General features: G+C 39.8%; 2 protein-coding genes and 1 non-coding gene across 4 annotated transcripts; 2 read left to right on the plus strand and 1 right to left on the minus strand.

The window, feature by feature from the left end:
• Positions 1-2,157: 2,157 nt before the first annotated feature.
• On the plus strand, positions 2,158-30,961 carry MCM3 (minichromosome maintenance complex component 3). Of its 2 annotated transcripts, XM_049765486.1 has the most exons (17): positions 2,158-2,362; positions 3,840-3,952; positions 4,561-4,769; positions 5,256-5,386; positions 7,945-8,183; positions 13,183-13,291; positions 13,990-14,143; positions 14,493-14,624; positions 15,252-15,460; positions 17,747-17,921; positions 18,198-18,324; positions 19,044-19,194; positions 25,214-25,354; positions 27,181-27,284; positions 27,704-27,789; positions 28,155-28,248; positions 30,119-30,961. In XM_049765486.1, the coding sequence occupies exons 1-17, from the start codon at positions 2,285-2,287 to the stop codon at positions 30,315-30,317; spliced, it is 2,451 nt and encodes an 816-aa protein (XP_049621443.1). In that variant the 5' UTR covers positions 2,158-2,284; the 3' UTR covers positions 30,318-30,961. The 2 variants fall into 2 exon arrangements, with proteins under 2 accessions (XP_049621443.1, XP_049621444.1); XM_049765487.1 differs by lacking the exon at positions 3,840-3,952 and having other exon boundaries at positions 2,310-2,362.
• Positions 30,962-48,218: 17,257 nt separating this feature from the next.
• On the minus strand, positions 48,219-48,382 carry LOC125996789 (U1 spliceosomal RNA). Its single transcript, XR_007491466.1, has one exon. It is a non-coding gene; the product is annotated as a U1 spliceosomal RNA (small nuclear RNA).
• Positions 48,383-56,196: 7,814 nt separating this feature from the next.
• On the plus strand, positions 56,197-61,968 carry LOC125996277 (interleukin-17F-like). The gene is made up of 4 exons (XM_049765222.1): positions 56,197-56,226; positions 56,404-56,481; positions 60,838-61,046; positions 61,704-61,968. Exons 1-4 carry the CDS (start codon positions 56,197-56,199, stop codon positions 61,966-61,968), a joined length of 582 nt encoding a protein of 193 aa, XP_049621179.1.
• The last annotated feature ends 9,911 nt before the right edge of the window (positions 61,969-71,879 follow it).

The following is a 71,879-nucleotide window of genomic DNA, read 5'->3' on the forward strand; positions in this document are numbered from 1 at the left end:
ACTGTTTTCAAATTCATCATAGAGTCCCAGAATATTTGAGTAGGTCATGTTAGTTATTAGGTATATTCTCATTCTCTTATCCTTTAAATGAGGAAATTGAAACCACAGAAAAGTATTTAGGTTGAAATTTATGGTTTTCATATTCCTACTCCTTAGAATTTTTCTTGCAAAATATTGTTTGAATTGAGTTTTTCTTAAGTGTTAACTAAAAAAATACTTCTAGAGGAGAAAATGTCAGTTTTATCTTCAATGCATTCATAAAATTATATCAAATAAAGTTATTTTAAAGTAATATTTTAATTTTATATCTTATATAATTGCAACCAGGAATCTTTACTCTAGAATAAAGGCTCTTGATGGGCCTGTTACTGTAAACTGAAGTACTGTGACTCCCTTTTTCTTTGCCTAACCATTAATTAACCCCTCTATTTGGATAATACAAAACATATAGAAACTGTAACTTGTAGTATACTAATTAAATTCACCAACATGGTTTCTTTTATTTCTTTGTTTTTGATTTTTGGATCATGCTCAGTTGCACTTAGGAATTCTGCACTCAGAAATTACTCCTGGCATGCTCATGGAACCATATAGAAAGCAGGTGATTGAACCTGGATCATGCAAGGCAAAAGCCCTATCCATTGAGCTATCTCTCAAGCATCAAATTCACACACATACAGTTTATATGCAGAATATCTACTTTGTTTAGGGAGATTGTACTGATAATATCTATTAGGGCACAGTGTATCTGGAGACCTTTAAACATAAACTAATAATTAGTTAGCCAAGGTAGACAGTTAATAGACTCTAGTATTGGTCATTTTGGGATTTTAGCTGCTTAGTAAAAGTGAAAACACGTAGTAGTGGGGAGGGCAAAGGAACATTCCCGTGCACTTGATTATAAAACTTAGTTATTGATCGATTAAGACTGTATTTTACTGTATATAAATTATACCTCAAAAAGTAAAACTAAAGTTTTAAAAGTGAACAGCTGAGAAGCAACCAACCAAACAAACAAAAAAAAACTTAAATGTGCAACGGATCTAAATGATGATCTGAACTGGCTTGCAATCTTATTTTTTGCTTTCTTGTGTCATCTTTTAATTAGGTTTATTTAAAACAATATTGTAATAATCTCATAAGGTAAGAAGAGACTAATTTACTAACCAGATAAGATAATAATTGCACTTGGGGCCTAAGTGATAGTGCAGCAGGTAGGGTGTTTGCCTTGCATATGGTCAAACCAGGTCAGACCCAGGTTCGATTCCTGGCATCCCATATGGTCCCCAGAGTCTGCCAGGAGTAACCCCTGAGCACCGCTGGATATGTTATCCCCCCTAAAAAAAGATAGTGTAGCACTTATCTGCAAAATTTTGTATGACACATGAGGTTATGTTTGGAATGAAGAGGTGGGATGTATACCCAAAATATTTAATTTCAATCTCCTCCCGGTATGATAATTTTAGGGGGCAAAGGAAAAGGCATACTGGAATAAATGAGGGTGCAGAACTAAATAATCTTTCCAAATGATGCTGCTATGATTCCATGCTAACATAATCTCAAAATGGACTGTTATTTTTTTCTATTTTACTTGAAAGGCAGATGTCAGAGAAATATTTGATTGACTTTTTTTTTTATAAAAATGATTTTCTTTTATGCTTTTTAATCTCCCTACCTTAGAACCCCCTCAAACAGTTAAGCTTCCCCACTTATTTATTTTTATGTATTTGTGTATTTATTTAATTACTTTATTTATTTTGGTTTTTGGGCCACGCCCAGTGATGCTCTGGAATTTCCTCCTGGTTCTGCACTCAGAAATCACTCTGAAATCACTCCTGGCTTGGGGGTAATCTATGGGACGCCGTGGGGAATCGAACCACGGTCCGTCCTAGGCTATAGCGCGGGCCAAGCAGACGCCTTCCCCGTTTCACCGCCTCTTCCCTGTTAGGCTGCTCCGCAAAGACCACTGCAAAACATCCGGTTGGGGGGGAAATAAAGGAAGACTACAACTCCCAGAATGCAGCGCTCCCATTCGGTCTCTGGCTGGTCTAATGAGCAGGTGCTGGAGAGCCTCTTCTCAATACCATTGGTCGGTTTACCCGTCAGTCAGCTTGCAGAGGGGGCGGGGAGAAAAAGCCGGCGCCGGAAGTCTCATTTCCCGCCATCGCGAGGGTCTGCCTCCTTGGTGGCGGGAAAAGTTGGTACATTTGCCCGCCGGTGCCGGATCATTTCTGGAGTCTGCGTGTTTCTGCTTTGGAGGAGGCAGGCCCGGAGGCTGCGAGCAATGGCGGGGACCGTGGTGCTGGACGATGTGGAGATGCGTGAGGCGCAGAGAGATTACTTGGATTTCTTGGATGATGAGGTGAGGGAAAAGCTGCAGCCTGGACCAAGGCCTTGCGGCCGGGTTTGCTCCTAAGGAAGGGTTCTGACCCAGTCACCAGATTCACCGCCCAGTCTCAAGATGGAGATCCACTCGATCCACTCGATCTTGTCATTTTCTGGCTGGAGAGGCAGCCCTATGCCCAGTCTCCAGATGGAGATCCACTAGATCTTGGCATTTTCTGGCAGGAGAGGCAGCTCTACATCCAGTCTCCAGATTGAGAGCCACTCGATCCACTCTATCTTGTCTTTTTTTGGCATGAGAGGCAGCCCTATGCCCAGTCTCCAAATGGAGATCCACTAGATCTTGGCATTTTCTGGCAGGCGAGGCAGCCCTACGCCCAGTCTCCAGATGGAGATACACTAGATTCACACGGTCTTGTCATTTTCTGGATGGAGAAGCAGCCCTATGCCCAGTCTCCAGAGGGAGATCCACTAGATTTTGGCATTTTCTGTAAGGAGAGGCAGCCCTACATCCAGTCTCCAGATGGAGATTCACTATATCCACTCCATCTTGTCCTTTTCTGGCAGGAAAGGCAGCCCTATGTCCAGTCTCCAGATGGAGATCCACTAGATTAACTCGATCTTGTCATTTTCCGGTGGTAGAGGCAGCCCTACATTTTTTTCCTACAAGTCAACATGAAGATCTTGTCTCAGAAGAGGCCTCCTCTTTTCATCCCAAATGCAAGCCAGAGGATCACCCCATTTCTGTCTTTTCCAGAGACCTCTCCAGCCAGTTTGCAGAAAGAATATGGGGGGAAGGATCCCTTAATGTAGAAGGAGGCCAATGACATGTATGTAGGATGTAGTAGGGCCTCTACGGTGCAGTGACTTGACTTCCTCCCCGGAAGAACACACTTTCGATTCTAGCCACTTTCTTTTCGATCTCAACATGTGATGCAGAGGAAAAGTTAAATCTTTAACATGCGATTAAAGGGTGTTTGGCATTGCTCAGTTTTGAAATCCATGGGGTATTGGTAACTGCTTTGCTAAAGATAGTTATTCTGAGATAGGAAAGAATTTTTGCTTCCTAATCCTTTAAATCCAAATTTAAGGATCTCTTTCCACATTAGACAAGATTTTGGGGCCATAAAATATTTTGTTCGGCACATTAGTTTTTAAGAACAAGTGATTTTAATCTAATAGTACAAGGCTTTATTTAACTTTTCTTTTCTTTTTCTTTTTAAAAAAAAACAAGGTTTGAATTCACTTTTCTTTGGACTTTTATTGTTTCCTAATGAAAGTGGAGAATTACCAGCCTATGAAAAGTAGTTGATGATCGTCGGAATAGCACTAACCTTGAAATCATAATTCTGAAACTGTCCCCCCAGAAGCTTAGGCTAGTGAGTGAAAAAATGTGGGAGAGATTGAATTTAACTCTTGCTGAGTGCGCGTCCTCTGTTTACAAACATCTTACTTTGAATTGGTGTTGTTTGTAATATGAAATGGTAATTTTGCAGGAAGATCAGGGAATTTATCAGAGCAAAGTTCGGGAGCTGATAAGTGACAATTTGTACCGACTGATTGTCAATGTGAATGACCTGCGCAGGAAGAATGAGAAGAGAGCTAATCGGTGAGTGGCAAGGGTTTTCAGGGGGATATTTAGACTCTAAATGAGTATGGCTCCTCTCCCCCAGATTGGAACTGGCTTCCCAGGCTTTAGAGCATTTGGTTGGAACATTGTTGACCTAGAAGCCCTCATTGCCTTACCAGCACCCAGTTTTTTTCCTTCTTTCAGAAGTATGTGGGGCTGGAAAGACAGGTCAGCAGGTAAGGCACTTACTTGCCTTGCATGTTGCTGAGCTCTTAAATCAAATCCCCAGCACTGCATATGGTCCCCTGAGTAACAGCAGTCTTGACCCCTGAGTTCAGAGCCAGAACTAAGCCCTGAACACTGCTAGGTGTGATCCCCAAATCAAAAATTAAAACAAACCAGAAATGCCACAAGTATGTGGTAGTTTCTTAGTCTTTTTCCTCCCAAGAGCACTTTCTTCTGTGTTTAGCATAGTAGCATTTATACATCTTGATAGGATGGATTAAAGTTAGTCTCATTTCTGATGAGTTGTACTGATGGCATTAGGACCTAGGACCTGAGTTTTCCTTTTTTGCCTCTTATTGTCTAAGAAACATAACATTTTCTGAATTCTGTCTAATTACTTTTTTTTTTTTTTCCCTTTGTAGCCTCCTGAACAATGCTTTTGAGGAACTGGTTGCCTTCCAGAAGGCCTTAAAGGATTTTGTGGCCTCAATTGATGCTACTTATGCCAAACAGTATGAGGAGTTCTACATAGGATTGGAGGGCAGCTTTGGCTCGAAACATGTCTCTCCCCGGACCCTTACTTCTTGCTTCTTGAGCTGTGTGGTCTGCGTAGAGGGCATTGTCACTAAATGTGAGTGCATTTCAATGGAAGGCTATCTAAGGAAATTGATGTGGGATAGGCATAGGAATGCATGTGGGAAAGCACAGTGGAGTAGTACAGCATAGCTTGTAGCTTCAGAAAGGTGGAATTTTGGAATTGTGGGATGGTGAAAACTCAGAGGAGATCTCCCAGTGTGTGACTCAGGGGACTTTGAATTACCACTTAATGCTAATTGAATGATGAATTTTATCCAGAGTGGAGGAATCTTGGATCATGGTGGTCTAATTCTAATGCTGAACTCTAGCTATTTCTCAAATTGAATCAGTTGTAAACTTCTTTGTGACTATGGTGATACTTTTTATAAATAAAGAGGAGAATTAATGACAGGTAGCATTGGAGTATCTTGAACTAGTCAGAACAACATAATATTTAGAGTCACATAGATTTTCCTGGGTTAGATCTCACTGCCTATTACTATCTAGTTAAATGATTTTGTATGTACACATTCATTTCTAGGTTCTCTGGTTCGTCCCAAAGTGGTCCGCAGTGTTCACTATTGTCCTGCTACCAAGAAGACCTTAGAAAGACATTACTCTGATCTTACCACCTTGGTGGCCTTTCCATCCAGCTCTGTTTATCCTACGAAGGTGAGGAAATTAAATTGGTGGGGCTTCTTTGGAGATTGGAGTTGCAGATGTCTGTTTTAGGGCTGGAGTCATAGTACGGTGTATAGGATGCTTGTCTTGCACACAGCCAACCTACATTTGATCCCCATTACCCTATATGGACCCCCAAGCCCACCGTGACTGCAGAACCAGGCGTAAGCCCTGAGCACTACTAGATATGGCCCCCAAACTAATAAAATACACCTGTTACTTTATAATTTTTGTAAATATTTTTTTCTGCCAGTTTGGGAGAAAGTGAGCATGAGAAATGTCTTTCTTCTTAGGTTTTTTTTTTTAGGTTGATTCAAACTAAAGATGGATGCAAGGCTTTCTTAGTGAGACAAAAGAGACTAACTTTGATTACTTGATGTCTGAACTTAATTCTGTCAGGCAATACCAACCAACTCATCACATTTTAATAGAAAATAAATATAATCAAAGAAATGTTAGGCACTGTGGAAGATATGCTATAAGTAAGATACACTGTGTTTGCTTTCATATTTATAACTGGTGAAAGACCCTTAAAGAGTATCTTATAATTATATTAAAACATACTTGAAAAGTAGCCTATGGCCAGGTAAAATGCTGAGTTTTTAAGAGGTTCAGTGACTTACTTAGAATCCCAATTATTGTGGACCTTAAGGATAAAGTCATTGTATATTTTCTTTCACTTTCTTCTCTGCTTAGAAGTAATTTAGAAACCTACTTTTGCTGGAAGGTACTCAGGTAGTGCTTTTCTGCTGATTACTATTTCTAACAAGTTCTTGAAATACATCAGGTCAGGTTTGCTGGAGGTTGTCCAGGGTGGTGTGTAAGAATATGAATTTTGAAATTACAACAGTGCTTAATAAAGACTGGCTCTTCTGTTGTGTGACTGGGGGAAATTACTTGTAAATTACTTCTAAAGCCTCAGAGATTCTATAACAGTAGAATGTTTGATATCTGCTGTGCTGAGTGAGTTGTGATGGTGACATGAGTCCATGAAATAATAGTACTTGTAGTAAACATGCAAGTAATAGCTCTTGTCTTTTGTTTGTTTGGTTTGGGCCACACTTAGGGCTTACTCCTGGTTATGTGCTCAGAAATCGCTCCTGGCTTGGGGGGGGACGACCATATGGGACACTGGGGAATCGAACCATGGTTCATCCTAGGCTAGTACTTGCAGGGCAGACACCTTACCTCTAGTGCCACCACTCTGGCCCTAGGTCTTAACTTTTTTTTTTCTAGCTCTTGTCTTTTAATTTGTTTTTTTTTTTTTTTTTTTTTGGGCCACATCTGATTGTGCTCACTTCTAGTCTGGTTTAGGAGACCATATGTGGGGATAGTGAATCAAACCTTGGTCAGCATGGCAAGTGTCTTACTCTCAGTACTGTTGCTCTAGCCCCAGCCCTTATCTTTTCAGAAAGTTTAAATTGGAAGAAAGTAAAACTTTTAAAACTGTTTTCATCGATTTGCATATAGAAAGACTTACATAAGTGTGAGCTTGTTGAACTAGGACATGCTAAATATATGTGTAATTTTAGTGTGCAGGAAATAGAACATTCCTAGTGCTCAGCACTAGGAACTCTTGAAGCCACACTTCCAACGGTAACTTGATCTAGATGTCTTATAGTGTAGATTCCATTGCCTGCTTTTAAATTTCTTCCAAATATTTTATAAGATTTATTGATGGTTAGATATTGATGGATAGATATTATGTCACACATTGTCTTTTCTCTGTAATATTCACTTGTATGAATGAAATATCACATTTTATTGATGACCATTAACATTAGGGGCAGTGCTGCAGTGAATATTGTAGCACAGACCTTTGATTGAATCTTTCTGTTGGATGTTTCCCAGGAGTAGAAATTCTGTATCATACTGAAAGCACGCACTCAGTTTCAGCAGAAGTAAGATTCTTTTTTTTTGGTTTTTGGTTTTTGGGTCACACCCGGCAGTGCTCAGGGGTTACTCCTGGCTCTGTGCTCAGAAATCACCCCTTAGCAGGCACAGGGGACCATATGGGATGCCAGGATTCGAACCACCGTCCTGCATGAAAGGCAAACACTTTACCTCCATGCTATCTCTCTGGCCTCAGAAGTAAGATTCTTAATTTAGATGCTCATATAGTCTTGATCCCTTTAGGTTAAAGATTCTCCTTTCCTTTAGGATAGAAAATGATATTGAACAGAGAAGGTACTGGTTGTTCCCTTGTTTTGTTCCCAGACGCTAAAAATGTAACAAAGTCATTTCTGAGCTATATTTGTTTTTCACAATAAGTGTGTGAAGGGTCCGGAGTGATAGCACAGTGGGTAGGGTGTTTGCCTTGCACAGGGTTGACTTAGGTTCAATCTACAGCATCCCATATGGTTCCCCAAGCCCACCAGGAATGATTTCTGAGTGCAGAGCCAGAAGTAAACCCTGAGAACTATTAGGTGTGTTTCCCTCCCCAGTAAAAAGATGAAGCCGTGGCTTCATTTTTTTTTTTTTAAAGTGTGTGTGGAGGGCATTCCTTAAGACAGTGTTGATATAACTGCTTTTCCATGTGACCTTTCCAGGACGAGGAAAACAATCCCCTGGAGACAGAATATGGCCTCTCAGTCTACAAAGACCACCAGACCATCACCATCCAGGAGATGCCCGAGAAGGCCCCAACTGGCCAACTGCCTCGTTCTGTGGACGTCATTTTGGATGATGACCTGGTGGATAAAGTGAAGCCTGGTGACCGAGTCCAGGTGGTTGGGACCTACCGCTGTCTTCCAGGGAAGAAAGGAGGCTACACCTCAGGGACTTTTAGGTCAGTCATGAGCCTTTGGAAATGTGCCTCATTTTCTGGTATTTTTTTGACCATGTTGCTATATACTATAGAATTTTAACAGTGACAGAGAACTTTACCTGACAGGAGACCAATTCTGAAATACTTGAAAACTTGAAATACGATGGGCCAGGGAGATAGCGCCAAGGGCTAGAGTTTATGCCTGTTAAATTTGAGTTTGATCCATGGAACTGCATGCCATTTACTGCCCAATTGCTGGGATGATCCTAGGGACTTCAGCACTGCTGAGCCTAAATATTGAATTGTTCATCCTGCACATCTGGGGTATTGTTAGATGTGCCCTCCTCCCCCAGGCCCTCCTGAAGACTACTTGAGAGCCACCTTGCCCAGAAAGAATCCAAGGCCTGTCTGTTATTTTTTTTTTTTTTTTTAGAATTATTTTCCTTTTATTTAAACACCATGGTTACAAAGTTGTTCATGATTGAGTTTTATTCTTTTTTTTGTTTTTGTTTTTTATTTTTATTTTTTAATATATTTTATTTAAACACCTTGGTTACATATATGATTGTGTTTGGGTTTCAGTCATGTAAAGAACACCACCCATCACCAGTGCAACATTCCCATCACCAATGTCCCAAATCTCCCTCCTCCCCACCCAACCCCCGCCTGTACTCTAGACAGGCTATTTCCCTCATACATTCTCATTATTAGGATATTTCAAAATGTAGTTATTTCTCAAACTAAACTCATCACTCTTTGTGGTGAGCTTCATGAGGTGAGCTGTAACTTCCAGCTCTTTTTTGTGTCTGAAATTATTATTGCAAGAATATCTTTCATTTTTCTTAAAACTCATAGATGAGTGAGACCATTCTGTGTTTTTCTCTCTCTCTCTCTGACATATTTCACTCAGCATAATAGATTCCATATACATCCATGTATAGGAATATTTCATGACTTCATCTCTCTTGACAGCTGCATAATATTCCATTGTGTACAGTACCACAGTTTCTTTACCATTCGTCTGTTTAAGGGCATCTTGGTTGGTTCCAGAGTCTTGCTATGGTAAATAGTGCTGCAATGAATATAGGTATAAGGAAGGGATTTTCTCTGCATCTATTGATATGATCATGTGATTTTTATTTGATGTTGTGTATTATGTTCATAGATTTACGGATGTTAAACCATCCTTGCATACCTGGGATGAAACCTACTTGATCGTAGTGGATAATCTTCTTAATGAAGCATTGAATCCTATTTGCCAGGATTTTGTTGAGGATCTTTGCATCTGCATTCATCAGTGATATTAGTCTGTAATTTTCTTTTTTCATAGCATCTCTCTCTGGTTTAAGTATCAAGGTGATGTTGGCTTCATAAAAGCTATTTGGAAGTGTTCCTGTTTTTTCGATTTCATGAAAGAGTCTTGCCAGGATTGATAGTAGTTCCTCTTGTAAAGTTTGAAAGAATTCATTAGTGAATCCATCTGGTCCTGGACTTTTGTTTTTGGGCAGACATTTGATTACCGTTTTAATTTCATCAATAGTGATGGGGTGTTTAGACATGATACATCCTCTTCCTTCAACTGTGGAAGATTATAAGAGTCCAAGAATTTATCCATTTCTTCCAGGTTCTCATTTTTAGTGGCGTAGAGTTTCTCAAAGTAGTTTCTGATTACCCTTTGAATCTCTGCCATATCAGTAGTGATCTCTCCTTTTTCATTCCTAATACGAGGTTTCTCTCTTTCTTTGTTAGTTTTGCCAGTGGTCTATCAATCTTGTTTATTTTTTCAAAGAACCAACTTCTGCTTTCGTTGATCTTTCGGATTGGTTTTTGGGCTTTCACTTCGTTGATTTCTGCTCTCAGCTTTGTTATTTCCTTCTGTCTCCCTATTTTTGGGTCCTTTGTTGAGCACTTTCTAATTCTATGAGCTGAGCTACATTGTTAAGCTGTTCAGGTAGGCCTCTTCTTCCTTCCTGATGTGTGCTTGCAAATCTATAAATTTTCCTCTCAGTACTGCTTTTGCTGTGTCCCATAAGTTCTAAATGTTTGTGTCTTTATTATCATTTGTTTCTAGGAAAGTTTTGATTTCCTCTTTGATTTCATTTCGGACTCACTGGTTATTCAGTAAGAGGCTGTTTAACTTCTAGGTGTTAAAGTTTTTCATCTGTGTCCCTGTGGAATTCACAAATAATTTCAGAGCCTTGTGGTCAGCGAAGGTAGCCTGCAAAATTTCTATCCTCTTGATATTATGGAGTTATGTTTTATGTGCCAGCATGTAGTCTATCCTGGAGAATGTCCCATGTACACTGGAGAAAAAATGTGTATCCAGGTTTCTGGGGATGGAGTGTCCTATATATATCTACTAGGTCTCTTCCATTTCTCTTCTCAGGTCTAGTATATTCTTGTTGGGTTTCAGTCTGGTTGACCTATCCAGTGTTGACAAAGCCGTGTTGAGGTCCCCCACAATTATTGTGTTACTATTGATATTATTTTTCAGATTTGTCAACAATTGTATTAAATATTTTGCTGCCCCTCATTTGGTGCATGTATGTTTAGGAGAGTGATTTCTTCCTGTTGTACATACCCCTTGACTAATACAAAATGTTCATCTTTGTCCCTTACAACTTTCCTGTATAAAGTTTGCATCATTTGATATTAGTATGGCCACTCCAGCTCTTTTATGGGTGTTGTTTTCTTGGATAATTTTTCTCCAGGATTTTACTTTGAGTCTTTGTTTGTTCTGACTATTCAGGTGCCTTTCTTGTAGGCAGCAGAAAGTTGGATTGAGTTTTTTGATCCATTTAGCCACTCTGTGTCTCTAACTGGTGCATTTAGTCCATTAACATTGAGAGAAAGAATTGTCCTGGGATTTAATGCCATCTTTATATCGAAATTTGGTGTGTGTTTTGGTCAGTCTTGTCTTAAATTAGGTCTTTCAGTTTTTCTCTTAAGAATGGTTTTGAGGGCCCGGAGAGATAGCACAGAGGCGTTTGCCTTGCAAGCAGCCGATCCAGGACCAAAGGTGGTTGGTTCGAATCCTGGTGTCCCATATGGTCCCCCATGCCTGCCCGGAGCTATTTCTGAGCAGACAGCCAGGAGTAACTCCTGAGCACTGCTGGGTGTGGCCCAAAAACAAACAAACAAACAAAGAAAAGAATGGTTTTGAGTCTGTAAAGTTTCTGAGCTGTTTTTTGTCTGTGAAAGCATGTATTCTTCCATCTAAACTGAAAGTGAGTTTTGCTGGGTTCAGTATTCTAGGCGAAGCATTCATTTCATTGAGTTTTGTCACTATGTCCCACCACTGCTTTCTGGCCTTGAGTGTTTCTGGTGACAGGTCTGCTGTACATCTCAAGGATGCTCCCTTGAATGTAATTTCCCTTTTTGATCTTGCTACTTTCAGAATTCTGACTATCTGTGGGATTCGTCATTGTGACTAGGATGCGTCTTAGGGTATTTTTTCTGGGGTCTCTTTTTGGTTGGTACTCTTTGGGCATGCAGGATTTGATCGCGTAGATTCTTTAGCTCTGGAAGTTTCTCTTTAATGATGTTCTTGATCGTTGATTCTTCCTGGAAATTTTCTTCCTGGTCTCTGGGACTCCAATGATTCTTAAGTTCTTTCTGTTGAGCTTATCATAGAGTTCTATTTTCATCTGTTTCCATTCTTTGAGTAATTTCTTCATTGTCTGTTCATTTGCTTTAAGTTTTTTTCCAGTCTCTCCCGCTGTATGGAGTTGTTATTTATCTCATCTTCCACAGCACCAATACTATTCTCAGCTTCTGTTATCCTGTTGGAGAGCTTATCCATTTTGTCATTCAATTTCATTTACTGAGTTTTTCAGGCCTGTTATTTGACCTGTTATTTTAGTTTGGAGTTTTGTGATTTCTGTCTTCATATTTTCTTGGTTCTTATTAGTGTTCTGTTCCACTTGATCCATGGTTTCTTTGAGTTCTTTGAGTATCTTCCATATTTCTTGTCTAAACTCCTTATCTGAGAGATTGATTAGTTGGTTGGTCGTTTTCTGGTCATCAGAATTGTCATCTTCATTCTCTATGTCTGATGCTGGCCTGTGTTGTTTCCCCATTGTCATACTTGTATTGTGGGTTTTTCTAAGTGATGTGGTATTCATTGGCTAAATGATGTAGGAGGCCATGCTCCTCTGGCTCCGCCCTTTCTGGGTGGGGCGACTTGCCTCCAAGGAAGGAGAGTCCTCTGTGGGTGAAGCCTCACACAGGATCAAATCTTAGGTCCGAACATGTAGCAGAGGACATTCCGCGGAGAAATGCTGGGCTTCAGTGATCCAGCACAGTACTTAGTGTGATTTTTTTTTTCCTTGTTGCAGTGGCGTTCTTTCCTTAGAAAGAGTGCACGGCCTTGGCTCTTTCTGGAGCCTTTGGGAGAGCGAATTTTCTGGGCCCTATTCAGCCCACTCCCAAGAGGTTCAGGAGACAGGACAGGAGACAAACACACACAGGCAGCACTCACAGTTTCTCACAATGGGGCCCCACTGGGCAGGCGTCTGTTATTTTATCTTAGGCTAAATGTTTTGAGTTAATGGAAATTTTTTTGAGCCTCATGGCTCACCTGGGAGTTTATTGCTATCTTTCTGTACATAATTCTCCCCTAAAACTTGGAGGTCAGCATGGATAAATACATTTTTGAGGTGAGGAAGAGTTAGTCTTTTTAGGTCATAGCCAAAGAGAGACCTAACTCTTTCTTGATTACTCTTTTTTTTTGTGTGTGTTTTTTGGGTCACGCCCGGCAGTGCTCAGGGGTTATTCCTGGCTCCAGGCTCAGAAATTGTTCCTGGCAGGCACAGGGGACCATATGGGACGCCGGGATTCGAACCGATGACCTCCTGCATGAAAGGCAAACGCCTTACCTCCATGCTATCTCTCCGGCCCCTCTTGATTACTCTTAGTTTCTTTTTTTTCCCAATGTGTTCTTACTGATTACTAGTCTAAAATGATTGATGTTAAGACTTGAAAAGTGTTAGATTTGATTTTGCTCTTTCCTTTGTTCCAGGACTGTATTGATTGCCTGTAATGTGAAGCAAATGAGCAAGGATCTTCAGCCTTCATTCTCTGCTGAGGATATAGCCAAGATCAAGAAGTTCAGTAAAACTCGCTCTAAGGTTTGTATGCCCTTTAGGGACTTGGGGTGGGGATGGGTTTGTTAAAGATGTTGTATGGACCGGGCCCTCTTCGTTAAGTGGAAGGTCAGGTTTGGCCTATTTTGAACTGATTTGATGCTAGCTTCTGGTTTTGACCAGCCAGGAATTAAAAGTATATTTTTATTACTGGTTCTTAAATATATCTTCTATATTGTATTTGGTCTAAATGGGTCTAATGCAAATATTAGAAAAAAGAGTTAGAAAAGCAATTACCTTTAATATTTTTGACATGATACTTGAGATAGTAGTGATGGAATAGCTCTTAAATTTAAAGTAGATTATTTTTGTTTATCTATTTTTCTTTATAAAGATAATGTTCACATTTAGATTTGAATAAAATATATGCTTGTGTGATTAAAATCTTTTAAATTAACACATATATTACATGCATGCTTTAATTCTTTTTAATTAACATACATACACCATATAGTTGTATTAAACCTAAAATTTTTTTAGAACCAGGAAACTTGTAGATTCAATTTCTAGGCAAGTTTTGGGATTCAGATGTTCACTGTTTCTGTTCTGATAATAGTCTGGTCAATATTTCATGTCTTAGAAGAGTAGTTCTTCAGGCATTTCAATAGATGAAAGCTAAAGTGGACTTCAGTAAAACCCTCTTGAATCTCCTCAGACTTTCACTGACTTGATTCCTCCTACAGGATATCTTTGACCAACTGGCCAGATCATTGGCCCCTAGTATCCACGGTCATGACTATGTCAAGAAGGCAATTCTCTGCTTGCTCTTGGGAGGGGTGGAACGAGATCTAGAGAATGGAAGCCACATTCGTGGGGACATCAATATTCTTCTAATAGGTAAGGTGTAGTAGAGGGTTGTTTGTGATGATCTGTACATCTCTGAGACTGATTCCTTTTGAACAATTTCTTCCCATGATAGGGCGAACAGCTAAAACAAATCATTAATGATGGTTTCTTTAGATTTCCTGACTGATAGCATTAAAAATTATCTTTTCTCAATGATAAAGGGAAAACAAAGAAAATAATATTAACAGCTATTTACTGGTATGTCTCCTGATGCCAGGAGCTGTGTGAAAAAGGGAACTTACTGGTATGTCTCCTGATCCCAGGAGCTGTGTGAAAAAGGGAACTTGCTTGGGAGGGGGATATTTTCTAGAGAGTCATTATTGCTCCTCTCTAATTCCAGGAGACCCATCTGTTGCCAAGTCACAACTGCTTCGATATGTGCTATGCACAGCACCCCGGGCTATCCCTACCACTGGCCGGGGCTCCTCTGGCGTGGGCTTGACAGCAGCTGTTACCACTGACCAGGAAACAGGTAAGGGTGTAAGGAACCTAGCGGAGGTGTGCCAGTGAGGACAAGCATCATTTTTGGTACTTACTTTAAGCACTGCACTGCCTTGTGTTGGAAAGGCACATGTACAAGGTTAGTTGAAGCCAGATATGTTGGGGACCTGACAATAATAGCGAACTAATAATTAATCTTTGGCTGTTCTTCTGTTGACAAGAATAGAGGGCGGTTAGGATGAGTTTTGAAGAAGAAAGTTGAACATCTTGCACGAGAAATAAAAATGAAACTGCACTATTTCATAAATTAAAGGAAGAGATGTGAAGAGTAGGAAAAAAATGCTATTCAGGAAATAACAGTGGGATGAGGAAAATAAAATCTATAAAGAAAGTTTGTTAGAGGCTAGTTGGTAAGGATTGTAGTGGGACAAGGACATTCCTGTTCAGGTGACAGTAGAATAGTTGGCAGCCCTTACCCCAACTTTGCTCTCCGCACAATCTCCCAGACACACTTCCTGCCAGTATTTCATTTAAGGCTCTGATTGCTACTTTCAATACATTTTCACCTGTGCTAATGCAGCTGCTTAAGAAAGAGGGCGAAATTCCTTATCTGTTTCCTACAGTCTGGACCAGGGCATGTCATTTTTCTGCTTGGCAGGAGAGCGCCGCCTGGAAGCAGGGGCTATGGTCCTGGCTGACCGAGGTGTGGTTTGCATCGATGAATTTGACAAGATGTCTGACATGGACCGCACAGCCATCCATGAAGTGATGGAGCAAGGCCGAGTCACCATCGCCAAAGCTGGCATCCATGCTCGGCTGAATGCCCGCTGCAGTGTTCTGGCTGCTGCCAATCCTGTGTATGGCAGGGTGAGTGGAATTAGCTTCTGAATCATTGTCTTTACCATTTGGCTTTGCTGAAAACTAGGGCCAAGAAACCTGTTCTAAATCACCCATGGAATAAAATTGGCCAAGAACTGAAGTGAATACTTTATCCCTTACTGTTCTTAGCTCTGGGCAGTGTTTTGTCATTGCTGTTATTGTTCTTTCTTTTTTATTTTTTTAAACCCTGTGCAAACATGAGAGAATACAGAACAGAATAAAAAAATTTGTAGACTCACAGACCACAACCTGAATTCACATTAAGATAATCATTATGTGATGGTAGAAAAATTTTATAAACAGAACAAAAGATATAATATGGAACTCGTCTTTATTCTTCTATTCCTTTTCCAAGAGATGGCTCCTAACAGCTTCTGAAGATTGTTTTTGATGGGTTTGGGGAAGCAGGGAGCTCATATCCAGCTATGCTCTGGCTATTCCTGGTCTTATGGCAGGAGTGATCCCTGGCAGTTCTTGGAGGACCATATGTGGTACAGCTGATTTGAACTAGGGCCAGCAGGGAGCAAGGGGGCAAGAAACTGGTCTGCTTTTCTGGCTCGTTTTTGAATATTTTAGAACAGCCTAAGCCCACCAACATGTACCACTATATACGTTTATTTTTTGGTCATGGATGGCAGGGGATACAGTTTGGGGTCACATTTGGCAGCATTCGGGGCCTACTCCTGGTTCTGCTTAGGAATTGCTTCTGGTGATACTTAGGACCGTGTATTGCTGGGCATTGAATTGGGGTTTGTTGTTTATGCAGGCAAATGTCTTACCCCTGTACTATCTCTCTGTCCCTGTAGGTCTCCCTTTCCATTTCTTTGTTAAGGATGCATACAGTTTATCTTTGTTTTTTAGTGTGATAATGATGTGCTATGGTATAATCTTTTATCCATCTTGGGTTCTGTGGCTTGACTCATTTCCTAGTAGCTATAGATTTGTAGGGATTTGTTTGTCTAGTCTCCATTTGACTAGTGCTAGTGTTTTCATGTTTCTTTCCAACCTAACCTGGGTTAGCCATGTGCAAGACAAGTGCCTTACCCACTGTGCTATTGCTTTGGCCCCATCCCCAAGTTCTTAATAAAGATTCTACTTTAGAAGACTAATACATTATATACTTTATACTTAGACTTTATACTTATAAACATCTTTTGTCCTCAAAGTAGTCCTGTGAGTTAGATATTTATGATCTTTTTTTTTTATATATATGAGAGAATGGAGTCATGAAAGGTTAAGTAGCTTGCTCATGAGTCACAAGTTGAAGATGGGAGTCAAGGCTTATGCTGTACTCTGGCAACTTATATTATATGGAAATGCATATTTTGGTGACTTTAAAACAATTGAAGTAGCATGGGTTTATAACAAAGGTTTCAGGTATAATATCAGCTTTTTTATACTCATGTCATTATTAAAAGTCTTGTTTTCATTCATCACCATACAGTTGATTTCACAGTATTTGGATATACCCATTTTGGAGGTGTTCAAACATTCAGATATCTGATTTCCAGTCTAGAGTTTTAGTATCAGGATCTTTTTGCTCAGGAACTTGGTGTAGTTATGACTTAGAAAGGCTCCTAAAGTTCTAATGTATAGCATGGATTGAGAACTATAATTTTTAAATTAATGTAGTATTTATCTCATTCTCAGGGGACATTCAAAGAGAAAATTGCAGGTCCTGAAATGTAATATGATCAGAATCATTAATGTCATCCTCTGGTGTGTTGGAGTGTAAGCCTCAGCTTTAGATTCAAAATTAAAAGCTAAGAGTGGGGTTCCTGAGTTCAAGGGAAAAATCTCCCTTCGGCTTATGGCATTGGGATTTAGAGATACTGATCTTTCGTACTGCAGTTTTTACTCTATATATGCTGTGTGAGGGACTCCAGAATTTTTAGTACTTTTGCTTCGCCATTTTTGTAACAGGTGAAGCAAGAGGAAGTCATCCTTTGGGTTTGACTTTGCCTTATAAATAAGAGGAACAGAATAAAGAATTTGGGATTGAGATCCCCAACCTGTGAAGTGGGGTTCTGTTTGCTTGAAAGAAAGGCTACGGGGTTTTGGTGATTTTAAGAAAAGATGATTTATGTTTCATTTAGGGAAGAGTTGGATTGCAGATGGAATGAATTGTCATTCAGTAACTTTAAATAATGCTATACTGCTTGTTTTGTTTTTTTATAAGGCCTTTCTTTTCATTCTTGCTCCTACAATTCATCCAGTCTTCTTTTTCTTTCCATTAATGTTTCTTCCACCTTTCTTTTTCCTTCTGTGCCTCAGTACGACCAGTACAAGACGCCTATGGAGAACATTGGGCTGCAGGACTCCCTGTTGTCTCGATTTGACTTGCTGTTCATTATGTTAGACCAGATGGATCCTGAGCAGGATCGGGAGATCTCAGACCATGTCCTTAGAATGCACCGATATAGAGCCCCTGGAGAGCAGGATGGTGATGGTGAGTGGGTGAGGGAGTGAATTATATACATTTCTGCATTGCAGGTGAGAATTCTATGACTGAACTACCAATGCATCCAAGAACAACTTTGACAGTGGGTTTAGAGGTAGTTCTACTTGGATTATTTGTACTAAACCTAGATTATTTGTATTGCAAGATGTTTATTGCATTCTGGATTCTTGCCTTGTGAGTCCTATCTCTCTTTCCTTTCTGTTCTATAGAAGCAGTTTCATTTGGACTAACCTCCTCCTCTTTTCTCTTAACTTCGTTTTCTAGCTATGCCTTTGGGGAGTGCTGTGGATATCCTGGCTACAGATGATCCCAACTTTGACCCAGAAGATCAACAGGACACGCAAATATATGAGAAGCATGACAGCCTTCTACATGGGACTAAGAAGAAAAAGTGAGCATTCTTTCTGCCTCACCCTGCAGGGAACATGAGATTTTTGTCCTATGTGCGCATATAGATGTTGGAACTCAGGACATGTTGCTTCCCAGGCTCAGGTTTACAGGGAGTTCTGTGTGACTTTTCTTTTCTAGATCCCTGAATACGCTTTCCCCTAGCCAGATAATCTTGTGAATGTTGTGTGATTAAGTTACATTCTGATGATTTCCTGAAATAGAGACTCTAAAGATAATCTTAACTGATAGTGGGTATGCGATTATCAAGTCATGTGACAATTCTTGAGGAGCTTCGGGGAAAATTCTTAGATAGCAAACAGTGGAGGAGTTGCAAATAGTTTTGAAAGGAGATGAGATCAGTTGCTGAAGCAAGAAATGTAGGGTCCTGTATTTCAGTGTTTGCTTTATTTTGCAGTAGGAAATCTACCTAAAACTTTTGGTTTAAGAAGGGAGAATTTGGAGTGAGAAAATTTGATTTCACTTAAGCTGCCAAGTGATTTGTGATTTGCCACTTAAGTAACTGCCAATAATCCCTAAAATTCATATCTATAGAATGAAATTATAAATATTTGAGAGGGCCTTGTACATGTTCCCAGTGGGAATTATAAACATGTGTTCTGGGCCCTCTAGTCTTGTCCTCTTGCTTGGGGAGCAGTGCCATCACCCTGGGCAGATACTAAGCTGTGATGTAGAAGTGTAATTCATTGGCTATCCACCCAGGGAGAAGATGGTGAGTGCAGCTTTCATGAGGAAGTACATCCATGTGGCCAAAATGATTAAACCCATCCTAACACAGGAGTCAGCCACCTACATTGCAGAAGAGTACTCACGCCTGCGCAGCCAAGACAGCATGAGCTCGGACACTGCCAGGGTGAGTTTCTGAGCAGAAGCTGCTCCTGCCAGCCCTGTGCACCCAGAGCTCTGAGATCATGTCAACTTGGTGATTTCCTTATTATTGCTTTTCTTCAGATCTTTACCTTTTTTTTTTTTCTTTGTGATTCTTTATCTTTTCTTTCTGGGCTCAAAGGCTATAGTCCTGTTTTCTTTTACCAATGGGAAATGAAACGAGAACCATGGAGATAACATGTATCTCCTTGTTCCAAGTGACATTGGCCTCCAGAACCTGTAAACTCAGTATAAATGTCAGAGGAGGCTCCCCAGAAGGTGATTTTTGAATTGCACACTGACAAACAATTGGGTGACACATTGAGCAAGTAGGACAGCTGGCAAAGCTGTTTCTAGAAACAATATACGACTATCCATGAATTTATCGCAATCTGTTGGGTGGTTTCATTGCAGAAAGACAAGTTCACAAGCCTCAGCATGTGTACTAAACATGGATTTTTGGATTTAGACATGATCCTCGCTTACCTACAACACAGGATAGAACTTCTGCCTTCTGGATTTCTTTTGTTAGCACTTTCTTGACTTTCATATCACTGATTTGAAATGTTAGATTATTTTATTCATTGAACAGGCACTAGCTACCCTGTGCCTTTATTTATTTATTTATTTATTTTTTTTAAATTTTTTTTTCAAGTCCCCCCTGGCACTGCTAAGTGTTTACTCCTGGCTCTATGCTCAGGTGTCATTCCTGGCAGTGCTCAGGGATTGAACCATATGGAATTGAACCTGGGTCGGCCTCATGCCAGGCATATTCGCTATCTGCTGTGCTATTGCTCTGGCCCCTTGTATCAGAGTTGACATAGTTAATTGTAATACATTTGTTTTCAGGTTAAGTGGGAGCAAAATTATTAAGAAAGAAAATTTGTGCAAATTATTTATTGTATCTCATAATGAGGTCATTATTGTCTGAAGGTTTATTAAGCTTTTGTTGCTAGTTGATCATTCTCTTACTTCTGTTTCTGTATATTAGATAGCTGCAGATACACCTTGGTATCTAAACTGGTGTGTTTCTATGGATCTGACAGTATTAAAAAGTTGGGAGTTGTCACACAGCTACACTGTCCAGGAATGCAAGCACTAATGCTTATACCGCAGCTTTTGTGGGGCATGTTTTTAGCTGTCAGGGCTTCTGGATGTATAAGAGATGGGGGAAGGGTGTCTTCACTCAATCCAAAAAAGTCCTGGGGATGTCAGCTCAAATACGGAGGCATACTTGGAATTGGATGGAATTGGATTGGTGATTCTGCAAAGAGCTATAGATAAGTGGAAGTAAGGCATTTGCCTTGCATGCATAAGGACTGTGGTTCTAATCCTGGCATCCCGTATGGTCCCCCAAGACTGCCAGGAGCAATTTCTGAGCATAGAGTCAGGAGTAACCTCTGTTGAAGTGGTAGTTGTAGATAGTTGTCTGGTCGACTCTGGGGAGCATACTGGGTACCAGGAACCTGGATTGATAGTATACAAGGCAAGCCCACCTTACTGTCATTCTGGCACCAACCCTCTTTCTTTTTTCTTTTTTTTTTTTTGCCCTTTTTGGGCACACCGGGTGATTGCTGAGTAATTGCTCTTGGCTTTGGGGACCATATGGGATGCCTGGGGATCGAACTGTGGTCCATCCTAGACTAGTGTGTGCAAGGCAGGTGCCTTATAGCTTGCGCCACTGCTCTGGCCCCCCTCTTTTTTTATTTTTAATAATTACATTATTTAAGCACTGTGGTTACAAAATTGTTCATGATTGAGTTTCAGTCATACAACAACCTTCACCAGTGCACTTTTCCCACTACCATGTCCCTTGTTTCCCTACCTCTCCCACCCTCCCACCCTCTCACCTTCTCCCTTCTCTCTCTCTCTCTCTCTCTCTCTCTCTCTCTCTCTCTCTCTCCTTTTTTTTTATTGTTTTTTTGTTTTTTGGGTCACACCCGCCAGCGCTCAGAGGTTACTCCTGACTCTGTGTTCAGAAATTGCTCCTGGCAGGTTTCGGGGGACCGTATGGGATGCCAGGATTTGAACCACAGTCCTTATGCATGCAAGGCAAATGCCTTACCTCCATGCTATCTCTCCGGCCCCCCTCCTTTTCTTTTTTAACACTATGACCAATGCTTTGTTTTGAAGCTTTCTTTTCCTTTTTTTAAATTAATATCTTTATTTAAACACCTTGATTACAAATATGATTGTAGTTGAGTTTCAGTCATGTAAAGAGCACTGCCCTTCACCAGTGCAACATTCCTACCACCAGTGTCCCAAATCTCCCTCCTTCTCATCCCCCACCCCCACCTGTACTCTATACAGGCTTTCTACTCCCTCATTCATTTGCATTGTTAAGATAGTTCTCAGTGTAGTTATTACTCTAACTGCACTCATCATGATGAGCTTCATGTCATGACCTGGACTTTCCAGCCCTCCTGTCTTTTGTCTCTGAGAATTATTGCAAAAATTTCTTTCATTTGTTTTTTAAAGACCATAGATGAGTGAAACTATTCTGCGTCTGTATCTCTCTTCCTCTGACTTATTTCACTCATCATAATAGATTCCATGTACATCCATGTATAGGAAAATTTCATGACTTCATCTCTCCTGATGGCTGCATAATATTCCATTGTGTATATGTACCACAGATTCTTTAGCCATTCATCTGTTGAAGGGCATCTTGGTTGTTTCCAGAGTCTGGCTATTGTAAATAATGCTACAATGAATATAGGTGTGAGGAAGGAATTTTTGTGTTGTACTTTTGTGTTCCTAGGGTATATATCTAGGAGTGGTATAGCTGGATCCTATGGGAGCTCAGTTTCCAGGTTCTGGAGGAATCTCCATATCACTTTCCATAAAGGTTGAACTAGATGGCATTTCCACCAGCAGTGAATAAGAGTTCCTTTCTCACCACATCCCCGTCGGCACTGCTTGTTCTCATTCTTTGTGATATGCGCCAATCTCTGTGGTGTGCGATGGTATGTCATATTGTTTTGATTTGCATCTTTCTGATGATTAGTGATGTGGAACATTTTTTATGTGCCTTTTGGCCATTTGTATTTCTTTTTTGTCAAAGTGTCTATGCATTTCTTTTCCCCATTTTTTGATGGAATTAGATTTTTTTTTTCTTATAAAGTTCTGTCAGTGCCTTGTATATTTTGGATATTAGCCCCTTATCTGAACGGTATTGGGTGAATTGTTTCTCTCACTCAGTGAGTGGCTCTTGTATCCTGGGCGCTATTTCCTTTGATGTGCTGAAGCTTCTCAGCTTAATATATTCTCATCTGTTTATCTCTGTTTCCACTTGTTTGGAGAGTGGTGTTTCCTCCTTAAAGATGCCTTTAGTCTCAATGTCATGAAGTGTTTTACCTATGTGTTGTTCTATATACCTTATAGTTTCAGGTCTTATATCAAGGTTTTGGATTTGGATTTGACCTTGGTACATGGTGTTAGCTGGGGATCTGATTTCGCTTTTTTGTAAGTGGCTAACCTGTTATGCCAACATCATTTGTTGAAGAAGCTTTCCTTGCTCCATTTAGGATTTCTCACTCCTTTATCAAAGATTAATTGATTATATATCTGGGGGAACATTCTCTGAGTACTCATGTCTATTCCACTGATCTGAGGGTCTGTCTTTATTCCAATACCATGCTGTTTTGATAACTATTGCTTTGTAATACAATTTAAAGTTAGGGAAAGTAATGCCTCCCATATTCCTTTTCCCACGGATTGCTTTAGTTATTCGATGGTATTTATTGTTCCAAATGAATTTCAGAAGTGTTTGATCCACTTCTTTGAAGAATGTCATGGGTATCTTTAGAGGGATTGCATTAAATCTGTACAATGCTTTGGGGAGTATTGCCATTTTAATTACATTAATCCTGCCAATCCATGAGCAGGGTATGTGTTTCCATTTCCGTGTGTCCTCTCTTATTTCTTGGAGCAGGGTTTTATAGATTTCTTTATATAGGTCCTTCACATCTTTGGTCAAGTTGACTCCAAGATATTTGAGTTTGTGTGGCACTAGTGTGAATGAATGGGGTTGTTTTCTTAATGTCCATTTCTTCCCTGTCATTATTGGTGTATAAAAAGGCCATTGATTTTTGTGTGTTAATTTTGTAGCCTACCACCTTGCTATATGAATCTATTGTTTCTTGAAACTTTTTGGTAGTCTGTAGGGTTTTCTAAGTAGATTATCATGTCATCTGCAATCAGTGAGAGCTTGACTTCTTCCTTTCCTATCTGGATTTCCTTGATATTTTTTTCTTGCCTAATACTATAGCAAGTACTTCCAGTACTATGTTGAATAGGAGTGGTGAGGGAGGACAGCCTTGTCTTGTACCAGAATTTAGAGGGAAGGCTTTTAGTTTTTCTCCATTGAGGATAATATTTGCCATTGGCTTGTGGTAGATGGCCTTAACTATATTGAGAAAGGTTCCCTTTATTCCCATCTTGCTGAGAGTTTTTATCAAGAATGGGTGTTGGACTTTATCAAATGCTTTCTCTGCATCTATTGATATGATCATATGATTTTTATTTTTCTTGTTGTTTATATTGTGTATTATGTTGATAGATTCCCAGATGTTAAGCCGTCCTTGCATTCCTGGGATGAAACCTACTTGATTGTAGTGAATGATCCTCTTGATGAGGCATTGAATCCTATTTGCCAGGATTTTGTTGAGGAATTCTGCATCTGTGTTTATCAGGGATATTGGTCTATAATTTTCCTTTTTGGCAGCATCTCTGTCTGGTTTTGGTATCAAGGTGATGTTGGCTTCATAAAAGCTATTTGGAAGTATTCCCATTTTTTCAATTTCATGAAAGAGCCTGCCCAGGATTGGTTCCTCTTGAAAGTTTGGAAGAATTCATTAGTGAATCCATCTGGACCTGGGCTTTTTTTGTCTTTGGGCACACATTTGATTACCTTTTTAATTTCCTCAATAGTGATGGGGGGGTGTTTAGGTGTTCTACATACTCCTTATTCAACCTTGAAAGAATATAAGAGTCCAAGAATTTATCCATTTCTTCCAGGTTCTCATGTTTAGTGTCATAGTTTCTCAAAGTAGTCTGATTACCCTTTGAATCTCTGCAATATCTGTAGTGATCTCCCCCTTTTTATTTCTAATACAGGTTATCAAGTTTCTCTCTCTCTTTCTTTGTGAGTTTTGCCAATGGTCTATCAATCTTGTTTATTTTTTCAAGGAACCAACTTCGGCTTTTGTTGATCTTTCGGATTTTTTTTTTTCCCACTTCATTGATTTCTGCTCTACAAGCTTTCTTTTCTAATCTGGACAGGTTCCAGTATCTCAAAGGACCTCTTGCTAAATAAGTTATTCTAGCTGTGGTTTTTGTGGATTGGTAAATCCCTCGGAACTCCTTCAGTTCTGCTGGTGCATACAGGATTTTGAACAGCTTTTTCAATGATTTAATAATTGGAATTTTTAATGAAATTATAAGCTTTCTAAATCATTAACTGCTTTGGCAAGTTTGCATTTAAATATAGATTGTTTTGGGTTTTAAATGTTATATTGAATATAACTGATGACATGGAAAACTTTGAAAATAGAAGTGATAAGCACCTACATTACTGCAGCATCATTCAGTGTGATAGGAGGGAGGGGTGATAGGAAGAAACAGTTATTCCTTAGTTCTGATCCCTGATTAGGTCATTCTGATATTTCATTAATTATGCCTTAATATCTTTGTCCCTTTCCCTATATTCCTCCCTCCTTCCCTCAATACACACACACACACACACACACACACACACACACACACACTCACTCACACACACAATCTCTCTCTTCCCCCCCCCCCCTCTCTCTCTCTCTCTCACTCTTCCTGGATCATATTTATTTTGGTATATTTTATATGGTAGCTAAAGAGATTGTGGTACTTTGAATCCTTTGGTTACACTTAATAGAGCTTTTCTAGTATTGTATTCCATTTCTGTACAGTAAGATTGTGCTACGCCTCAGGAATTTGGATAAATAAAGTATCCGTGTTTTCTTGCACAGACTTCTCCAGTTACAGCCAGGACACTGGAAACTCTGATTCGATTGGCCACTGCCCATGCAAAGGCCCGCATGAGCAAGACTGTAGATCTGCAGGATGCAGAGGAAGCAGTGGAGCTGGTCCAATATGCGTATTTCAAGAAGGTAAGCTGCATGGGGCCGGAGAGGTGGAGCTAGAGGTAAGGTGTCTACCTTGCGTAGGATCCCCAGGCGTCCCATATGGTCCCCCCAAGCCATGAGGGATTTCTGAGCGCATAGCCAGGAGTAACCCCTTATCATCAAACGGGTGTGGCCCAAAAACCAAAAAAAAAAAAAAAAAAAAAAGAAGGTAAGCTGCAGATTGCAGCAGATGCGTGGGCATGAGCGACTGACTTTTCAGAACATTTCTCTAGCCATTTTCAAGACCAACATCTATATTTGCACCCAAGGCATCATCTCTTCTTTTTCTGGAACCCTGGATACCAGTGGCTCTCAATCCTGATGTTTGTTAAAACCAACCAGAATGAGTTAAAATCCTGTTTCCAAGCCCCATAATAGTTCCCAGAGATATTGCTTGAGTTAATGCTATAGCTCTTTTGTTTGTTTGTTTGTTTGTTTTTGGTTGCTCCTGTCTCTGTGCTCAGAAATTGCTCCTGGCAGGCACAGGAGACCATATGGGATGCCAGGATTTGAACCACCATCCATCCTTGGTTGGCTGCGTGCAAGGCAAACGTCCTACCACTGTGCTGTCTCTCAGGCCCCAATAGCTTTGATCATCAGTTTTCTGTCTACCCTGTTTTATTTTTCTCCTACAAAATAAGGTGCTCCTCAAATATTGGCCTTGATCATCTATTTGGACCTTTCTCCTGGGCATTGTGTTCTATTGGTCTGTCAAAAACTCATGTCAGAAGTTTAGTTTACACACTTGCCTCTTCCATTTTCTTATTTCTATTGTGACACTGTGTCTGTTATTTGAGATAGTAAACCTGACATTTTTTTCCTTGTTTTCCCACCCTTTCCCTGATCTGGCAAATTAATGCTTTGGGGGCTAGATGAAGGTCTGATGTTTTATTTGTTTACAGGTATTTTATTTTTGACAGGAAGGGCATTGACTTAAATACCTGAATTTTATAAAGAAAGATATGGTTACTCACTTAATTATTATGGACTATTACCACCACCACCACCACCACCACCACCACCACTCCCATTGATTACTTAATTTGTTAAACTCTCATTGAGGACCTACTTATGTGAAAGGCATTGAACAGGAGAAGTAGAGTGAGTCAGGGTGACTTGGTACAGGGACTTTTGTTTGTTTGGGTTTTTGTTGTTTTGGTTTTTGGGTCACACCTGGCAGCACTTAGGGGTTCCACCTGGCTCTGCTCTCAGAAGTCACTCCTGGCAGGTTCGGGAGACCAGATGGGATGCTGAAATTTGAACTGTGGCCCGTTGTGTGTTGGCCACATGCATGGCAAATTGCCTTACCGCTGTGCTATTGCTCCAGCTGTTTTTACATTTTTTTATTGAATTACCATGACATCCAGAGTTAAAAAGTTGATAATTTAGTTTCAGTCATACACTGTTTCCACCTGTTGTCCCTTTATCAGCGTTCATTTCCTGCCACCAATTTCCCCACTTTTCCGTCTATCCTACCTCTCTCTTTTTCCTTCTTAATTTTTTAGGCACCGTGGTTTGCAATATTGTTAATGCAAGGGTATCACGGATATTACTATATTTCCTTTGAGCACCCAGTTCTTGTTCAGAGTGATCATCCCATCTATTATCATAATGATTTCCCCCATTTCTCTTGTTTTGGATATTATAATACTATGGTTTTGTGTTTTGTGTTTGTTGTTTTTAATTCTGCAAATGAGTACAATCCTTCTATGTAAGGGATAAGGACTCTTGCTTAGAATTCTGTACTCAGTTTTTTGGCATCCTTCCAAGCCATGACTTCCTTCCAGCCATAACATTTGTCTTGGTCCTAGGTTCTAGAGAAGGAAAGGAAACGTAAGAAGCGAGATGAGAGTGAATCAGAGGCAGAAGATGAAGAAGAGAGTGGCCAGGAAGTCCAGGAGCAGAAGAAGAAGAGGTAGTGTTGGGGAGAAGAAAAATGAAATAAAAAAAATATCAGGGCTGGACTGAGGGGTGGTGGGTGGACCAAGTTCAGAGGGTGATAAGAATGGAGCTTCCTGGATCCTGAATCTAGCAGGATTATAGGCAGTTGGCCATTTCATACTAAGGGAATGCTCATCCATAGGAACTCATTCAGAGGTTTCAGAATATGCATTCCAAATTCTTTTCCTAGGATTATTTTTCCTTCTTGTGCCTCTTGTTGATATTTCAAAAAGCTTTAGGAAATAGGGCTTAATTTATTCGGTAGACATTTGGCTTTTTTGTTTGGTTGGTTGTCTTTGTTTTTAATAAAAAGTAATAGTTTGTACAGGCCTAGCTCCCTTTTTCTGTTGTAATGGGGCTCCAAAACTTTTCTTTGTTTTTGGGTATTTTTAGGAGGAGGACTCGTCGCTCAGATGCCAAGGATGGGGAGTCCTATGACCCCTATGACTTCAGTGACACAGAAAAAGAAATGCCTCAAGGTAAGTGACACCCCTTCCTGAAGAAAGGTTGTTGCTTTTACTCTTGCCTCTTGATTCCCTTTTCTGGTCTGTTCTCATTCATCTCTGATGAGGGTCCTGCAAGGATTGCAGGCTCCAACCTAAATTTTATTTGGACCATTCACAGCAAAAACTTTTTTGCTCTCTTGTTGAACTGTTGACTAGTACAAGCATCCTCAAATTTTACATCATTTAGTAGTTCGTCCCATGTTTCTTTAATGACTCTAGAAGAACTTTAGGAAATCAGTGTTGAGTAAGAATCAGAGATTAGAGAAGATAATTTCTTGGTGTTTGTAAAAAGGCTTCACCCTGTTCTTTTTCTCTCTGCAACCACTTGTCCTTGAAAGTGCACACACCAAAGACAGCAGACACGCAGGAGACTAAAGATTCACAGGAGACCAAGGAGGCCGAGTCCCAGAAAGTGGAATTGAGTGAATCCAGGTGAGTTGGAAAGTGAATTTTGTGTGCTGCTGTGGCAGTTTTCCCTCTGGAAAAAGGAAAATACTGTTCCTCTACAGAGCTCAAAATTGGAGGCCCAATGCTTTTAACAACACTTTGGTTTGTGTGTATGTGTGTGTGTGGTGGGAGCGATGGTGGTTTGGATCACACCTGGCAATGTTCAGAGCTAACTCCTAGCTCTGCATTCAGGGATCATTTTTGGTCATATGGTCTTTCAAAAGTACTCACTGTACTTTTGTTCTGGACCCCCCCCCCCCAAAAAAAAAAACAAAACACTTTAATATTTTGATGATAGGGCCGGAACTGTGGTGCAAGCAGTTGAGTGTTTGCTTTGCATGCGCTAACATTGGAAGGACCACGGTTCAATCCCCCGATGTCCCATATGGTCCCCCAAGCTGGGAGCGATTTCTGAGCGCATAGCCAGGAGTAACCCATGAGCATCACCGGGTGTGGCCCAAAAAGCAAAAAAATATTATTTTTTGATGATAACTTCAAGGTTATAACAATACTTGCATAAATAGTGAACAACTCTTTTATTACCCAGAGAATTCCCAGTGGTTTATGTTTCATTATTTGCTGTATCAATACTTAGCTCTAAAAATTTCAAGCATCTTGTGAGGGTCAGGAGAAGAGTTAGAGTAAAGGCAAAATTTTGTCTCTTTGATTTTGGGTTAATGTATATTAATATATTTTATATGTGTTCATGTTTACATATTTTCCCCAACACCATTTGTTGCCTCATTTTAAGATATTTAAACCATTTTTTTAAAAAAAATATTAATGTTTTCTCCTCTACTTTCCTTCTGTTGCTGTGTTTGGGGTTGGGAATTGCTTATACTTGGTCATGTGCTAGATAGAGGTGGCATATTTCATGTGATGCTGGGGATCCCAAAGGGCTGTGTTTTACTGGGTTCACACAATACCAGGAATCAGACTAAGCCTCAAGCCTACAAGCTCTACCATTGAGCTATCCCTGAACCTAGAATTTTTATTTTTGAACCTAGAATTTCAAAAATTTTTATTTATAAACTTGTTCTCCATACCAAAGATACTCAATAGCTAAGGTTTTCTTTTTCTTTTTTTTTAATACCTCAGGCATATTACAATATACCTACTGAAAAATAGAAAAGACTAAAGTATTTAGGTAAAAAAGCATAGTACAGTGAATTGTGATTTTTATCCCACATTGTAGTGATTGTCTGATTTGAAAATTTTTGAATCTGGGCCGGAGAGATAGCATGGAGGTAAGGCGTTTGCCTTGCATGTAGAAAGACAGGGGTTCAAATCCCAGCATCTAACATGGTCCCCCGAGCCTGCCAGGAGCGATTTCTGAGCATAGAGCCAGGAGTAACCCCTGAGCACTGCAGGGTATGACCAAAAAAAAATGAAAGAAAAAAAGAAAGTTTCTGAATCAGAGGCCAGAGAGATAGAACAGTGGTAGGATGTTTGCCTTGCATGCAAGGTTTTTGGGCCACACCTGGTGATGCTCAGGGGTTACTCTTCGTTCTGCACTCAAAAATTGCTCCTGGCTTGGGGGACCATATGGGACACCGGGGATCGAACCAAGGTCTGTCCTGGATTAGCTGCAGGCAAAGCAAATGCCTGATCGCTGTGCTATCTCTCCAGCCCCATTGCTGATTTTTTTTAAATATATACAAAGCTCTATAATATAGCAAGTGTGGCCTAAAAAGGGGGATGCCCAAATGTGGAGCAACCAATAAAGGCAGGAGTGTGTGTAAAATAGTATGAGGGGACATCTGTTTAACATGGTTTTCCCAATGGAGATATAACTGAGAGCATTTGGGTCTGCTTACTATTTCTTACCCACTCCCTTACTTCCTACCTCGGGCAGGTTGAAGGCCTTCAAGGCAGCCCTCTTAGAAGTGTTTCAGGAAGCTCACGCACAGTCGGTGGGTATGAATCGCCTCACGGAATCCATCAACCGGGACAAAGAAGAACCCTTCTCTTCCGAGGAGATCCAGGCTGCCCTGAACAAGATGCAGGATGACAACCAGGTCATGGTGTCCGAGGGCATCATCTTCCTCATCTGAGGATGCCTCATCGTTGAACTTTGGGCTTCTGCAAGAAAATTTCTCCTATATTTCCTTCCCTCGCCTCCACTCCCTTGACCATTCCACTGTCTTTGCCTTCATTACTTGAATAACAGTGTTGAACTGAACTGAGGTTGTGGGTTTGGGACTCGGTGGAAGCTTTGAGAATGAGTATCAAACAGGGACATGGAAGCAGAAAAGAGAGTGATTAGATAGACCAAGCATCTTTGCTCTAAGCAACTGGTTCCCATCACAAGAACAAACCAGACCTTTATTTTTCAATAAATAACTTGAATCCTGTTTCGTTTTATGGAATAGGGGGGCATAATTGGTCTCTTTATCCTTTCTATTTGTTGACTATTTCTTTTCTCCCAGCACTTACCGGTCATTTAAGGAGCAGTCTGGGGGCTTTTATGCTGGTGGAGAGATGCTCTTGAGGCAGGTTCTGAGCTCAATTTTCTCTATACCAGTTGTGATTAGTAGTACATTATTATTATATTAGTATTCGTATAATTACCCAAGGCCTGGAATAAACGTAGCCTATATTTTTACTGTACTCATGGCCTTAACGACTGTATGTTTAAAGCATGGGAGTAATTTTCTTGGCTGGATCCCAGTTCAGTATTAAAGCAGGCAATATATTTTTTTTTCTTGACAGCTCTGTCCTGCAGTTTATTTGCTGTATTTTTTTTTCTTTGTTGTTCCAAGTCACCACAAGGTGGCAGCAGAGTGTCATGCTCGTTGCAGAGTAGGGCTTCAGGTAGTGTGGATTCATTCCTCAATGACACCAGCATCTATTGATGAAAATTGTGCAGCCTTAACCCTGCTGAATTGAACCAGTGAAATAGCTACAGGAGGCCAGCGTGTTAAAGCTCAGAAGACTCATCTTCTGCTTAGATTCTTGTGAGATAATAACCCTTCATGAAGAAATAATACCTGACATATCAGATTCCTCAATATTGGGCATTTTGTTCATGGAAAGAACTTTTACTGGATTCTTGTGAAACAGATTATCTTTGACTAACCAGCCCTTAAAAGTTTGTTCGTTTTTTTTGTTAAGACATTTGTAGAAACCCTGGGGAACGTTTATATTTCTGTATGGTTTGGATAATTTATGAAGAATATGTAAGGCTGTCTAAATTAAAGGAAGACCAAAAAGTGTGTGACTTTATGGGGGGCCTGAATCACAGGATTAGAAGTTGCTCTGAAAAAGAAGAGTTATCTAGTTCCTAAGTGTAGTGCATCATTGAGGTACTTGTGTTGGTTTTGGGGCTACGCCTGGCCATCTCCAGTGCTTATCTCTGGCTCTCCATCCGGGATTTATCAAACATTCCTGGCAGAGTTTAGGGGACTATATGGAATGATGTGAATCAAATCTGGGTTAGCAGTAGGCAAGGTAAGTATCATGCCCCTGTGCTATCACTCCAATCCCCAATGGTACTTTAACATTTTATATACATTTTATATACATACATTTTTCATACCATAAGATGCACTTTTTTCCCCACAAGATGCAACTTGTGGAGTGAATGCCACCTGGAACTGAAGCTTGAGTGCAGAGGAGGAGAGCATACAGTGAAAATATAATATAAAAAATATGATATATATTCACCATGATTTACTTAAAGTACTGTCAGCAGGAGGGTTTCATATATGTACTCTCTTGATATCTGACCACACTTCCTACCAGTGTTCCTTTCCCTCTGCCCAGGGTCTCAGGGTCCCCGCCCTCTACTTGTTTCTGTGGGAGTAACTCCCACCCTCACCATAAAGCACATTATCAGAAGATTTTCTTTTATTTCTTATGGCCTGGGTTTCCCCTCCCCTGCCCTGAATGGAATACAAAATTGTGATGCTTGCTCTTCACAGGAAAGAAATTGAAGTCCTTTTGGAAGTGAAGTGAGGGCCAGTGGATTTAAATTGCTGCTTCACAGACCATATCCTTGGGTTGTATATGGTTCCAAAGGAGAACCATATGTTGAGCACCAGCATTGAGTCTAGATTGTGCTGCAGTGGTTCAAAAATAGAATTTTGTACTTGGGAGGCTTGCAGATTGTCGGGCTGTGTGTGTCTTGTGCCCACAAAAATTGTAAAATAAATATGCAAATGAGTATCAGGAATGGAGAAAACTTGGTTTAAAGAAAAGTGCTATTTTCTGGTGTTTCTGTGATCTCTTCCAAATCATTTATTGAAATAAATGATTTATTGACCAAAGGATTTATTGATAATGTTGTGTATGTAAACATTTTAATGGGATTATTATGTTACTGACCCTACCCTGATCGGTGATTGTGCCCTACCCTAGGCATTCTGGCATTCTGCTCCCACCCTAGGGTGGTACCTGATTCTGGGGCATAAAAGCAAGGGTCTGTGGAAGGCGAGAGGCTTTTTGTCCTGGACCTATTCTTAAGCCTTTTGGCTTCGGCCTCTTCACAGAATAAAGAGCTGTTTTCTTCAGAAGCCTGACTGCCTGTTGGCTTTCTTCCTACCACATTCATCTCAGAACCGCCGACTGAACAGGGTAATAGACGTGTGGTCCGAGCTGGAGGAGAAAGGCCTCATCCTCCATCCCTCCATCAGTCAACTTCTTCAGGGGCTGACTTGCAACAGATAGGACTCTTGTTCTCTATCTTTGCTTCTGTTCTGAAGCTTGGAAGCCATAGCCAGCCATGCTCAGGTCTTATTTCTGGCTTTGTGCTCTGAGATCACTCCTGGAGGTACTTAGAGGAACCTGTGCAGTGTTGGTGATTAATCTGGGGTCAGCAGTATCGTAAGGCAAGTGCCTTACCTTGTATGTAATTTCTTTGTGTTGTCCCTGCTCTCTGCTTCACCCTTGAGGTAGCCAAAGTACAGAGTAGGGGCATAGGGAGATGCACCCAATATCTTGATAATAGCAGAATCTCATAGATCCTTTGCTGACAGTAAAGACCTCTGCAGATTTAATAATGAAAGAAGACTCGGTCAGCAGCCAAAATAAGCACTATTAATTGTAATGAAATACCTTGGAAACTTAAGAGATTTTTAAATCTTGCATGTATTGTTTTCCTTTGGGGGGCCGTGCACTCCGGCTTTGCTCAGGGATCTATTCCTGGTGGAGCTTGGGGAACTGACTATATGCAGTACTAGGTTCTAAACCCAGATAGTCATGTATAAAGAAAAGAAAGTGTCACCCACAGACCATCTCTTTCAGCATTAGAGGAAGCATTTAAAGAACAGATTCCTACATACTATTTCTGGGTTCATGATTACTGTGGAAACCGGGAGTAGGTCCTTAAAGAGGGGTTTGATCCCTTCCTATAGGTCAATCCCAGAGGCTGTAGTGTTGGCACAATGCCAAGAAGGAACTCGACCCAAATTCTCTCACATTTTATTCCCAAATTCTTCACATTCAAGTTTGTCATCTGACATTGTAAGCCTGTGGGTTTTAGGGACAAGAAGCCATGCTACTCAAGTTCTTAACTCTTCTGGGTAACTCAAGTATTAATATGAAAATATAGTTTTTCTTACAGATAGATAATTTGGTATGTGTTGCCGAGTATCGATTTGGCGAGTCACTTCAGAGCATCATGCTATTCATCTGTAGATTAAAGGGATCACTGCTTTCTTGTGTGCTTGTCTCAGAGCAGAGGGTGTGAGACAAGGAACTGTTCCATAGTCTCCATTGTTAGAGCAAATTCCAGCCTTCACTGGAAAAAAATGGTCCATGTTGATAAGTTAAAAAATATTTCTTTGATCAGAACCATTTAAAACTATTTCTTCCCTCTATGAGTTGCACTGTCCATGAGTCAGTTCCTGCTGCTCTGACATAAAAGCTTTACATGGAATCTTGACTTCTAGTTTGTGGCAATAGTCTTTATTTTAGTTGTTTATTTGTTCTTCTTTCTTAAAAAATTAGACTCACCAGGAAGGTGTTTAATACTTGGGAACTTAGGGATGCTGGCCATAGGATGTGGGGCCTCACATATACTAGTCATGGGCTCTGTATTTTATTTCCTCAACACTGACCTTTTGTTTTTAAGCCTCTTCCAAGAGCTAAATCTGTTCAGAGTGGCAGTGTTAGGATCCTCACCACATTCTTGTGAGATTGGCTCAGTAAGAAAACATGGAGGAGGAAGAGGAAGAGACAGACTGAGAAACCAAAGATTTGGTATCAGTTCTCTCCACCTCGTCTTTTCTGATATTTTTAATTCAGTTGCCCTAATACCTCTAGATTTTTTTTGGAGGGGCCATCTACCCAATGGGTTTGAGTGGAATAAAGGAGATATATGAGTCATCTGTGTGCTAACCAGCTCTGCTCAGTCCCAAGGACAGCTGTATCAGTCTTGACCTGTATCCCAACTTGTCTCCTCAGCAATGCCCAGTCACCAACACTTCTGGTTTCCCGTAGGGAAGGACAGAGGTTTGCATTCTGCTCTAGGAAATGGGTTCTGTGTTTAAATTCCTGACTTGTGGATGGTCTTGAAAGTTGAAGGTCATAAAAAGTTAAAAAATAATGTATTTTAAAATAAATGTATTTTTTGTTATCAGTGAGTGCTTGATTTATAAACCTGTTTTCATATCTGTGTATCCAGGACTATGTGAAAATTTTGGAGGTCAATAGGGGTCTCGAGTGGAAAAAGTTGAGGCAACCCTGGTTATTTATTGCCTGAATGGGCCGACCACTTCCTTAAGGGGAAATACTTGTGTTTTTGTTGCATGTGTGTACGTGTGTTTCTGTGTGCTTGGAAAAGGAGGTAGTTAAATGAGGTGATCACTGAGGTTCCTTGCAGTCATGACTGATCTTTAACACCCAGTATCCATTTTACCCAAAAGACATTTTAGCCCTGAAATCATTGGAGCCTTTTGGCATGTTGTTCGGCATCTTGTTCAGTGACCTTTGAGGGAAGTGATGCCTGTACCACTCCATTTTGTGGATAAAGCTGTATAGCTTTCAATGATCTCAGTTTTATTGAATCCCTAGAAAAAATGTAGGTACAGCAGGCATTTTTGTTTAATTCTATTTTAATTTGCTGAAATATAAACCTAGCTCACTGTTTTCGGGTCTGATGCATCCATGATGAGAGCTGATTTCTGCCTGGTCCATTATTAACCAGCATGGATTCTCAGCTCATTCTCTTCAGTCTTTCCCCAAGGGAGAGAATGAACATTCTAAATTCTTTTGCTACATATTTTTACTATTAAATCCCGAGTATTTTCTCAGAGCCTGTAGGAGGATATTAGCCTCTGCTGAGATTTACCATTCTGATAATAGGTCTCAGCAGGTTCTTTTTTGTAGCTATCTAAGCCTTCCTACCTTCAAAGACCCAACATTTAACCTTGCAAAGCAAAGGTCAGCTTATGTCTCTGGCTGCTTGTCTATTTACCTGGATGGAATCCTGAATGGGCACTTTGATGAAACTAGATAAATGTTTCTGAAAGTCTAAACTAATGTGATTAAGTGTGTGTAGTTCTCTTTATATTTGTTTTTGGTCACTCCTGGTGGTGTGCTGCTCAGGGTTTTTTCCTGTCTCTATACTCAGGAATTAGTCCTGGTAGTGCTGGAGGACCACTGGGATGTCAGGGGTTGAACCTAAGTCTGCTGTATGAAAGGCAAATAGCTCAAAGCACAATGAGTAGGCCATTTGCATTGCATACAGGCAGCCATGGTTCAATCCCCAGCTTCCCATATGGTCCCCTAAGCATGCTATGAGTAATTTTCGAACACAGATCCAGGAGAAACCTCAGTGTGTGTGTGTGTGTGTGTGTGTGTGTGTGTGTGTGTGTGTGTGTGTGTGTGTAGAAACACACATTATATCTAATCTACGTACTGTACAGTGTGTGTGTGTAGAAACACATTATATCTAATCTACGTACTGTACAGTGTGTGTGTGTGTGTGTGTGTGTGTAGAAACACACATTATATCTAATCTACGCACTGTACTGTCTCCAGTCTCAAAATATATGCATTGTTTGATGATTTAAAAGAATTGTGATCAATAACTTCCTAAACATGGACTGTTAAAGAAAATTGAGACCAAAAATGATCTCATCACCCTATGCTAACTACAGTAATTTATTCTTGGTCCTTTTTAAGGTCAGTATAGAATATCAGTGATCTCGATATTAGCAAGTTTCAGATTGGGCATTTGCACCTGAGAGGAACAATAATCTGTAGGAATTTGGAAATTAGGACTGTTTCTGAAACTTGAAATTTAAAGTTGGATTTTCAAAAATGTTGCAGCAGAAAAAAATGCAACATAGAAAACAACTGGCATTAAAAATTAACAACAACTAAGCCTATTAGAATTAATCTCAAAATATTATCTACTATTGAAAGATAGTAGAGTGAATAGGACACTTACCTTGCATGTGACAAGTTCAATCTCTTGTAACTAATATGGTTCCTGGGCCCTGCCAGGAGTGATTCCTGAAGTAAGTCCTGAGCACTGCCAGATGGCCCAAAAACCAAAACCAAAATAGAAGAAATATTGTCTGTAGATTCTAAACTATCAAGCAAACTTTGACTTTCATAGAAACAAAAACAAACTTCATCCCATTAGTGATTGGTCACATGAAAAGAGCTTAGTTCTTTTTTATTTTTATTTTTTTCCTTTGGTTTTTGGCCACACTCGGTAGCCAAACTCAGGTTTCTCATTACTCTGTGTTCAGAAATTACTCAGCATGCTTGAGGGACCATATGGGATGCTGGGGATTGAACTCTGGCTGGCTGTGTGCCAGGCAAATGATCTACCTGCTGTGCTTTGAGCTTTTATGCACTTGAGATATTTAAGCAGTTGCCTATATTTCCTAAACACTTAGTATATAGTATGCATTATGTAAATGATTAACTTGATTACTTAAGTCTTTCTACAGTCTTACAAGCTGAACTCAATCTTCTGTTCATTACTTTTATTGGGAGTGGGGGAGTGTTTGGGTATCCTTGGTAGTGAATGCTCAGAGGCTATTTTTGTCTCTTCTCAGGAATAATTGTGTGTGTGTGTGTGTGTGTGTGTGTGTGTGTGTGTGTGTGTGTGTGTGCAGGCTTGGGGACCAAATAGATGCCAGGATTCGAACCACCTTCCTTCTGTGTATGCAAGGCAAACACCCTACTTCCATGTTATCTCTTTGGTCCCAGGAATGATCCTTGATGGTGTTTAGGAGATGATATGCAGTGCTGAAGACTGAACCAAGTGCCTTTAGCAAATGCCTTTAGCTTATTTATCTTAAAAATAAGTTTTTTCGGGTCACACCCAGTGGTGCTCAGGGGTTACTCCTGGCTCTGTGCTCAGAAATAACTCCTGGTAGGCACAGGTGACCATATATGATGCTAGAATTTGAACCACTGTTCATCCTGAATCGGCTGTGTGCAAGGCAAACGCCCTACCCCTGTGCTATCTCTCCGGCCCCCTAAAAATAAGGGATGGCATGATAATTACAGTGGGTAGAGTATTTTCCTTGCTTGTCATATCCCTGGCACAACATAGTCCTGAGCCCTATCAGAAGTGATCCCTGAGCACAGAGACAGGAATAAGTCTGGAGCACGTTTAGGTGTGCCCCTCCACCAAAACAAAAGAAGAAGAACAACAAAAAACTCAAAAAACCAACAATAACAAAAATGTGTTGCACACTTTGTTAAAAATAACTTATTCCCCTTTCCTTTGGTGGTTGTGATTCTCTAGGGCACATTATTTGGGTACAGTGTTTTACATGTCAGTTTGGGAGCTTGCACTTGACCGGGGTCTCAAACTCGAGGCCTGCAAACGGCCCTCCGTACAACATTTTGTGGCCGTGCCCTAGAGGAATCTTTTTTTGTTTTGTTTTGTTTTAGTTGTTTGTGTCACACCCCACATTGTTCAAGGCTTACTACTGACTTTGCACTCAAGGATCACCCTGACTTTGCCTCCTGAGGCCCGCAGGTAAATTGAGTTTGAGACCCCTGCACTTGACTGAGGTATATCAGAGATATGTGTTGGATCATGCTCAGTGTGCTGGGGAAGGGGGGGAGTGATTTTGGGGATCAATCTCCCTACCCATACATGCAAGACAGGCACTTTGCCACTGAGGTATCCCAATACCTCCTGTGGTTGATTATATTTTCTCAATTTTATAGAAAAGGAAATAGGCTTATAGAGAAATGAGGTTAGATCATGTGTTTGGAGTCTTATAGTTAGATTTAAAAAATGATTGAAGATCATTTACATGCTAGCTAAATAGATAAATAAACCACTAACACTTCAGTGGGGCAGACTCCATATAGAAAACTGTAAAACAGGCAGAAGGCAAAAGTTTTTATAGACTAAATTGACAAGAGGAGAAAAATATAAAATACTTGGTGGGTGTAACATAACAACCTTGTTTGATTCTGAAAAGGTCTGGGGTTGGCTTGGCATGGGTTGACTGAATCTAATGCATTTCTCATCAAGCAGGATTTTTTTTTTTTTTTAAGAAAATTCAGTGTACCCAAGAGATAATATAGAATTACCTTGCCTTGCATGCAGCTGTCCCTGATTAGATCACCAGCATTGTGCATAGACCCCTGAACATTGCCAAGAATGATCCATTAGCACAGAGCTGGGGTTAAGCCTTGAGCACTACAGGGAGTGACCCCCAGACCCATATAAGTTGAAAAAGTGGTCTAAGTTTTGATCTGTTAACATGCATCCCTAGCAAAAAATGGGTTCATTTTGGTCCTAGAAATTTATTTTAACCACTGGATTCATTTTAATTTTTAAACTTTGGATTTTAAATCACATGGTTAGTATACTAGTGTTTACCTATACACTTGTGGTATATATACATATTTACATACTGGGCTTCCTAATGTCTGTGGTGGCCTAATCATCACACTGCTGCTCCTCTCAAAGGGCTTTCCTTGGCTGCTGAGCTCTGGGGATGCTGGAGGTGGTCAGAGCTATATCTCTGAGTGAACCTAGTTTGACATCTTTGGGTACCAGTGTGCAGAGAGGAAACCCCAGGTCTCCTGGAGTAAACAACTGAGCAATGTCAGTAATTTGTGCAGAGAGCAGAGGAACCTATCTGGTGTTACTGGGGGTTGCTGGTTTTCATCAAGCATGTGCCAGGTTGGACAACAGAGTTATCAGGTACTCTACATGCAGGAACCTATAAAACTTCAAACTACGAACATTTTTGTAACAATGGTGCTTAAATAAATTATTACTAAGAAAACTAAAAATGAATGAGACACAACTCTCTAATTACAAAAGAATAAAGAGAACGTTAAGGAATAGAAAAACAAGTACAATCTAGTTTCCCAAACAAAGAAAGCAAGCTCTGCCCTTCCTTTCATCTAAATATAGGCCTATAAAGTTGAGTGGTTGTTAACACTTTTTTAGGGTTATGTATAAAGCTGTATTCAAGAAGCTTTGTTGCTAAATTTTTCACTTTTTTTAAAAAGCAAGGTTGGGCTTGAGCTGCACCCAGCAGTACACAGGGCAGGGGCTTGCTCGGTACTTCAGAGTAATCCCTGGTAGTGCTAAGGGGACCGTCTGATACTGGGGATTTGAACTGGGCTTGGCCACATGCAATGCAAGAATTAGCTGTTGCTAATTTTTTGTGTACCTACTCTTATTTACTTCCTTAAGATGGTTTTTTAGACATACAAATTGCTGGATCAAAAATATGAATACTAGAGCTGGATAGATAGTTCAAAGGGATCAATTGTTTGCTTTTTGGGTAGGAGCCCCAGATCTGATCTCTGGCACCACATAGTTCAAGTACTACCAGAAGCAACCGTTGAGTAGCCCCTTAAGCGCTACTGTTATGTCCTATCAATCCAAAAAACACCATCTCCCTCCCAGAGGCATTATAAAAAGTTTCAAATGCAGTTATATTAAATCACCAATTTATATTGCCACCTGAGCAATGGCCTTTGTTCTATATCCTTACTGACATTGAGTATAATCACTAGATATAATATATCCACACATTTTAATTACTCAAATTCAATCTGGTTCAAATTTGGAATCAGAGATCTCATACTTTGCATGGTAACTTTCAGTAATACTTGCAATATAATTATGGGGTAGCTTAAAACTTCTGCCTATGTTACTTATGACAAATGCAGAAAAGGTAACTAGCTTCCTATCTGACAGTGTTGCTGAGACCTGGAAACAGCAGAGTAAGGCATGTCACTAAAACTGTTTGGCCCGGGGGACCACATATTCTAGCCGCCCTGGGGTGAGGGAAGAGGAAATGGGAGGTAGGACAGAAACGGAGGTGTAGGGAGGACAATTTGGTGATGGGGATCTCCCCCTGATTTTATGTAAATATGTACCTAAATATTATTGTCAACACTATGTAAACCACTATGATCAAAATAAAAATTAAAAAATAAACTGTTTGGCCCCATTTGTTGTTGCTTGTTTGGGGGTCATACTAGGCTGTGATCAGGGCTTACTCCTGGCTCTGTACTCATAAATCACTCCTGGAGGTGTTCAAGGGCTCATATGTATGCTTGGGACTGAGTCAGGGTTGCCTGCTTACAAAGCAGCACCTTACAGATCTTTCTGGTCCATGTCTGACCGATCTTAATTGCTTTTATCATCTTGTCATGCAGATAAATGTCTGTAAGGAGAGCAATGCTCATGCACTGCAAAGGACAAGCAGAGATGCCCATGGGTTCTGACTGAAGTCTGCATATCATGTTGAAAATGCTTCTCCTATGAATTTGAGCTATTCACTATTTCAGACCTTCTCACCCACCCCGTGGCATATTCGGGATGTTCTCCAGCCTGCACCTGGGGAAAATTTCTTTCTCTTCTCTAGGTTTAGAGTCAGGGCCTCTGGGTTTTGATTTTCAGATCTGCTATTGATTAGTTGGGTAGTTTTTCGTGCATTCTTTCAGTCTTTATCTTTTGATCTGGGAAATGAAACCTCTTTTATTTGTTAAATTTTTCTTTCGTTTTGTTTTTGTTTTTTTGTGCCACAGCCAGTGATGCTCAGGATCTCAAAAATCTCTTCTGGCTTGGGGGACCATATGGAATGCCGGAAGATCGAACCTCTGTTCACCCTGGTTCAGCTGCGTGCAAGGCAAACACCCTACCACTTGTGCTACTGCTCCAGCCCCATTATTTATTAAGTTTTGCCCTCAAGAATAATCAAATGAAATACAGTAAGGCGAATGAACAGTCTGGCTTTAGGAACAGCTTAGGTGGTTATTATCATTGGTGGAACTTGGTTAAAAAAGTGGGAAAGTGGAACCTGACTGGAAGAAGCAGACTAGAGGGAAAACAGGAGGCCTGGGTTCAGGTTGGGCCTCTTCCCCGTGGCTGTCTGGAGAAAACCATTCAGCTTTCCTCATCAACTCCAGATCTTAGAAATTCTCTGACCTGCTCAGCCCTTGGGATCACTAGGAACAGACATCCAAGATAGACAGCTCCCAGTCTTGGTCACTGATCTAATGGGATACTGAAGGAGGGCTACCTATTGAGAGAGACATGGAGAGGGTCACAGTTTCATTCTCTGAATTCTCTGCTTAGCCTCACATCTATTTTATTTTATTTATTTTATTTTTAATATAAATCTTTATTTAAGCACCAGAATTACTTTAGGCATTCTCTACAACTGTAAGAAGTGCTAGAGGCTGCCTGGGCAGGAATCTTCTCAGACAGTCTTTCATTTTTCCTAAAGGTGGGTCTCTGATCTTCATGTCCTCTATGTCCTCCCCACCCCATGCAGACAGGAAGAGAGGAAGGATTCCTGCTGTTTGGGAAGCATTTGTCTTCTGTTCCTTAGGCCCCTCTGTTGTCCCTTCTTCCCTCTTTTTGTGTCTTTTCCTTCCCCTTCAGACATCCTGCCCCCTGCAAAGAGGAAGAGCTGCCACTCAGAGGCCCACTTCCTCTTGCTACTGGGCAGTGCTTTTATGTCACTTAGGAGAAGCTGAGATTCATCTTTCTGAGTCAGTCTGGGCAGGAGTGAAAGTGACACATTTCTTAGAAGGGTGGTTGCTCCAGCGTCCTTCCTTTCCCTCCCTCCCTCCCTCCCTTCCAGAGCCCTTTCTATCTCCCCATATTTTTTTCTCTCCTAAACCTGGATTTTTATAGCAAACATATGATATTAAGATATAGAATTTTTTAGCCTTTGCAATTATGTGATTGTCTTTCACAGAAAGTGTGGTGCTGGGCAGGGGTGAGTAGGTCAGGGGCTATGACTCAAAGAGCTGACAAAGATACTTTGCAAGTGTGAGACCACAAGTTTGTTCTTAGGCACTGTTTGTACCCCTTACTCCATCATTGGCTGCAAACTTGGAGCTAACCCTGGCATACATGAATCCAATTTCTCTTATCTAAACACACACACACACACACACACACACACACACACACACACACACAAACACTTCACAATTGTAAGCCTTCTTTGGAAACTGAGATTGTTGGTATGTTCAGATAGCAAAATAGCAATGCTTTGGAGAGTTTGTTTTCATAGGTTCCCAAAGTTGTCAAAGAACTTGGAGATAGTACAGCCTCGGTCCAAATGTCCCCTTTGGCAGAACATGATTTTTCTCTGCAGTATCTTTTTATGTTCTTGTTTTGGGGTCGCACCTGGCAGCACTCAGGGGTTACTCCTGGTTTTATGCTAAGAAATTGCTCCTGGCAGGCTCGGGGGACCATATGGGATGCTGGGATTCGAACCACCGTCCTTCTGCATGCAAGGCAAACGCCCTGTCTCTATGCTATCTCTCCATCCCCTCTGCAGTATCTTTTTTGTTTGTTTGTTTGTTTGCTTGTTTTTGAGCCACACCCGGCAGTGCTCAGGGGTTACTCCTGGCTATCTGCTCAGAAATAGCACCTGGCAGGCACGGGGGACCATATGAGACGCCGGGATTCGAACCAACCACTTTGGGTCCTAGATCAGTTGCTTGCAAGGCAAACGCTGCTGTGCTATCTCTCCGGCCCTTGCAGTATCTTAAGAAAGGGTGCTGTTCATCAGGCCTAAGGAGTGACTGGTAAAAGTTACCTTTAGATAGTTGCCAAATATTTGAAGAGAATATTGTGAAAGCTTTTTCTTTTCCACGCCCCCCCCCATAATTAGTCATTTAGGGAGATAACTCATAGGAATGGAAGTAAACTTACTGAAAGAAATACATTCTCTACCTCCTTATATTCAATTCCTGAGTTTCTGCTCTTTAAACTGTGAAAAGATAGTTAAATAGGTGAAAGGATGCATTATATATGTGTACAGAGGTCTTTACTGAAAACGAGTGATAACTCAAAGAATTGATTGATCAAGACTTATATACCACTTTAATGAAAGGTGGTAGGTATTTAGAAAATAACTGACAAAGGAAAGAGGGTTTTAGTCTTCCTCTAAGGAAGTTAGCCATGTAAATATCCAGGATAAGTTAAAATAAGGCTTGTTTATTTATTTATTTATTTATTTATTTTTCAACATCCCCACTTCACCAGTGCAACATTCCCATCACCAATGTCCCAAGTGTCTCTTCTCCCAACCCACCCCAGCCTGTGCTCTAGACAGGCTTTCTACTTCCCTCTTTCACTGGTTCTTCCAGCCATTCTCTCTTTTGTCTCTGAGAATTATTGCAAAAATGTCTTTTATTTTTCTTAAAGCCCATAGACGAGTGAGACTATTCTGCGCCTCTATCTCCCTCTGACTTATTTCACTCAGCATAATAGATTCCATGTACATCCATGTATAGGAAAATATCATAACTTCATCTCTTCTGGTGGCTGCATAATATTCCATTGTATATATGTACCACAGTTTCTTTAGCCATTCATCTATTGAGGGTCATCTAGGCTGTTTCCAGAGTCTGGCTATTGTAAACAGTGCTGCAATGAATATAGGTGTGAGGAAGGGATTTTTGTATTGTATTTTTGTGTTCCTAGGATATATCCCTAGGAGTGGTATACCTGGATTGTATGGGAACTTGATTTCCAGTTTTTGGAGGAATCTCCATATCGCTTTCCATAAAGGTTGGCTTGTTTAGTAGAATATTTTATGTAGACCCATGTATGTAACTCATCTAATGAGAAAAATGGTTCCCCATGTTTTTAGACATCTGCTTCTTCTTGTTATAAGAGAGTAAAACATCTTTACAGATGGAAACATTACCAAGGAAATTTATGCCATTATTTTAGAAAAAGAGAAAGAGCAGAGACATTCAGAATCTATTCTTTCTCAACTGCTTCTCAAAACTATCTTTAAGCCAAAGGGTTGTACTCAGGAATAGCACACTATGATTCATTTCATTAGCAGAAAATGAAAGGAAGAAAAAATTAACTATTACTAAGTCCAATTTAAACAAAATCAAGTGACTAAATATTTGTTGAGCCCCATATCTGGATAGAGGTGATGGAAATGGTTGTATCCTTTTCTTGTTTTTGTCTTTCAGTTTTTGGGTCACAGCAGGCAATGCCTAGCGAATCAATCATACTCAGGGATGCAAGGCAGGATCCTACCTGCTGTACTATTTTTCTGGCCACAATTTTACCCTTTAAAGAATTTAAGACACACAAAGAAGATTAGGAATAAACTTTAAACATTTTAGACTAACATTGTTAGATTAAACATTAAAAAAGGCACCCTCTGCTGGTGGGAATGCCATCTGTTCAACCATTATGGAAAGCGATATGGAGATTCCTCCAAAAACTGGAAATCGAGCTCCCATATGACCCAGCTATACTACTCCTAGGAATATACCCTAGGAACACAAAAATACAATACAAAAACCCCTTCCTTACACCTATATTCATTGCAGCTCTATTTACCATAGCAAGACTCTGGAAACAACCAAGATGCCCTTCAACAGACGAATGGCTAAAGAAACTGTGGTACATATACACAATGGAATATTATGCAGCTGTCAGGAGAGATGAAGTCATGAAATTTTCCTATACATGGATGTACACGGAATCTATTATGCTGAGTGAAATAAGTCAGAGAGAGAGAGAGAAACGCAGAATGGTCTCACTCATCTATGGGTTTTAAGAAAAATGAAAGACATTCTTGCAATGATAATTTTCAGACACAAAAGAGAAAAGAGCTGGAAGTTCCAGCTCACCTCAGGAAGCTCACCACAGAGTGATGAGTTTAGTGAGAGAAATAACTACATTTTGAACTGTCCTAATAATGAGAATGTATGAGGGAAATGGAAAGCCTGTCTAGAGTACACGCAGGGGTCGGGTGGGGAGGAAGGAGACTTGGGACATTGGTGATGGGAATGTTGCACTCACTGGTGATGGGGGGTGTTCTTTACATGACTGAAACCCAAACACAATCATGTATGTAATCAAGGTGTTTAAACAAAATATCTATTAAAAAATAAAAAGGCACCTCAAAGTAAGTAATAAGTATAGGAAATGCCATGTGGAGTCGTCAGAGTTCTCAGAAGAGGGAAAACCATAGGAGATGGAGTTTATGGATGAAACTAGGAATGTGGGTGGTACGTCTATGGGAAGAAAAAATGGAAATGCTTATTCCGGGAGAAAGGAACCAGCCTTGAGAGGAGGAAGACTCAGAAATATACATTTCGTGAAACCAATATGAAGAACTTAGCTCGTGTATAAGATGAGAAGAAAATTTACTTTAATATTTCATTTAAATATCACCAGAATATTTGTAGTTTTTTTTTCCTGTCTTTTTTTTGGGGGGGGTGTGTGTAGGGCAGGTGTTGGGCCATACCTGGTGATGCTCAGGGTTTACCGCTGGTTTTGCCCTCTGAAATTTCTCCTAGTGTGTCTTGGGAGACCATATGGGATGCTGAGGATTAATTAACCCCAAGTTGGTTGCGTGCAAAACAAGTTTCCCACCTAGTACTTTCTCTCAGGTTCTATCTTTTTTTCTTTCTTTTTTGGTGTTTGGTTTTTGGGTCACACCCGGCAGAGCTCAGGGGTTACTCCTGGCTCTACACTCAGAAATCGCTCCTGGTAGGCTCAGGGGACCATAGGGGATGCCAGGATTCCAACCACCATCCTTCTGCATGCAAGGCAAATGCCCTGCCTCTATCTCTTTGGCTCCAGGTTCTACCTTTTTAATGAAGCTGTTGGCTTTTATGTGGCTGGTGTCTTGAGAATTGGTTATCTAGAGACAGAAGTTATCCTCCCAATTCTCAGCCAGCCAAATGAATCTTGTTTATTGGTAAGATGACTGGAGTGGGGGTGAAGAGTGGGGAGCACTGGAACAATTGTGGTGAATCCCTGCTTTTGCATGGTGAGGGAAACTGACTGAGCAAAATTAGTGGTAGGAAGTCAGGAAAATTCAACAGTGGTACTTCCTTATATGGGTTTTCCCCAGGCTCAGGTACTCCTGGTAGTAGGTTGACTAATTCCATCCACGATGCTGCAGGAAATAAATCAGTCTGATTGCTGAGTCAGTGAAAGTCTGCACGAAACTTCGAGTTGTCTGCAGTTAGCTTGTGGGAAGCTGGGTCAACCATATACAAAGCAGCTGCTGTTGAATTTTGACATTGGAACAACCTCCTTTCCTGTAATATTTTCATACTTGCTTCAACCTTGGATGCCTTTCTCCAGATGTAAATGGGTATATAGTTCTTGGAAAACAGCATGGAGATTGAAGACTCTTTATTGCTTCTCTTAATCATGTCTCAAGAGTACTGATGATGCTCCTTTTCTCAGTTTCAGAAAACAAAATGCATCAAGTGAGCCTGTGATAATTTTATGGGAGTCCCATGCTGTCCTCAATGTTCCATAAAGTGGTGCATCTTAGACTTCCATTTGATACTAAACCCTGGAGGATCTTTGAAAATGGTCTTATATAATGGGGTGGTGGGGGATTTGGAAGTCTACATTTCAAAGAAGCTCTGGGCTTGTGCCAGCAAGCTACAAGCTCCTGGTCTCAGTCAAATTCTAAGACCAAGTCTTTCTTAATGGTGCTTACTTTCTCATTCCCAGTTCTTTGTAGAGTCTTCTGCATGGCTTTCTCTCCACATGGCTTTGATTTGGAGATGTCATAAGATTCTTTTGTACGTAACGTTTTACCTCAAATATAGAATGAAAGAGAATTAAAGCACAGTAGAGTCATAAGAATAATTTAAATACTAAGCTCATGAGTCATAGAAGTTTCTTTGTCATGTTAGTTATGGGAATTTTCTTTACTGGTATTGCTCTACATTTTTCTTTTCTCCAGTTTAATCATATTCTTAATATATGTATGTGCAGCTATTTTCTTCTTTATTTTACACTGGATTATATTTGTACTTTCATTTTAAAAAAATGGGTTTATGGGCAATATCAGACTGTTGTAATACTCGTGTCTTACTCCTGACTTTGAACTCAGGAATCACTACTGGCAGGGCTCAGGGAACAATATGGGGTACCAGATATTGAACCTGGTTTGATCACAAGCAAGGTGAACATACTACCTGCTGCACTTATCTGCTTGAACCTTCCTTATCTTTGTAGTTTTAAAAAGGCCTAAGATAAATTATCTCCAAAGTATAGGTCCCATGTGTTCTGACACAAAAGTCATGTAACTCTTGGGTTTTTGTTTGCTTGCTTTTTTTTGGGGGGGGGCACACCAGCAATATTCAGGGGTCACTACTGGCTCTGTACTTGGGAATTACTTTTGACAGCGCTTAGAGAACCATATAGGATGCTGGGGATTAAACCCAGGTCAGCTGAATACAAGGATATTTGTCCAGATGATGGTCTCTGTCTTTTTGTCAGTGGAACTTTCATTTTCTGTTTCTCTGACTTCCACTATGAACCTGACACAGTGACTGGTACAGAATGTGTGGGTGACAAATGACAAATGGTGTTTTTGTTTACTGGGAGAGAATACTTTATCATAAATGCATTCACAGGCTCTCACAGAAGTAGATTAAGCATTGAGGGGCCTATTATTTTATCTGTTTCTTTTTTTTTAGTGACTTCAATTTTATTATGCCTAGGAGTCTTACACAGCACTTTTTTTTTTTTTTAGCAGGGGAGAGCCCGAATCCAGTCCCCTACTACCACAAATTATGCAGTCAAGTTTCTCACATTTGGGGAAATCGCAGGGGTCAGCATATCTTGAGTGCAATGGATAAGCCTCCCCCTGGGGAAACCACCTTTGTGATCATGGTATCTCACCTGCCAGGTAAGTATTCTTACACAGCACTTAAGGGACCAACCTTCCTTTCTTCCTTCCTTTTATTGGGAAAGCCAAACTCAATGTTGTCCAGGATCTGTAGTGCTCAGGTGCCATGTGATGCTAGGGATAGAACCCAGGACCTTATGCATGCAAGGTCTATTGTTTACCTCTTGGGCCATATTTCTTGTTGAAGTTCTTTTAAGCATTTCTATAGTCTTATCAAGTCATAGTAATTTCATAGTTTTATTGGGTTTAACCACACTGCTAGCTTCTGATTTCTAAACTCACTGGCTTAGCATTCCCGGATCCTCTGTCCCTGATGACCCCGGCAGCTAGGCAGTAAAACAATTCACTGACACCAGCGATCTACAGACTGGCCCCAAAGACAAACAGACCACCATAATGTGAGCTGAGATGAATGGTGTCAGGAAGGGGGTCTGGGGATTGTATCTTTTTCTATCAATATTATTGAATGGTGGGAACTAGAATTTATGTAGACCTGTGGAATGTTTGAAATGTAACCTGCATGTAGCCTCATTATTATATGAATTTCTATAAGAATCTGGGAGTTACTGAGCTCAGGGTCCTGCAGACTGAATTCCTGCTAAACCAGGAGACTGCTAGGGACCCAGAGTGCTTTGGTAATTGTAATTAAACCCTGCATTTGTTGTTTACAGCTCTGAAGTTTCATGGTCTTTATCGAGGCACTGGGTTTTCCCCGACTCAGGACTCTCCTTGGGCCCTCCTCGGGCCTTAGGCTCTCTCAGTCCCTTTTAACGTTTCTGACTATATATGTGTTCATATATTTTTAAATAGAGGCTAAACCTTATGATGCAGGGGATTGAGCATAGAGGTTAGCATTTGCTGAGCCTGCGTACTACCAGTTTTTCTCTTTTTTATTTTTAGCCATTTTCTTCTTTTTCCATGCAACTTTTTATACAGATTCTACATTTGCTTATTATCCAGGTAAAGAAAAAATTAAGCAGTGTACTGTATGTCACATATATATGTAGTGGAGGGCTTCTGTTATTTAGCCTTTGTTGAACAAAGCTTGATGTGATTCCTATATCCACATACTCACACAAAAACCCTGACATTGTATTTTTACTTAGTTTGTTAACTTTTAAAAATTAGATTGAATTTTTGTTATTTGCAATACTGTTATTGGTGTTTTCACAGGAACATAACTCTATGACACAGCCGTCACCAAGATGCCAATATCTTCCTCCTTTTTTATTTCCCAACTCAGTTGCCACATTTTTATTTCTTATATTTTATTCTTTTTTATTTGCTTCATTATTAATAATGGTTTTTCATACACAGGGGACTACACAGGATGCTGGCTATCAAATCTGGTTTGGCCGCATATAAGGCAAGTGCCCTACTGCTGTACTATAGCTCCAACAACCATTGCTCTGTTGTTAACCTTGCTTAATCTAGTAGAAGACAAGCCATTCTCTATGCCACATATTGGAAAATTTGTCCTATTTAGAGAAGCTCTTTTAAAGGTTCTTGAAAAACTGATTTCAAAGCTATAAATTCCCCTGTCCAAAAAAGTTCTGTATACATCCTTTAAATTGAAATAATAGCTGTATAGAGTATTCTTGGTAAAGTGCCCATATCATTGGAATTTTTGAACTATATCCTTCCATATTCTTCTAGCTTATGTAGAGTCTCATTTGATAGATCAGCTGTATATCTAATGGATTTTCCTTTGTATGTAAGCTCCTTTTTTGCTCTTCCTGATGTACAAATGCTGACTCTATCTTTGGATTTTGTCATTTTTGTGTATAATGTGATTTGGAGTTTTCCTTATTGGGTCTAACTTCACTGAAATCTTTTCGGTCTCTTGGATCTCAGTGCAAGCAAAAAAACTTAACCTTCGTATTATCTCTCCAATCTTATTTTAGTTAATTTATTTTATTATTTGTTGTTGTTTTGTTTTGGGGCCACATCCGGTGATGCTCAGGGATTACTCCTAGCTATGCGATTAGAAATTGCTCCTGGCTTGGGGAACCATATGGGACTCCAGAGATTAGAAACTCTGTCCTGGGTCAGCCATGTGCAGAGCAAATGCCCTACTGTTACGCCACCAGTCTGGCTCCTTTAATTAATTTATTTTGAGGGAATTTGAGTGGGCCACACCTGGAGGTATTCAGGGATTACTTTTTTCTTTTTTAAAAAAATAATTAAGTTCTTTATTGAAACACCCTGGTTACAAATTTTTCACGATTGAGTTTTCTATATACAATGTACATCTCCTTCACTAGTGCCTATTTCCTACCATTGATGTCCCCAGTTTCCCTCTAATCCCCTCCCTGCAGACATATTACTTCTCTCTTTCTTCCTTTTTTCCTTTTAGACACTGTGGTTTGCAGTACTATTAATGAAGGGTTACCATGCATATCACTTTATCTCTTTTTAGCACCCAGTCCTTGCCCAGAGTGATGTTTCAACTATAATTGTCATTGTCATAGTGGTTTCTGTTACCCCTCCCAGGGCAAAAATGCTAACCTTACCTGATGGTCAGACCAGCCCACTTCTGGGAGGGGTCTATGGAAGGTAACAAAGGGGATGCCTGAGGGGTATAAGAAAGATTCAGCTCTGGGCCAGAGAGATAGCATGGTGGTAGGGTGTTTGCCTTGCATGCAGAAGGACAGTGGTTTGAATCCTGATGGTTCTAATTATGGTATCCCATATGGTCCCCTGAGCCTGCCAGGAGCACAAAGCCAGGAATAACCCCTGAGTGCTGCCAGGTGTGACCCAAAAAAAACAAAAACAAAAAACAAAAATCAAAAGAAAGAGAGAGCTTCAGCAAGAAGCCTCAGCAGGAAGCAGAATGGAGAGATGATACAGACAGATAGATGCAGGAGCAGGAAAGAGACTGCTTAGTGGCAAGGGCCTATTAATAATAAAGCTTTATGTCTCCTGAAATCTAACTGCTGTGAATAATTTCTTCGCTGTTATCCTAAACCCTCAGACCTGTCAGGCCAAAGAAGCTGCAGGCACCTGGCCTGGCTGTGAAAGCCTCATTATCCATTCACCATCATCCACCACCATCAAGGATTCTTATTAATTTAATTAATACAACAGTTCCTTCTAATTGCACTTCTCCACTATTTGTGGAAAGCTTCCTACCAATGACTGGTTCTCCTGATCTTCTCTATTGATTTTGGATATTATTGCCGTGCTATCTGTTTTCCTTCCCTTATATCCCACAAATGCGTGCAATAGTTCTGTTTCTATGTCTGTTCTTCTCCTTCTGACTTATTTCACTCAGCATAATACTCTCCACGTCCATCTTTGCATAGCAAATTTTATGACTTCATTTTTCCCAATGGCTTCATAGTATTCCATTATGTGGATGTACCATAGTTTCTTTAGACACTCATCTGTTTTTGGGCACTTGGATTGTTTCCAGATTCTGACTATTATTGATAGTGCTGTGATGAACACAGAAATGCAGAGGGATTTTCTGCATTTTTGGGTGGCAGGGTTCCTAGGGTATATTCCTTGGAGTGGGGTTGCTGGTCATAGGGAGCTCAATTTCTAACTTTTTGAGGGAATATCTATGTTGTTTTTCAAAAGGGCTAGACCAGTTCAGCAGTAAATTCCCATCAGCAGTGAATGAGCACCCATTTTTTCTTGCATCTGCATCAGCACAGGTTGCTCTTGTCCTTTGTGATGCATTGCCAGTCTCTGTGCTGTGAAATGTTTTGATTTGTATTTCTCAGGGATTACTTTTGACTCTTTGCTCAGGGGTAACACTTGGTGGTACTCAGGGTACCGTATATGGTAACTAGAGATCAAACCATGGTTGGTTACATGCAAGATAAATGTCTTAACTCTGGACTATTTTTCTGGCTCCTTATCTAAATATTTTAATACGTCAGAGCTCTTACCAATAAAACAAATAGAAAAGCAATAAAATCATGAAACATTTCTATGGGGCCAGCAGTAGGACATTTGCCTTGCATAAGGCCAACCCAGAACGATTTTGGCTTCATTCCCAGCATCCCATATGGTCCCCTAAGCCTGCCAGGAGCCATTTCTGAGTCAGAGTAATCCCAGCTATGGCCTCAAAATCAAAACTAACTAACTAACTAACTAACTAACTAACTAACTAACTAACTAAAACCATGTAACATTTCTAAATAAACCCTTAGTCCTGGATTACAGATCTGAGTATATCCAATAAAGGGTGTGAAAAGAGTGGGGAGATGAAGAGGTGGACAAGTTATATCATGAAGAGTGGTGGTTGTGTCTTAGGCACTTGGGAAATGAGGTAACTGTACATCAAAATCATAAATGTTAGCACTAGTGTAAACATGTAACCTAAACTATACAAGGTAAATCTAAAAAAATTTGAACATCTCTAGCAGGTAGTGTAGACTAGAATATTCGGCAGTAACAAATAATCCCCAGATCCTACTGGTGTGTAAAAATGAAGGCCTTGTTCTGAATCACACTTTCTTTTGTAATGTAGGTCAACAGAGAGATTCTGCTTACTGTAATCAGAGGCCAGCACCTCTCACGATGCCATCATTTCCCCCTTTACTACCAGAATCCACAGGCAAAGCAAGAAAAATCATATAGGTTTAGATTCTGCCTAGAAATGTCACATTTTATTTCTACTTATATATAATTGACTAAATCATATTGTTAAGAGGTCAAGGAGTGAAATTCTTCTGTTTCATGGAAATAGCTTTGGTGACTATTCTCAATCTTGTCTTTCTTTCTTTCTTTCTTTCTTTCTTTCTTTCTTTCTTCTTTTCTTTCTTTCTTTCTTCTTTCTTTCTTTCTTTTCTTTCTTTTCTTTCTTTTTCTCTTTCTTTTCTTTCTTCTTTCTTTCTTTCTTTCTTTCTTTCTTTCTTTCTTTCTCTTTCTTTTTCTTTCTTTCTTTCTTTTCTTTCTTTCTTTTCTTTCTTTCTTTCTTTCTTCTCTTTCTTCTTTCTTTCTTTCTTTTCTCCTTTCTTTCTTCTTTCCTCCTCCTCCTCCTTCTTCTTCTTCTCCTCCTCCTCCCCCTCTTCTTCTCCTCCTCCTCCTCCTCTTCTCCCTCCTCCTCTCTCCTCTTCTCCTCCTTCTTCTTCTTCTTCTCTCTTCTTCTTCTTCTTCTTCTTCTTTCTCTTCTCTTCTTCTTCTTCGTCTTCTTCTTCTTGGTTTTTCGGCCACACCCATTTGATGCTCAGGGGTTACTCCTGGCCAAGCGCTCAGAAATTACCCCTGGCTTGGGGGGACCATATGGGATGCCAGGGGATCGAACCATGGTCCTTCCTTGGCTAGCGCTTGCAAGGCAGACACCTCACCTCTACCGCCACCTCACCGGCCCCTATTTATTTCTTCTTTTAAGAGACTAATTTCAAGAGAATTCTGAATGAGGAGGTTCTAAATGAGGGGGTCACTAAACAAAGTGAATGATTGGCCTACTTGATATAAAACTTTGAATCTTTTTGGTAGATTGGGAAAATCTTGATTTCATGACTCTATATTTTGCCACATCCTATGGTGTTCAGGGTCTATTCCTCATTCTACACTCAGTGACCACTCCTGGAGGTGCTCTGTGGACTCTATGGGGTACCAAAGATTAAGCTTGGGTTAGCTGTATGTAAGGCAAGCATACTCCTATTGTACTATCTTTCCAGTCCTATTGGTTCTTGAGTTCATGGTGCTAGACTCATTGAGTATATATAAAGAATATCCATTGATAACTTGAAAATTATCTCTAAATTGGGCTTAGGGGCTTTAGTCTTGCTGAAATAAATTGGCCAGGAACTTACCTTGAATCTTTGAATACATAGATAACACAGTGTTTTTATTCAGATTGCATATTTGCAAGTATATATTTAGGGAAGAATACTGGGAGAAATTATTAAAATTAAAATGATCACACTACTGTGAAGACCTCATTCCAAGCAGATAGACTAAGTGAAATGATCTAAATATAATCAAAGAGGAGATAAGGAAAGAAATGATCCCTGAAAAGATTTAAGGAATTTAAATGTTAAGAGTTAAACTTCTAGGGCTGGAGCTATAGTAGTGTGTGGGTAGGGTGCTTGCCTTGCAGGCGGCTGAACCAGGTTCAAACTTCATCATTCTATATAGTCCCCTGGGCCCAGGATGAGTGATTTCTGAGTTCAGAGTCAGGCATAAAATCCTAAGCAGCACTGGGTGTGGCCCAAAAACTAACAAACAAACAAACAAGGAGCAATTTTAACTTTTAATGGTTCCAGACAGAAGGATAGAGAAGAATCTTCTGGCATGGAGAGGAAAACATTGCATGGAAGATTTGTGATTAAAGAATTGTGATAAATCTTGAAGATATTTCCTATGAGATCAAAGAATTGCTTCAGCTAAGTAAATGGAAGAGGGTAGGTGGGTCAGTGACAGAGTGCTTGACTTGCACTCAAGCCATGTGTTAGATTCCCCTATACTGCTCTACACTCCTGAGTACCATCTCCAGGGACACTGCCATTGTGATCCCCAGTGGTAACTAAGAATGTGATCTCTGTTCCAACAAGAGAGCAACATCACACTACAGCCAAGTGTCTGAGCACTGTGACAAATCCCTGGACACTTTAACAGTAATTGCAAAGGAAAAGGAAGCAAAGGCTTTTGCTTTGTGCTACTAGCAATAGAACCTAAGATTACCCAGAGAGGGCAAGTTCTCTGATCTCCAGGAAAAATAATTTTATAAAAAATAATTCAAAAGGAAAATGAAGAAAGCCTTCTAAACATGCTATGATAGTAGAAAATTGCCTTATTCTACTATAATGGGCCCTGCCTTTTAAAAGGCACATATGTAGGGGGCAGGAACATTAGTACAGTTAGTAGGGAGCTTGCCTTGCATTTGGCTAACTGAAGTTCAGTTCCTGGCACCCCATATGGCCCCCCTCAATCCCTGCTAAGAGTGATCCCTGAATACAGAGTCAGCAGTAAGAGACTGCTGAGACTGCCAGGTGTGGCTCCAAAGCAAACAAACATGTATAATTTCAACTTATTTTGTTTATTTTATATTTTAAGGGGTGCAAACCTAGTGTAACTCAGGGTTTACTCCTAGGTCTCTGCTTGGGGATCACACCTAGACATGCTCAGGAGACCTCATTCCTTGCCAGGAATGAAGCAGGGTGAACTGCATCTAAGGCAAACAACTTAATTCTTGTACTATGGCTCTTACCCTTTACCTAATTTTAATGGAGAGAAATAGGAAGTAAATATTATTCTGGGAATGTCTAGCTATTCCTAGAGTACAATGACTGACTTTTAGCCTGTGTTTAATGAATGTGAGTTGAGTTACCAGAACTAAAACAAATTGGCCTTAAATTCACAGTTAAGAGTATTAAAGGCTTTACCTGCTAATTTGCTTTTTAAAAAATTACCTTAGTCAGAGATATAGTCAGTAGAAAGATCATTTATATGTTGCATGAATGATTATCATTAAATAAGATAAGATTAGTACAGAATCTCGGAGGGAAAGTGGGTGATCTGAAGAGGAGAGTTAGAAAAATAAAATAAAATAAAACAAGTACAAGAGATGATGGAATTATCCAAGGAACAACATTTTTGAAGCTCTCATAGGAATGATTAATTTCATTGATTTAGTTTTCCCATCTGTAAAATGGAACTAAAGACATATATAACGTTGAAGCTCCTCTAAGGATGAAATATTTCCATCCCATGGAAATCACAGTTTCATGACTGAAAAGTAGAGCATGCAATGTGTGACAGGAGTTTTTAACTATTTGGAGGAAAATATGAAATAGTATGAAAGTTTTTGCAGTTTGGTTCATCTCTGTAGTCAACATGTTAACTTGGATGCAATTTGAGAACAATGGGGGTAGATGTGGGGGTAGAAGAAAAGGTAATTTAATCCTTTTTCCATCATCTTTTTTTAGGGTACCCTTTTGTTTCCCCTTCAGGAAGTGGAATAGAAAAAAAAAACCCCACTTTCGTCAGCCATTCTGATTCAACCACACATAGGCTCTAAGCAGGTCATGACTGCTATAAAACCAACAGGTACTTCAATGACACAGCATAGGAAGAACCCAAGAACTCATTGCACAGAGCAGGCAACCAGAACAAAGTTACCATGACCATGCTCCGTGAGACAGTGTTGGTGAGTAGCAACAATAATTTCTATTTAGTCAGTCATTCCTAGGATTTCAAAAAAGCATTAGGCTTGACTGAGTCTTCAGTGGAGGTGGGTGTTCTTTATTTCAAACACAGAATTAATTTGGATGGATTTGGATTTTTGTACAGTAGAGAAAAAGAAAAACTAGAAGCTATCAAGGAGCGAAAAATACTAGTTTTTGCCTAATGGTTTTGTATAGTTGTTGTTAGTTTGCACAGCTCTCGCAATTGTCTGTTTTGAGATTATTTGGGAATTGGGTTGGCATTACAAATAAAACTATCTACTATGAGAGCTCAGTCAAACATGTATATGGATATTTTAGTCAAGGATAAAATACATTATCCCAAGTATAATGATTTATCCTAATTTAAAGTGACAGAATTCCAGGATGAAGGAAATAAAAACCTGTATTGAGCTTTGGAGAGCTATTACAGAGCTATTGACAAGTGTCTGATAGGTGATTAATATTGTCTCCTTCCATTTAAAGGTGAAAGAGATATTAGTTTGATGCAAATCTACTTCCCTTGGGTATAGGATCTTGCTTGAGAATGGTTGTGTAAGATAGAAGAAGTATTTAATGTAGGACAGCATGAAGACCGAACTTGGAATGCCACTCCCCATATTTTTGACATACTTCTCTTTATTTTCTCCATTTACAAACCACTTGATTTGTAAGAGTGTGGATTTCATTAAGGGTATTGAAAAATAGTGTTGATAATACTGTATGCATATTATTTTAGAGATGATAAGAAAAATATCATATATTTATTTAAGGACATAGGCTTTAGTATTAGAATATTCTTCATCAAGTACTAGTTAGGGGATTCAGGGTCAGTTATTCAGCTGTTCTGTGTTTTATTAATTAGCATATCCCTTTCTATTTGTAACTGGTATTTCATGGAATTTAGGGGAAAGTAATTAATTGACATCATTAAGAATTATTAAACCTAGTCTCTGAAATACCTGATCTATACACATTCAGTTTTTAATTAACTTGATCATTTTAATATAGGGATAGATACAGCTTTCAATAAGTGTTAACTATTAGTAGAGCTGTTACTGTTTTTACCTCTGAACCTCATCAATTTAGTGAAGTAGATTTGTAGACGTTCTCCATCAACACAATTTAGTTATGCCAGCCAAAGAGAGATGGCTCAAAGGGCTGTAGGGCAACATGAATGCAGGAACTCTAGGTTTAATTCCCAGAACCACATAATTTCTTTGCAGCACTGAGAATGCCCCTGAGTGTGCCCCCCTCAAAAAAAAAAAGAGGAAACTATTAAACATCACTTGGTGTTATATGCACAAAAACACAGGAATGAATGTAGGTGTACTGACTCCCAATGTGTACTTCTGTTTGAATGGTTCTGAGGTAAGATTTCTAAATTTAGTCATCATGTCCAAACAGAGATATTTCTTTATTTTGTGCTTCAAAGCTGTTTCTATTCTGATTGCTTTGAAGATGTCTGTTGAAGCATCAGCAAGAAACATGATAGTGCAAAGAACATTAGACTTAGGAATACCACTTTGAAGAGTTGATACTCTTTCTTGTACACCTAGGAATCCCTGGCTGTGTATCCCTGGGTGTATTCCTGGCTGTGTTTCGAATTACATATCTATGTAAGGGCAAGTACAGAGCACAGATACTATCAACGACAAATGCTCAAATGCTCAGATGATTACAGTTCTAAGTAGAATGAAGTACAAGGTGAAGCAGAGAATGTTGGTGTCCTGAGTTGTTTCTGTTTGGCTGGTGCTTGACTGTGCTATTTTCTATTGTACAGCATGGGAAACATTTTCAGTTACTTGCCTCATAAGTGGCATAGAAGAATTCAAGTTTCAACTCAATTTTGAATCTCTCAGAGAAGTGCTGTGTACAATTTTTGTTTGTTTGTTCGGTTTCTTTGGGGTAGGAGGGGAGGACAAGAGCAGACCCCTGATCTACTACTAATACCTACAGTCTCTGATCAAAAGCTTCAAAAACCAAGCTAGAATAATTTGCAGACACCAGCATATTTCCTAATACAGGGCCATGTAAGACACAAGATTCATACAGCTCTGTCATAGCTGTCAAACTCCTTAAAATGCTTGAATTCTCTCAGGACATTCTATAAATGGCTCTATGTTGCTAATAATTATAATAACCTCCATTAGCAATTAATACTGACTACTGACAACCTAGGCTGATGAACCCAACTAACTTACTTGTTGCCTTTCAGACATAGCATTTTCACCCATCTAATTCAGATAATTAATGCTAGCTTGAATGATTCCACTTATAGTTGTGAGAATCAGGTGTTTAAAAACAGTTGTGAAGGGCCCGGAGAAATAGCACAGTGGTGTTTGCCTTGCAAGCAGCCGATCCAGGACCAAAGGTAGTTGGTTCGAATCCCGGTGTCCCATATGGTCCCCCGTGCCTGCCAGGAGCTATTTCTGAGCAGACAGCCAGGAGTAACCCCTGAGCACTGCTGGGTGTGGCCCCAAAACAAACAAAAAAAAAAAAACAAAAAACCCAAAAAACAGTTGTAAAATTAGGTGAGAGAGAATTGTACAGAGGATAAGACACTTGCCTGGCACACAGCTGATCCAAGTTCAATCTTTAGCACCATATATGGTCCCTAGAGCACTATCAGGTCTAAGCCCTAAGCACTACTGGGCATGGTCCCAAAACAACAAAAGAAAAGAGAGATTTGTAAATGTCCTAGGAATAAACAAACAGAAAAGTGACTTGCTAGAAGTGTGGTGCTTATTGCTAAATTATAGAATTTAAGGTACAAAGACCAGAGTGATAGAACAGCTTTGCTTCTAGAGGACCCATGTTGGATCTCTGGTATTTCTTATGGTGCCTAAATGATCAGAAGTGATTCTTGAGTTCAGATCCATAAGCAACCCTTGAGTACTATAAGGTGTGGCCCCAAAACAAACAAATAAAAAGAACTTAAGTACTATTAATAGCTTTAATAATAAAAACTAGGAACTTTTAAACAAATACGAAACAAAAAGAGAAAAGAGAAAAAGGGCAAAGAAGAGAAAAGAAAAAGGGAAAAGAGAAAACACAAAACCCAAAGAGAAAACACAAAACTCAAGAAAACCATGGAAGAGATAGTCTTGGAAAACTGAGGATCCTTTTGTCTAAGAAAGCATTCCTCTAAAGTTTTGGGGTTCCATAGTTCTTTGTCTAGACTCAAAGTACATGAGGAAAAGTTTTCCATCTTTGTTGTGCACTTAATGTTCTGAATACAATGTTGACAATAAGGTCACTTGGGTTGCCTTTAGCTGGGCCTTATCTGGGTCATTTTCATTCTTCACAATATTTTTTCTTTTGGTAGAGGAACCTAAATCACAGTTCTGACCCTTTATCTCAGTGACCCCTTCTTAGCTACAATTTTGCATTCTATTGAGAGTCTGTGATAGGGCTGGTTGCTTCATGGTTCATTGGTAATGATAGTGGAAGTGAAGCGATGGGTGTCGAGTAAAGCTGGAGAGCTTTTTAGTTTTTTCTTTGTGAATTCTTATAACTTTAGGGAAAGCAATATTTCAATGGAAGTATAAGAAATATATGTTCCAGGGTTAAAGAGAAATAGTTGCCATATTCTCAGTTGTTGTGCATCATTAGTACCCCGCTTCTTTCAATTAGAAAGGGTAATTGGAACTTCGTTGAAGTTGGTTTTGCATAATGTTTTCTTTAATGCACTGAACTTGGCTTTATTGTTAATTTGACTGTATTGTTTTGTTTATTCATTTATTCATTCATTATTCGTTCATTACTTTTGTTTACCCCAGAAATTATTTACAGAACACCTGTTCCATACTATTTCTACTGTAGGAACTTGCATTCTAATAGGTGTCCATCTGACATAAACATAAGCAATTTATTTCCTCCCAGACAATAAAGAAATGCTTTTTGAATGCTAGAAGATAAATATCAATTATGATTTACAGATAATTCACCTCAAATTGTAGTACTTTAGAACAAGCTCCTGGAATAGACCACCCACACAAGAGTAAGGTCTTGATGGAAGGGTGGGGTTTGAAGAGCTCTGGGCCACTGGGTCAGCCCAGACTTACAGGTATCTTGGATTTACAGGTAGGCTTGGAAAGAAAAGAAACAGAAATTGAGGGAGGCAACGATGTCAGGCTTCACACCCAACTCCAGATCCTAATAATTTTTCTGTTTCACTATTTGGAAGCACTCAATTATCAGGCAAAGTTTAATTTTCAGTTCAGTGCCCATATCTGGGTAAGAAGCTGAGGCCCTGTGAAAAAGCAGAAGAAACGTTTGGTGTCTCTAGCAAGAAAGACCAACTCTCCTCACTCACTGCAACCACCTATTCCTTTCAGATCAAGACCCTGCTGCTGCTGCTGCTGGGACTCACTGTTCTGAAGATGGTGGCAGCTAGGAAAAAAACCAAAGTTGGAGGAGCTGCCCTTTGCCCCACTCTGGAGGACCAGAGTGTGAGGGTGAACATTAGCATTATTGATCAATCACCCAGTGTTCCAGTCTTCTCCCAGAACTTCCAGAACCGCTCTATCTCCCCCTGGGATTATCAGTAAGTGCATCAGAGATTAATCTGCACATTCTCTTCTTTGCCACTTGAAGGGGGGCATGGGTGACCGTCCCCGTGAAGTTCCTGAAGCTTCATGTCTAAACTTAATGCTGCTCTGACTCTGAGGTTATCGTTGCCTTTGTGTCTCTTGGCAGAAGGGCCTACAGAGGAGAAGAGAAATCCAGAGAAAACTCTGGATTTTATAGAGCTCTAGACCCTTGGCTTTCTCTTCCAAGCGCCATGCACTGCAGGCTTTGTGCCAGGAGACTTACTAGTGAGGTCCAATCCCTGGCCAAGGACAAGTAATTATGATATAATGGAAAGAACAGTGAATCCAAGGATCTAAGTATCTCATTTATCATTGTAGCATGTGGTATGCATTTGTATCACGAAATGTGGTAATCTGGGGAGGTGTTGGAGAATTCTATGATATAGCTATAAAAACTGAGACTTAGGAAAAAATAAAAATAAAAATAACTGAGACTTAGGGGATTTAGCACCCACTGGAAGAAGAATGTATGAACCCAGGATCTGTCTACAGACAGATAACTGAGTGGTTTGGAAAAGCCTCCTCAAATGAATTGGGACCAGGTGCTCTCAGCTTCTGGCTGCCCTCCACTTCTCAGTCTCACCTTCCACTTTTGTCTGCTCTTCTTGCAGTGTTACCGAGGACCACCACCGAATTCCCTCCTTTATTGCAGAGGCCCGATGCAGGTACCAGAGCTGCCTCAATGCTGAAGGGGAGGAAGACAGCTCCTTGAACTCTGTTCCAATTAAGCACGAGTTCTTGGTCCTCCGCAGGGAGCCCAAGGGCTGCTCTCACTCCTTCCATCTGGAGAGAGTGTGGGTGACAGTGGGATGCACTTGTGTCACCCCCATTGTCCACCATGTGCAAGGCCCCAAGGCAAGACATCAGTTGAGCTGAAGATGTAGCAAAACTCCCCTGTCCCCCAGCAGCTACTGTGATATAATGCCATTTCCTGGGAATGCTCCTGTAAAATGGTCTTTGTTCCATGTATTTATGATGTATTGGTTATATAAAATTTTGGCAGAAAAATAATATATCAAGTACATATAATAAACTATTTATACTGACAATTACTTATGGTGTACATTTCTTTTTTTCAGCTTGTAGTCATGGTCCTTGTTATTCTTTTTTTTTAAATTTTTTTATTTAAACAAATTTATTACATACATGATTGTGTTTGGGTTTCAGTCATGTAAAGAACACCACCCATCACCAGTGCAACATTGCCATCACCAATGTCCCAAACTCCCTCCTCCCCACCCAACCTTCCTGTACTCTAGACAGGCTTTCTATTTCCCTCATAAATTCTCATTATTAGGATAGTTCAAAACTTAGTTATTTCTCTAACTAAACTCATCCCTGTTTGTGGTGAGCTTCATGAGGTGAGCTGTAACTTCCAGCTCTTTTCTTTTTTGTGTCTGAAAGTTATTATTGAAAGAATGTCTTTTATTTTTCTTAAAACCCATAGATGAGTGAGACCATTCTGTGTCTTTCTCTCTCTATCTCTGACTTATTTCACTCAGCATAATAGATTCCATGTGCATCCATGTATAGGAAAATTTCATGACTTCATCTCTCCTGACAGCTGCATAATATTCCATTGTGTATATACACCACAGTTTCTTTAGCCATTCATCTGTTGAAGGGTATCTTGGCTGTTTCCAGAGTCTTGCTATGGTAAATAGTGCTGCAATGAATATAGGTGTAAGCACTTCACCTGGCAGTCCCCACAGTCAGCCATTTCTTACTCACTCACTTGCTTGCTGGGTAGCTTCAGAATGCAGTTTTTGGGGGGTTCGCTTCCCAAGGCTTTGAGGAGAGCTTGAAGGATTCAGAAAAGACAGAGAAGCACAGGACAGTGCTCTTTTGAGGTCTTCAGTTTCCTCAGAAGAAGCACAGCAGGGTGGAGACTCCACAGGTGAAGCAATCAGCACTTCACCTGGCAGTCCCCACAGTCATCCATTTCTTACTCATTCTCCTTGTTATTCTAATTCTACATTCTCTTACGTTTCCTCATTAGTGCATTAGTGTAAAGATTATGTTGATAGAGATGATGATAAAGTTTGAATTCTATGTGTATATATGTATATGATCTTGGAATATTTTTTTAACTTAGTTTATTGTGATGTAACTGACAAATAGCACTGCACAAGTTAAACATGTACAATGAGATAGCTTTCTGTATATCTATACTGGAAAATGTTGAACATAATAATATTAGTTAACACCACCATCACTTCATGTGGTATCATTTTTGGTGAGTGTTGAGGACATTTAAGATACATTCATTTTTTTTCTTTTTTTTCTTTTTTGGTTTTTGGGTCACACACGGCAGCGTTCAGGGGTTATTCCTGGTTCTCTGCTCAGAAGTCACTCCTGGAAGGCTCGGGGGACCATATGGGATGCCAGGATTTGAACTGCCATCCTTGTGCATGCAAGGCAAATGCCTTACTTCCATGCTATCTCTCCGGCCCCAAGATACATTCTTTTACCATATTTCAGGTTTCTAAGACAGTGCTAGCTAGGGCTACCATACCTTAATCTATCTTATAACTGAAAGTTGATAATCTTTGACTAGCTTCTCATTTGCCTCAGCTCCTAGCTCCCAGCAGTACTAATCACTCTGTTTTTGAGTTGAAAGCTACTTAATCATAAATGTATCTGAGCATTGCCTGCAAAGTTCTAGAAAATGGGGAAAACAGAGCTCAAGTTCTCTGTTAGCTCTACTGTTCAACTTCCTTTCAACATTATTTTATATTCTGCATTTATTGTTCATGAGATACAAAGAATAGTAAGACATACTTAAGGAAGGACACTGTGTTGGGAGTGTCATCTACAGACCATATAGTAATAATGCTGTAGAATTACTCTTCCTTGTCATACCTGATGCCTTTAGGGTCATTGGTTGTCTTTCACCAATGTACTTTGGTACAAAGTACTTCCTGTACTTTGGTACTGGAGTTGCCAGTTTCTTAGAGAAAAACCCACCTATAGGGTTTCTATACCTAAATAGGGCACATTATGTTTCTGTCTTTCCTAGGGCTATTGGTTCAGAGCTATTGCCTTCCAGGTCTCAGAGATGGGATGATGCCTAAAATCTTACTTCCATCAGCAATTTTGGCTTAAGGGTGTGCAGGTGGCAGGAACCTGACACCATTTTTCAGTGTTAGTACCAATGATTTTTCTCTATTCTCTTGGTGGGAGTAGGAATAGGGTGCCTGAGTGGATTGAGAAAAAAAGTGTTTCTAAAACAGATTGTTTTATTTATGTAAAAAATGTGAATATCTGAACATGAAGAGTTCAGGTTTTTCATTATCTGCTTCATAAGTTTGCTGTGATCCTCACAATTCCATTTTGGTGCTCAAATCTATGCAATTAGTCTTCTTCATCTCTCTGCACTGAAGCATAAATAGCCCTATTCTGTGGATGGCACATGTTAAAAAAAAAACCCAAAAACCTCTGAGTGATAGAAGAATAGAGATAAAAGAAATTGCAAAAAGAATCACATCTCTGGGTACAGCAAGATGTTATCTTTTTGGTAAAGATAATATCTACCTTCACATTTACACTTCTAATTTCAAAACAATGTGCTATGTACTATGAGCAAGGAATGAAATGTCAAGAAGCCCCATGGGGGGTGGGTTGGAGAGGTAGTACAGCAGGTGGGGCATTAACCTTGCATGTAGATGACATGGGTTCAATCTTTGGCACCACATTCAGTTCCCAAGCCTGCCAGTAGTGATTCCTGAATATTACTGGGTGTGGTCTAAAAACACAAAGCCACAAAAGTAGAAAAGCCTTATACATTGCCAGATCATTGTTATTCAAAAGCTCTGTTCTGAATAGTAGTTGGTCTGGAAGAAAATGGGGAAGAGCATTCTGAGCAAAGAAAATAGTATATGCCAAAGCCTGGAGGTACTAAAACTCTCAAACTGAAAAAATAAATTAAATTTTAAAAGTACTGATTTGTTTGGAGAACAGCAATAGTTCCATGTTCCCAAGATTGCACAGGCATGGACTCACATAGCTAGTAATATCTTGAAAAAGTAATTGGATGAATGGATGAACATGGGTAGGCAAAGAAAAGTAGATAAGTAATCCACTAGGGAGGTTTTGTGTATTCTACAGAAATGATAAGAAGATAGTCCTATTTCATTTCAGTGTTAGTGTGCAGAAGAGATTGCAAGACTGGAGTCCCATTTGGAGATCTGAGAGATGGCAACTTCTTTTCTCTGGCAGGTTCACCTTAAGAGAACTAGTCATCTCTCCCTGCAGACCATCTGATTTAGTTCTCATTTGCAGTAAGACCCAGAGAAAGCAGGTGACTTGCACAATGTCACTTGGGTAGTTAGCAGAATTAGCATTAGAAACAGGTTCACTGACTACGAGCTCATGGTTTTTCTTGTTGTGTTCTGGGGTGCGACACTCTATAATAAAGACACTGCATATAATAAAGACATTCCATTCCATTTTCCTATGTGGTTTAAGACTAGTTCTGGCATTGCATTCAGAAGTACACAATACAATTCCAAATGAGATGACTCCCTAAGGAGTCTGGGGCCCAGAATTATAAAATTCTTGCCTTTAGAGCTGGCAGTCATTCAGTTGTACATCATCTGTTGCACACAAGGTGGCACACTCTACACATTTGTTTCTAGATTCCTACGAAAAGACTTCAGATTCCATAGCACTAACTATAAGGAAATACATGGCTCTCTTCTGGGACTGTCTTCTTCAGAAGACTGAGACACTGATGGAGCAGAAGTGTGGGCTCAACAACCAGCTTTTTGGGGTCTTGTTTGGCCTGCAGTAAAAATGGTCTATCTTGTACGTGTTCAAAAACCTTCTTGCTATCATACTCTGTAAGAGTAGACCTTTCCTTTTCACACGAGACTCAAAGAAATATTACCTTCTCTTTTGATACCTAGTTCTCATTTATAAAGGTTTGGATGGGATGAGGAAATGGAGATATATCCCCAGTTTTAATTCCCCCACTTAGGTAAAAAAAATCACCTTTGTTTCTGTAGTACCATGTAGAAAAATGTACTTGTAGGTTACAGTGAGAAAACTGGTTTTGATAAATAAAATTGGGGGTAATTGTAAAGGGAATAAGGTGCATTTTATATTTAGACAGCTCTTGACTTTGAAACCTGATCCCATTTTCTGGTTGAATGACTTCAGATAAAGGAGCCTGAGACTGAATTTCCTTGTTGTTAGATTTGTTTTAAAGAATTGTGTATAATGTAAATGAAGACTTCATACAGTCCTCTGAACATGGTAGGCACTTAGGACTTGCTACATTATCCCAGAGGGTTCTGAACTTCGTTTCCTGTTTTGTTTGTTTATAAGTTAGAAAAACTAACTTTTTCTTTTGAGATCAAGAATCTTGAAACAACACTTTTTTTAATTTTATTATTTTTATTTACTTATTATAGTGTACAATATGATAAACCTTCAGGAGTTCAACTTTATCCCCTCCTTATGAGAATAACTCTCACCACCCCCTCCATCTGAAAATCAACAATTTATGCTTTAAGCTATAGATAGAGGCTTGAGAGTGTCTCAAAAGCCACTGAAATACATCTTTGCCTTTGCCTGCACGATCTCTAGGCTTGATAACTGGCACTTCTTAATACCTCAGTAACACTGAGACTGTTTTCCAAATCAAACAAACTAAACAAATAAAAATAAAAACCCAAAATACCAAAGTTGTATTATTTCTCAGGGATATCAAAGATGAATTCTCCACTTAATCTTTATACATACATGTAAAATGGCTTATTTATAAATTTTTATAATTGCAACATATCATGCTAGTATTATAATACTATAAGATTATATATTATACAGCTCTATAGAGCTCTGTTTAAATCTTTTAAATTAGTTTGAAAAAGGAAACTTGAGATTCAATACATTAAAATTTTCTCTTGGGATTAAATGTCCACTATAGTCTATCCGATTGCTATCAGTTGAGAATCTTGCATGATGTCACTATACTAGCGCCTCACTTGATTGTTATCAATTGGAAGAAAAGCATTATTCGTTTAATAAATCAGAGGGTGGGCAGCTACATGTGCAGCTGGAATCTCCTTAGCATATAAGGAACACACTTTTACTCAATCACAATATTTTCTTAATTTTCTAGTTGGTGTCAAGGAAAGAATCCTTGACAAAGTGGCAGTTTCTGAAGTTGAAAATGTCAAAAAAATTTACACAACCATTCTATCTTTCTTCAAGTCTATCTGGGAGGACAAGAGAGATAACATATGGGGTATTGGTCCAATTAATTATAATGAGAAGAAACATTTATGTAAGAAGTATTTTCTTCTTCATTTATGCTTTATATTTGTACATGTGGCATAAGAGAGATTGTACTTCAAAAGCCTTAATTCTATATCATGTTTGTTCTTATATTTGCAATAGAACTTTACCTTTTATTTTCTTATCTGTCTTGTTTTTGGACTACATCTAGTGGTGCTCGGGGTCACTCCTGACATATTCAGTTCTGGGATATGTGGTGTGTAAAGAAAGTACCTTAATCCCTATACTATCTTTCTGGCCCCTAGACCTTATCTTTTTTAACCTGGATTATTAATGTAATTTAAGGAGCTAAACTTAATGACCATTTTCTGGACAATTAGTAAGAATAAGCAAAATGATTTCTATTGTAGCAGCTCCCTTTGGTTATGTGTTTCAGGAACTTTGCTACTTGTTATATCCCAGTGGCATGAGAAGGTTCTCAGGATTAATCCTTGGTCTCTAGGGATATTGAAGATCTACTCACAGTTCTGTTCACTAGTACCAGATACAGGAAATTGGTCATGTAACTGGTAAAGAAATATATAAAATGTATGCCTCGAAAGCTGTGATGTATGGACTTATTGGCAACTATATAGTATGTGCTGAGTTTGAGAATATTGCTCAGTAGATTTTGAAACTCAGATTTAAAAATGACTTCAATTTGAGCATTATGATTTGACTACACACAAAATGGTCATATTTTCTCTTTGTACATGCATATATGATAACCATATCTAACAGCACAGCATAATTATGTATTTGTTGTATCTTGGTGCCAGAGATCCAGGGAAAATGCCTGCTCTGGCATTTACATCTGTAGGATTTGCTGATCATCTTGGGCCAGCCACCTAATCTTTTTGTGCTTCTGACCCTTTCTATGTAAAATGAGGCTGATAAAGTATCTCTTTCACTAGATTTTTGAGAAGTTAGAATGTGAGACCATGTTTAAGGTGTGTAGTACCTTAAGAGCATGGTAAGTGTATTGGCCAGTATTTTAATAGTAAAAAGTCAGCATTACTCACAAGAAATTCTCACTTCTGTTATTTTGTTATTTTGCTTCTCACTTTTGTTATTATACATTATAAAATGGCTGTCCTGGCATATGTGCAAACCAAATGTGGTGACTTTTATTTTTTATTGCTCAAGGTTCTGTGATTTACAATACGGTTTGTTAATGACATTTACCATGCAGATAATTCTAACATGTATGTAGTGATTTTTTACATTATATTTTATCCAATTCCTGTGCATCTATTTAGGATTCACCAATATATATATATTTTGGGTTTTTTTTTTTTGGGTCATACCCGGCAGCGCTCAGGGTTACTCCTGGCAGGCATGGGGGACCATATGGAATGCCAGGATTCAAACCATCGCCCATTCTGGATTAGCTGCTTGTGAGGCAAACACCCTACCACTGTGCTATCTCTCGACCCCCAGAATTCACAAAAAAATTTTTGTAACTACATACTATTCTTTGAAGTTAGTGAAGACTTTTTTTTTAGTTGTCCTTAATTCTGGCACTTATTAGAAAATTTAGGCAATGCTTTATAGCTGTTATTATGGCAATTTATATTTCTGTGATAGCAATATTATAATGGATAAACTTTTTCTTTGACTTTCTTTTTTGTTTGTTTCTTTTTGGGCCACACCCAGTGATGCTGAGGGGTTACTCCTGGTTATGTGCTCAGAAATCACTCCTGGCTTGGGGGACCATATGGAACATAGGGGGATCGAACTTCGGTCTCTCCTAGGCTAGCGTGGGCAAGATAGATGCCTTACTGCTTGTGCCACCGCTCCAGTTTTTTTCTTTGACTTTCAGGTTAAAATCTCAGTGTATTTTCATAGCTATAATCTTCCTGGAGAGAGGATTTACTTAATTTCTCTGTGTTTCAGTGTCCTCTAAAATGAGACTATCTCATAGATTCAGGTGTGGCTTAAAAGAAATAATAAATGGAAAGCATGACTCTGTGGGGGATCTCAGCTTGCAGTTTCACACAAGAAATCAGAGAGTCAAAAGTGCATTATCTGGTCAGGAGTGCTGAGCAACTTCTTCGATCTTACTGAGTCAGCCAAGCTTCTTTTCTGCTGCTTTCCCCTGTCACTTTTATTAGTCAGAGTTTAACATAAATCACCTGAGGATCATGGTTGACATAATTAAGGGTACTTGTGCTAATTAACTTAGAAAAGGTGAAAGGAAATTGTAAAGTGATGTTACATGTATGACAATCTCCCCTTTTCTTTTTGTTAAAAAGACCCTTGGATGGGGAAAATATTAGATAGTGACTGGCTGATGGTTAAAGAACTGTCAGGGTAATGAGGAGCTCCTGCAACTGCTGTTCGGAATCACCAAAGATTCATTTACTCGAAGAAGCCTCTTCATGGGGTCAGGCTGGTTGCAAGCAGTGACTATCTCTTTTTTTTATTTTTATTTTTTTTTTATTTTTTTTTAAATTTTTATTTTTAATTATGAGAACAAGGGTGCAAAGTAAGAGGACAAGGTAAAGTTACAGTGGAAGGACAATCACCCAAAACATAATTCTCAGAAGTCCCCTTGCTGATATATTAACTTTGAAATTTCAGCCAAAGAACATTAAGATAAATAAGACAGAATCCATGTACAATTACTTTGTCCCTCAAGTCCCCAGATTGTAACACATTATAATATTTCTTAACAGTACACAAGGCAATCTAAAGCCATAAAACTTACGTAACTCCTTAAACATTACAGGCATAGTATTTTCTTACATTTCCATATACATGCATATTAGCTTAAGTTAACCTCAAATTTTAAGTGAGTTCTTTTTAAGGATTAGAGTCAAAGGAGCACAGTAAGAATGGTGTTAGAGTGGCAATTGTTGTTTGCATAGGCCCACCAAAATATGAGGAACATGGAAAGAAATAACCTTGGCCTAAGTACAAAGAGACCAGACCCCTGAAGTTTCCTGGCACAAGACCAAGTCTAGGCTCCAAGCAAGCTAGATCGTCCAATCCAATACATTGTCTGTAGTGCCAACACACTTTTATTTTTCACACAGTCTCTGTTGTTGGTATCATGTTTCTGTATTAAAGATCCTGGAATCTGCATATCTTACATTGAAGTCAGGATGTGGAGCATCCTCTCCTTTCACCTCACAATCAAAGGGCAATGCAGGGAGCCCTGTCCTGTAAGCCGGTCGTTGTTGTTGTTAAGTCTTCTCAGTGTTAAGGGAAGTCTCTTTTGAGCAGGTCGAAGCCTGAGCAGTGTAGGTCTTCCATGGTAGAGGATTGCTTCCAGGTGATGTTATAGACCAGCCTGGATGTTTCGTGGATGGCTTTCCTGGTTCAGGGGAGAATGGAATATGCCCTTTCTTCTGAGGTCTGTGCCAGGTCGTTATGTCAATGTTCAGGGTGTAAGGTCCCTTTGCACTACAAGGTTTGTGTGTTCCAATCTCTATTAGATAGGATCTTATTTGTATTTATATTATTTTCCCATTTTAATGTGCCTATGCAAATAAGAAGCAATGCCACATGGTGTTATTGGCGCATATGGGGGCCATAAGAACAATTACAATGATTCCATTGACATGATTCAATCATAAGCATTAAACTGGGGGACTCTTCCACCAAAATTCCTTGTTAAACAGCTCAAAAAGAGAAGATAAAAAGTGGTTAGAATCATCACTGTATAAGACAACATTTAGTAAGAATTATAGCTGTCAGAGAAAAAACACAAAATATTCTAAAGAAATACGTGTCCATTTTATGTATCTTGAAACAGTTTGGGGTTGTCATACACAATGTACAGCTTTGGACTGTGATTACGATTCTACACTACTGAAGTTAAAAAGAGAAAACTAGATTAGTGATGTTTGAGAAGGTGTTAGAGAGTTAAGGAGTAAAAAAGAGCTTTGTAGGGGTGTGGGAAAGGGGAGAATACAAAATAAACATTCTGTATATGGAAAACATAACATAAGAATAAGGGATATTCTGAATACATGAAATACATGAAGTACGCGAGGGGGCGTAAGCCCCCGCGCGGTTCTGTAGTTTTTGGATGCCTAGGGAGGAATTTCTCACCCCCTCCCCCCAAGGCCCGATTAACCAGGCGTGGCCCTGAAGACCCGCCTGGTGTGGGGGGAATCATGCTCTCCTGGACAAAGTGGTCAGCCCAGGGTCCTATGGCTAGCTGTCCTGCCCAGAGCCCCCATCATACCAGTCAAAAGCCCACGAAATCCTGGCATGTGGAGTGTTCTGGTCCCAGCCGAGCCTCTGTGGTTTTTGGATGCCTAGGAAGGATTTCTCACCCCCTCCCCCCAGGGCCCGATTAACCAGGCGTGGCCCTGAAGACCCGCCTGGTGTGGGGGAATCTTGTTCCCCTGGACTAAGTGGTCAGCCCAGGGGTCCTATGGCTAGCTGTCCTGCCCAGAGCCCCCAACATACCAGGCAAACACACCAAGAAATCCTGGCATTCGGAGTCTTCTGGGCCCAGCCGGGCCTCTGTAGTTTTTGGATGCCTAGGGAGGAAT

Source organism: Suncus etruscus, chromosome 18 (genome assembly GCF_024139225.1).
Source record: "Suncus etruscus isolate mSunEtr1 chromosome 18, mSunEtr1.pri.cur, whole genome shotgun sequence".
NCBI classification, from domain to species: Eukaryota; Metazoa; Chordata; class Mammalia; order Eulipotyphla; family Soricidae; genus Suncus; species Suncus etruscus.

Excerpts from the sequence above, each read along its gene's own strand:
- LOC125996277 (XM_049765222.1), top strand. The coding sequence starts at position 56,197 with ATGGGGGTAGATGTGGGGGTAGAAGAAAAG. Across the intron at positions 56,227-56,403 it reads ATGTGGGGGTAGAAGAAAAG|GAAGAACCCAAGAACTCATT; the intron begins GTAATTTAATCC and ends GACACAGCATAG. Across the intron at positions 61,047-61,703 it reads ATCTCCCCCTGGGATTATCA|TGTTACCGAGGACCACCACC; the intron begins GTAAGTGCATCA and ends CTCTTCTTGCAG.
- MCM3 (XM_049765486.1), top strand. The coding sequence starts at position 2,285 with ATGGCGGGGACCGTGGTGCTGGACGATGTGGAGATGCGTGAGGCGCAG. Across the intron at positions 2,363-3,839 it reads TGGATTTCTTGGATGATGAG|GAAGATCAGGGAATTTATCA; the intron begins GTGAGGGAAAAG and ends GTAATTTTGCAG. Across the intron at positions 18,325-19,043 it reads CATGGGACTAAGAAGAAAAA|GGAGAAGATGGTGAGTGCAG; the intron begins GTGAGCATTCTT and ends CTATCCACCCAG.